The sequence below is a fragment of the Aquarana catesbeiana genome, linkage group LG05 (assembly GCF_042186555.1).
Source record: "Aquarana catesbeiana isolate 2022-GZ linkage group LG05, ASM4218655v1, whole genome shotgun sequence".
NCBI classification, from domain to species: Eukaryota; Metazoa; Chordata; class Amphibia; order Anura; family Ranidae; genus Aquarana; species Aquarana catesbeiana.
Window position 1 is genome coordinate 66,781,998 of NC_133328.1, and position 72,089 is coordinate 66,854,086.

Below are 72,089 nucleotides of genomic sequence, written 5' to 3' on the forward strand. Positions count from 1 at the left end.
CAGCCTCTCACATACACAAACCTGTATATATGGCAGCCCCTCACGTACACAAACCTGTATATATGGCAGCCCCTCGCGTACACAAACCTGTATATATGGCAGCCCCTCGCGTACACAAACCTGTATATATGGCAGCCCCTCGCGTACACAAACCTGTATATATGGCAGCCCCTCGCGTACACAAACCTGTATATATGGCAGCCCCTCACGTACACAAACCTGTATATATGGCAGCCCCTCGCGTACACAAACCTGTATATATGGCAGCCCCTCGCGTACACAAACCTGTATATATGGCAGCCCCTCGCGTACACAAACCTGTATATATGGCAGCCCCTCGCGTACACAAACCTGTATATATGGCAGCCCCTCGCGTACACAAACCTGTATATATGGCAGCCCCTCGCGTACACAAACCTGTATATATGGCAGCCCCTCGCGTACACAAACCTGTATATATGGCAGCCCCTCGCGTACACAAACCTGTATATATGGCAGCCCCTCGCGTACACAAACCTGTATATATGGCAGCCCCTCGCGTACACAAACCTGTATATATGGCAGCCCCTCACGTACACAAACCTGTATATATGGCAGCCCCTCGCGTACACAAACCTGTATATATGGCAGCCCCTCGCGTACACAAACCTGTATATATGGCAGCCCCTCGCGTACACAAACCTGTATATATGGCAGCCCCTCACGTACACAAACCTGTATATATGGTAGCCCCTCACGTACACAAACCTGTATATATGGCAGCCCCTCCACACACACCTGTATATATGGCAGCCCCTCACGTACACAAACCTGTAAACACACAAGGCTCTGGCCTCTCCCTTAACACAAACCGCCCCCCTCCCTTTCCCTCACAGCCCCTACTTGTAAAGAAGGTCTTCCTACCTGGTCCCAGCCCGTTTTCACAAAGCTGACATGTTGCTGAGAAGCATAGTACAAACCCCTTCACCCGTCCTGCCTTCTTCTAGCCCTGGCACGGGCCCCTTACAGTTGTGACGGCTGTACCCCCCTAATGGCGGCCCTGATCCCGACCATAAGGTCAAGATCTATTCAGAGCCTGGACTGGCTAAGTGACGTCAGCCGACATTGTATTTTAGCCCGCTGTCGGCTGAAGACACAGAAGTGCAGAGCGGACTGCACTCCTGTGTCCTACAGAAGAAGTATGACCAAAATTACTTTGGCTAAACATCTATAAACCAGGTTTTTAACCAGTTTGGACATTAGGCGCCCATACATATGCCCCAAAAAACTACACTGAAGTACACAGGGAATGTGTAGTGTGCCCTGTCCTTCTCCTTGGCTACTTCCACCTGCATTTACCAGAAATTCCCAGCTGTCATAAAGACATCCAGGAGATGCTTTGTAAATACAGCAGCTCCTGACAAAAAAACAGACCTTCTGATGCAGTGTTTATAAAAACTGTTCAGAACTCGTTCAGAGATATTATGTATTTTGTATTTGGCCCCTTCCTTACTGGGCAGACTCTGCCAGCTCGGCAGGGAATGTGTCCACTGAACCCTGCTGAATATGTGGATGGCTGGTCCATGCCAGACACAGACACAGCCCGCTCTCCTCTATGGGCGGTCTGATGTAAATGGACCACCTGTCTGTTTACACCCATCTGCCATCCGCATTGGATGTCAGCGACACATGTCCATTTACATCCACCGCTCCAAAGAGGATAAAGGGGTTTCCGATCGGGTCCACTGTAAAAACTGACAGGCAGACTCGATTGGTCTGCCCATTTGAAAGGGACCTTTACTGTGTCTTATTCGTCTGTGGATCAAAGGGATAAGCTGTAGATGTCAGTTATGCCACGTACACACGAGCGGACTTTACGGCAGACTTGGTCCGATGGCATAATTAGATCGTGTGTTGGCTCCAGCTGACTTTTTTTTTCCCAAAAGTTCGACGGACCTAGAAATTAAACATGTTTCAAATCTTTCCGACGGACTCGAGTCCGGTCGAAAAGTCTGCTCGTCTGTATGCTAGTCCGACGGACAAAAACCGACGCTAGGGCAGCTATTGGATACTGGCTATGAACTTCCTTGTTTTAATCCAGTCGTACGTCATTACGTACAAATCCGTCGGACTTTGGTTGATCGTGTGTAGGCAAGTCCGTTCATTCGGAAAGTCCGCCGCACCAAGTCTGCCATAAAGTCCGCGCGTGTGTACGCAGCATTAAGCAACCTGATGAGATAAATAAAAAAACTATTTAAATAATATGTGTTCCTATTTCTCCCCTTATTAACCCCTGGTTTACCCAAATCAGCCCATAGGCCCCAATGTACACTGCTGCTGGTAAATTATTATTATTATACAGGATTTATATAGCGCCAACAGTTTACGTATCGCTTTACAACATGATTGTAGACAGTACAAATACAATTCACTTTAATACAGTAGGAATCAGAGGGCCCTACTCCTTAGAGCTTACAATCTAAGAGATAAATGGACTTTTAGGAGCAGTTTCTTTCATTTTTTTCAGCTGCCCCTGAACTCTCCTTTGTTATCTTATCAGTACATGTACACAGGGTCATTTATAGTAATTTCTAGGCAGTTAAGTTTAGAAGCTTCTTTTGGATTGCAAAAAAAAAAAAAAATGTTCAGAGGCATTTGAAACGCCAAATGCCTGTAACAGCTTGTAAACGCTGCTAAACGCAGTAACTCATGTTTAGCAGCGTTTCGTTTACAAACCTTTTCATTTTACCAAAAAAAGAATAATTTTTTTTTTTTTTTTCAAATGCTTATAGGCGTAAACGTGGCATGTAAACGCGGCTAAACAGTCGTTTTTAGACGCCGGTTTCTAGTCAAGTTAAATCGTTAAGGAGAGGTTGAACAACATCCCGTGTACATGAAGCCTAACTGTCTCTTTCCCATTCCTGATGTTTCCCCTTCTGATTTTGTTTATTCTATAAATATTTAACTTTTTTTTCTTCTTTTTTTTTGTATTAAAAACAGGGCAAAATTTAAATTAAAAATCCCTTATTTTTTCTACAGTAATTTTTTATTTTTTTTTTTAACCACTTCCCGCCCGCCATATAGCAAAATGACTGCCGGAAAGTGGTTTCATTAGTCTGACTGGGCGTCAAATGACGTCCAGCGGGATAAGCCGCGATCGCGCACCTGCAGGGGCACATAGCGTGGCGATTGATGGTGTGGTGTGTCAGCCTGACACACCGCATCTTCGAGCTAGGTAAAGAGCCTCTGATGGAGACTCTTTACCATGTGATCAGCTGTGTCCAATCACAGCTGATCACAGTGTAAACAGGAAAAGCCGTGTATTGCGAGTAGAGGAGAGCCGATCAGCTGCTCTACTGACGGGGGTCTGCACTGATTATCAGTGCAGCCCCCCCGAGGATGCCCACCCATTACCACCATCTCACTAAAGCCCACCAGGGATGGCAATCATTACCCATTAGGGATGGCACTCTGTGCCTGCCCGCGCCTCTGATCAGTGCCATCCATCAGTGCCATCTATCAGTGCCACCTATAAGTGCCCATCAGTGCTGTATATCAGTGCTGCATATAAGTGCCACCTCATCAGTGCCTGTCAGTGCAGCCTCATCAGTGCCCATCAGTGAAGGAGAAAACGTACTTATTTACAAAGATTTGTAACAGAAAAGAAGAAAACTTTTTTTTTTTTTTTTTTTCAAAATTTTCAGTCTTTTTTTTATTTGTAGTGCAAAAAGTAAAAACCCCAGAGGTGATCAAGTACCACCAAAAGAAAGCTCTATTTGTGGGGAAAAAAAATTATAAAAATTTTATTTTGGTACAGCGTCGCATGACTGCGCAACTGTCATTCATAACGCGAGAGCGCTGAAAGCTGAAAATTGGTCTGGGCAGGAAGGTATATAAGTGCCCTGTATTGAAGTGCTTGATGAACACTGATCACAAAAACAAGTGCTTTTTTTAAATTTTGTTACTTTTTTGTATATGAATTACATAAAAAAAAATTTTTGCAAGACAGTGTTGACAAAAGAAAACCTTGCATGTCCTAAAAGAATAATATATGTATTAATTTGTTATCTAAAGTACTTAAAGTGGTAGTAAAGCTACTTTTTAAAAATGTGCTGATATGCAGGGTATTTATGACAGAAGAGACCCTATCCGTCTCTGCTGTTATAAAAGCTTCCTCCTGCCTGTCAGCCATCATATACACTGAGCCGTGCATGCGCAGCTAAGCGTACATTTACGGTTACAGATCTGTGCTGCAACAATGTGACTCCGGTCTGCATAAGCGGAAGTGACGTCATCGTGGCCTGGACATTGAAGTGGCTGAAGACATGGAACCTGGAAGGAAGACTAGGCGAGGATGGAAGTGCTCAAGGCGCATTGAATTGATTACACCTCAGCACTGGATGGCTTCTTTGGCAGCTGTCTTCCATAATATGCTAATATGTGGTGCATACTAGTACGTTATGGCATAACCCACCTGGGGGCCCCTGGAGAAAAAAAAATATAGCAGACTTTACTACCACTTTAATGTCAAAGCTAGCCAGCATTAGACTGTTTAGCGATATCCAGGAAAATCTAAATAAGTGAAACTCAACCTTTTCAAAAACTAAATATACCTGTAGGCCTGCCATTTCCCTTCATAAGTTCCTTGAATTGTCTTGTTACTATTTTGCGATCCAGACAATTCTACTTCCTTTATTTTATTTTTTTAATTGTTTTTGTTACAACTGCGGAAATGTTTTATTTCTTCCTGTGTCTGGCAAAATTATTTATAACGTTTGGTGCAACTAATCATTTTACTGTACCTGCTTTGATGATGAAATGTCATATGCAGATTGGTTAGTGCTCCTTCTATTGTCTATGTACAAGAAGATGGAATGTCTCCACTGAATAACTGCCAGATGTTGATCCCTATTACTGTATATCTGTAAGCCTGATTTACTTAAAGAAATTAAAAGGAACGGGAATTACATGATACAATACGTTTTTATTATCTGCTCACGCATGCAGATGTATCCACACATAGCTAATGCAATACTTTAACCCAGCCTTTTTCAAGCCTTAAACATGGAGGACTCTTGAAATACTTTTTAGGTCTAAGGGAACTCCTGATAATAATGACAGTATCTACAGCTAAAGGTATATTAGCATTAAGAGTAAATTGAGATACGAGAATGAAAGGAATAAGCGTACGTAGCATATTTGACACCCAGAGCTGTTCTGTACCATAAACTTATTTTCAGTAGTAATGATCTAATGAAACAAATAATCATGACCAGATAAGCACAGATGGTAAAAATTGCAGCACCTCCTTACACTGCTAGTCGGGTTAGAAGTTCTCCTTTATGTGGCTGGTTGGTGAAAAGTTCTCTTACATTGGTGGTCAGTGGAAAAAGGATCTTCTTACATTGATTGTCATTGGCAAAAGGTCCCTCTTGTATTAGTGGTCAGTGTATTGGTTCCCTTACATTGGTGGTCAGTGGGAGAAGGACCTTCTTACATTGACAGTCATTGGGAAAAGGACCCTCTTGCATTTGTGGGCATTGTATTGCTCCCTTACATTGGTGGTCAGTGAAATGTTTTCCTTTTGTTGCTGGTCAGTCGGAGAAAGATCGAAACACAAAACAGAGTGCACCGGATCATGCAGATAAAAACAGTAAAGTTGCACTTACAGAAAAGTGGCTTGATTGGGGCATATCAGAATACCCCTCCAATGGTAAACAAGGCCACACCAACAGATGCTGAAGACATGCTCACTAGGTAGTTGGCAAACAAGAGACACAAGCAAGGATGTTTACCTCTGCAGTGGACATTGCAGAAATCATGGACATGGATTATACAAAACTGCCCCCAGAGTGTGGAAACAGATGACCAAAATTGTATCCTGCATATGTGAAGTAGCTCCACTAACATGTTTTTGGGCCCATCTGATGAAAGGGGCATGGGCCTGGATGCATGTTAGTGGAGGTACTTCACATATCCAGGATAAAATTTCAGTCCTCTGTTTCCACTCTAGGGATATTTTTTATATTCCTTGTCCATGATTTCTGCAATGTCAACTTCAGAGGTAATCATTCCTGCTAATGTTTCTTCTCTTTTTTCTGGCTACCTAGTGAGAGTGTCTTCAGCGTCTTTTTGTGTGACTTGTTTTACCATTGCAGGGGTATTCCTGATTATATGCCCTGTACAAGCCAATTTATTGCAAGTGCAACTTTACCATTTTGTAGGAAAGGATAGCCCGGCCCCAACACGCTTTGCACCACCCTCTGGGCTTAATCATGAAGGCCTACTAACCACTTGTGCCGGGCGAGGTGTGCGGCGGCTGGGTTATCTCTTCCCATTTCCACAGCGTGCTTTGGGTCTGGACAAAACTTTCCCCAGCCTGAACTTTCACTAGTCAGCGACATCCGACTCATCAGACCTTGTTAGCCTGAGTGGGGGCCCCTGAAGATTTATCGTGGTTTGCCATTTTTTATTTATTGAAGCATATTTTTATCTGCACAAACCCATGTGCTGCGGTTTGTGTTTCTATTTTAGCATGCTTACATGGCCTTTGAATATGTGTGGAGCTTGCAAGAAAAGATAGATTTCCTGTGGTACTAGTAAAGCACAGTACATTCGAAGATTTTTACTGGAAGAAGAATCTTTTTACAATAGTGGTCAGTGTATTGGCCCCTTACATTGATGGAGAGAGAAGGCACCTCTTATATTGGTATTCATTGGAAGGAAGACCCACTTAAATTAGTATTCTGTTTTCCCCTACACATTGGGGGAGATTTACTACAACTGGTGCACACAGAATCTGGTGTGGTTGTGCATATTAACCAGTGAGCTTCCAGGTTTTAGTGTCAAAGCTTACTTGAACCAAGCTAAAGTTTAAAGCTGATTGGTTACTATGCACAGCTGCACCAGATTCTGAGTGCTCTCAGTTTTAGTGAATCTCTCCATTGTCTGGCAGTGGGAGAATGACTCCCTATATTGGTAGTCATATTGGTAGACTGGTGAGCATTAGGAAGAATGTTGCGCTAAACACCTGACTGGTGGTTGATAGCATTTGTGGATGGTAAGCTGCTTAGCTTTTGGTGATTAGTTGTGATTCTATGTGTGATTCCTGGTGAATGGAAAGTGGTTGAAACTGACTGAAAATGCCATATATATGGCCATCTCTAAAGCCTTGCCTAAGTGGATATTTTCATGAATGCAACCCAGATTCTTGATCGACTGTAATTTGGCCCTCTCCCAGCTGTTCCATCAAGATCAATAACACAACTATCAGTCCCTCTCCTCATGCTAGGGTGTTAGATGTAATCTTCTGACCTCTCCTTTCAGCCCCACATCCAGTCACTGTCCAAATCTTGCTACCTAAACTTCCGTAACATTTTTAAATACATCTCTTCCTAACCAATTATATCACTAAGCTACTAAACCACTCTTTATTTCTGACCTCAGTAACTTCCTCCTCATTGGCCTACCTCCATACAGGCTATACCCCCTTCAGTCTATCATGAATTCTGCTGCCAGACTTACCTACCCCACCAATAGCTCAGTGTCTGACATTTCTTTCTGTTAATCCCTCCACTGGCTTCAAATCTCCCATCTAATAAAATTCTGAATATTAACAGAAACTTACAAAGCCCTTTACAATTCCTCAAGCTACATCACCAAACGTATCTCAAAATATCAACCAAATTTTCCTCTTCACTCTTCCCAAGACCTCTTGCTCTCAAGCTCCCTCTTCACCTCCTCCCATGTTCTTCTCAAGGACTTCTTCGGAGCCTCTCCCATTCTCTAGTACTCCCTGTCCTGACTTCTATGGCTATCTCCTACGCTGTCCACTTTTGGGCAATCCCTGAAAACTCACCCTATCCTGGCTCTACTTTACAACTGCATTTTACTTTCGCAAACGACTCATCCCTCTACATGTAATACCTTTTGTATCACCTGCCCCTTCCTTTTAATTGTAAGCTCTTGTGAACAGCACTCTCCTAATCCTCTTGTCTTGAATTGCATTGTAACTGTACTGTCTCCCTTTATTTTAAAAAGTGCTGAGTAAACAGTTGGTGCTATATACAGTGAATCCTGTATAATAATAAGGGAAAAGAGGGTCTGAGTTTTGCATCAGGCATTTTCCACAGGGATCATTGTAACTGCCACTGTAGGCTGCATTTTGTCTTTTCTGGCTGTATTATTTTTGGTGGGTGGACCTCTTCAAATAGCAGTGCTATTATTTAGTTGACATATGCTTACTGCAATTTGCTAAATAGAGAATTTAATTTTAAATTATGACAGTACATAATTGTGTTATCCCTCTTGTTCTAAATTCTCATTATTTTCCTGTATACCAGCTGAAATTTCAAACCAGGTTAAGAAGGGCAAGTTTATTTTCTGGCAGCTGAATATATTTTTTTTTTTTTTGTAGCCAGAGTTACTTTGTAAGGAATAATGAAGAGTTTTCTTCATGCAGTTCTTCTGCAATATTTTCAGCTCCAACTACAGAGATTATATGCAGTTCAGCTATGTTATCCAGAAACCATTAATAAACAGACAATGCATTTTAATTGTAGCAAATATGGAACAATCACTTTGTCCCAGTTTCTCTTGTGGGCGGACTACAGTATATTCTGGTGTGCCAGAGAAGCAGAACATTGAGGAGTGTTTGTACTGTACTCAGTGAAAATGCATGATAAGCTACTTGCTAGAAACATTCTGAAATATCTACAGTAAAGGAAAAAGCCTTCTGAGATATAGTTTACATAAGCAGCAGAAATGAATGAAAGATATCAAAAACAAATGGAAAAGTGTATACTGGGCAACATTCTGAACTAAGCGTAGGCTTAAGCTGCAGATGCTTCTATAGTGTTTATTGTTGAAATTATCTAAAATTGCAATGTTCACTAACCAATTTACATAGGAACTGATCAATCAAATCTAAACCTAAACAAACAAGGCAGTAAGAAGGCAATGAACTAGGTGCTCACCACTATTGCCTGTGGCCTTCCATGGTCTCACCATGCCTTATTCTGAACTGTGTCTGTGTAGAGGTGGCCATCTTGGTAGAGGACGGGGCTTTGATTCCTCATGTCAGAGTTGGCTCCTTGACAAAGAGGTCAGGTTTCCCAAGAAATTCAGGAGACACCCGATATTTCAGAGTGGTTTCTATATCCCCCAGAACTTTGACTCCCACCTTTCAGGAACAGAGTGTCGCATCAGGTATACTGGTGATGTGTCCGGTGGAGTGATCCCCAGCATGACACTCAAAAAAATTCAGACCTGACAAAGAAGAGGCAGAGCTGTGTAAGTAATAAAAAAGGCTGATGATGAACACCATGTGAAATTGCCAATTACCAGCATCCTATCTAACACTAGTGTGGGATCTGGCTGACCTAATACCCCTAAAGGGAACTGCTGTTTTGACCTGACTGATTTACTCAAGGGTCCATCATGTGAGGTGAGCGGCTATTTCTCTTGATGGTGGAGGTTGTCACATAAGTCACCTTATACAATTGACACATCACTTATACCACTGGATATTTGCTGGTGTTTTTTCGATCAACGTAAGAATATGTTTTTATGAAGAAGAATATGGACTGTTTCTGTGAGATTTTTTTCTGATTTGCTTTCATTTACTTAGTTTCATTTTTATTTGTTTGCGCTGTACTGCCTTTTTTATTGTCATTTTGGGGATTTGATATTTTGACCCTCAGTATTTCAGCTGTTGTATAAGGTTTTATGTTGCGCTGGTTGATTTTTCTATATTCAGAGCTGTGTAAGTGAACACGATCAGGTAAGTTAAAACCCCAGCCCAGCATTCCAGTATTGTTTTTTGCTCCCACTCACTGGCACTAAAAATCCTGACTCATTAAAATCCAAAGATTGAGTCTTATTATCCCACTGATAGCAAAAATTAGGGCTCATTTAGTCCAACTGATACCAATGATTGGGATTTATTATTCCACTAAAATCAATAATTGGGGCCAATTTCTTCCCACTGACACCAATGATTGGGTCTTACTATCCTATTGATATCAATACATGGGGTTCATTTAGTCCAACTGACACAAATGATTAGGTCTTATTATTCCACCAATATCAATAATTGGGACCAATTTTTTCCCACTGACATCAGTGATTGCCTCTTATTATCCTACTGCTATCAATAATTGGAGTTCACTTAGTCCAACTGATGCCAATGATTGGGTCTTATTGTTCCACTGATATCAGTAATTGGGCTTACTTTATTCCACAGACACCAGTAAATAGAATAGAATATGAACATTTGGGTATACTGAGGTTAAGCCTGAGTTTGGTCATGTGGCAGATCTTAGTGTGCTTTCTGTTAATTTCTATGGAAGATCCACCTATTGGTGATATAGCATGTGGCACGGGGACCCATAATGAATTCTCCAGAGAAATTTACAGAGGATTTACCTGACCTGGTGTCAGTAGTAGACTTGCTGTAACAATTGAGGCTAGTCAAAACCTATTGGTGGGATCCACCTTTACCCCACACCATCCAAAACAGAACACCGGTGTAAGTTGAGTTGATCATTCTTGACCTGGCAATGTACAGTAGCAAATATGGTGGACAGAAATGTTTTCTCTCTCTTTACTATGGACAAGACCACTGAATGTCTAGCAATTGGCTGGACATAGACTTTAGGATGTCTTATTTTAAATGACAGGCTGTGAGACAATGTAGCCTATAGCATGTCGGAGGTAGAGAATCTGCAAAGGCAGTCTTGCTATGTAAAAAAACAAGCGCTGACAACACACAAGATCACCCAATACTGCTTACTAGGGGAAGCCCTAGACAGCCTTAGCCTTGACCAGTCATTTCAGTGAGCTATTAGTATGACATGAAATCTGCCCATTTGTGGTCACCTTTAGTCCACTGAGGCAAGAAAACTATCCTTGTTCCATTGTTGCTTACACAAGTTGAAAAGAAGGACTGTCCTGGGACACCAAATTCTTCGTGCGCAACCGATAAATGGTTTAAAACTTAGAAAGGTACAGGGAACAATGTTTCATGCTTGCTTTTGAGAAATATAATCGGGATTTAAAGAAAAATTAAATTCTTTTATTTACTGATTGGAGCCACTCTGAGTAGTGAAATGGAGGGTTCCCGATCTACAACAGCCACACATTTCTGTTTTTAGAAAACCTGGTTATTAAACAAAACCATGACTTCCCTCTGTGACTGCATGGACAGCTGTTTCCAAGTATTCTTGAGAATCCCCTTTGAGTTCGGATTGATGGAGGAAGAAAAATATTTAACCAGTTTTCAAATGTTTTTGCAATATAGATCGCTTTATCTCCGGGAACTGAGAGAGCAAGTGAGATTTACAAATGTTTCCTGGTAATTTATTACATCATCTGCTCTTGTTCTATCTTGTATCATGTCCTGTGGTTTTATTCTGTAACATCATACTCCACCTACAGCAGACCACTCAGCACCGAGAAACACCTACAGCTAACTAGAAGTAATGTGATACTGCATAGTGGGATTTGTGAATTCTTTCACACTTAATAATAAAGTGGTTTATAGAAGAAGGATTATAAAGCATGGAATAGTGTTCTGCATACATGACTGAATTATAGTTTGTGCCCTTTATAGGTAGTGGTACCTCCAGAGGGGCTGCTGGTGATTGTGGTCCATCTCTCACCCTGCACAGCCAGGAGCACAAATTTCCAGACATACAGCAGTTAAGAAATAGTCATTGTACTTATTTTTTTTTTTGTTTTTATTGAGGGGATTTAACTTGGATGGGGTACATATGGGATGCCCATGTGATCGATAGGAATTCTTCAGGGACATAACTATATAAGTCCGGTATATACATACTTCTCCTCTTCTACCTCCAGCACAAACAAATGCCCTTTAGAGGCAGGGACCGTGGGCCCCTATGGTGTAGCAAAATATGGTAGTCCTAGTGCTAGCTGTCCCATATGGCTACTGATCCCAGTACTACCTCTTCAGGCCCTGCCAGCCCTCCTGGCTGCAGCTGCCTCTTTCCACTGCCCGTGCCACCACAGTCCTCTCCACTGGCTCTGCACCCATCCCAATATGCTTGAACCCAGTCCTCTCAGGCATGCCTTCCAGTCCTCCTGACTGTGTGTCACTCACCAGCCCTCCTGGCTGATCCTTGTACCTCCTGGAGCCTTGCCTGACATTGTTCTGCCACTGTCCTCTCCTTGCTCCCATGCCTTCTGTCCAGGACACCTCTGTGTGTCTTGAGAGAGTCCTGTCCGCACACGAGCCCAGGCCCAAGGTCACCCCCCTCCTTTTGAGGGAGTTCCCTCAAAGGCCATGACAGCCTAACACTTCATCTGCAGCTTCCACCCGAACAAATCCTCCCCCAGCTGGGCTGACCCTGAGTATTTGAGGAGGCCTGCCCCCTGCCAATCTAAGTTGGGGATTGGTCATGGCTCCTCAGAATACTCCAGACAGCTCCGCCTTACTTCCCCTCTTCCTTTCCTGAAGGTTCTAGTGCATTCTAGAAAGAGGGGGGAGTTCTCAGTGATGCTACCTGTGAGTCATCCAGCTCTCCCTGAATTTCTGCCCAACCCAGGAAACAAAAACAGACAGGCTACCAGCCAAATTTACCTGTGCTAAAAACAAAAACCTATTTCTACTTCTAGCTCTAGAGGGTGCTACCCTTACGTAGAAACAATTTTAGTTCTCTACAGACGTGCATTCAAACCAAATGAAAGTCCATTGTACTGATTAATGGGTTAGCCCACCAAATACTTGTATAGCTATTGTGGGTGAACACGACTGAGCTAAATTATCCACTGGCTACTTATATCTCCCAGGGACCAGATTTGCTGATGCAGTTGTGTTATAGACCTCAAATGTTGACAAGGATATCTTCCCACTGCTGGGCCTGCCCACAACCAAGCAGTGTTTTCAGCTCATGGTGTTCTGTTCTTCGTCAGGTCTGTATTCCATTAAGTAGGCCTCAGGTCTGTCCATAGAGAAAAACAGCGAGCTAGTGTGTGGGTGCGTGCACCAATGCCAGTACAGTTTAGCCAATATTTTCACGCACCTGCTAGCTAATTGGATTATGGACTAAAAGAGGGACAGGATTCCAAATGTTGTTCAGTGAGAATAGACTTGTAGTATTGTTTTCAAATTTGATCAGGAGGATAGGAGAGGTGTTATTATTTTAAATCAGAAGAGCACTTTTAAAGATAATAAAAAATACAAAGTTCAACGCCTGTAAAAAAAACAAAAAAAACAAAAAGGAGATTTCACTGCTATTTTAACCTTCAATCCAGAGCTGTTCACAGCAGAAGATGCGCCCTTGAGCTTTGTCTTCATTGCAACCTGGGCTTACAATAGTACTGTGCTGAACAGTGCTTGCATGTCTTGAACACTGTTTAGTGCAGCAATGACCATCTACTATCATTGCTAAAAGAAAGCAGGAAGGACCTGTGATGTAATCAAACCAGCCAGAAGACCTTCATAACAAAGGTATTGTATACATTAAAGTGACTGTAGAGTCTCAAGGTTTTTCACCTTAACCCTTTCACTGCCAGGTCCATACACCGTACGGACCTACAGAAGTGCCTTCGGGTGGCCAGCAAGCGGATGACAGGTCCGTGTCCGCTCCGCTGATGCAGACACAGCCCGCTGTTCTCAATGAGGTGGTCGGATGGAAATGGACTGCCTGTCCAGTTCCATCAGATACCATCAGATCCGATCTGGAATCCCCATCTGTCTGTTTTTAGCGTACTGGACTGGATCGGATGCAGGCGGGTGTAAACAGACACATGTCTATTTACATCAGCCTCTCCATAGAGAACAATGGGTGGTCCGATTGGGCCCGCCTGAAAAACAGACAGGCAGACCTGATCAGTCTGCTTGTGTGAATGGGGCCTAAGGCCTTGTTCACACAGGGCATACACAGCGTACCTTTACAGGGATGCACGGGTGTTCAGTGCATCTCTGTGCAGGCCGTCCCGTTGATGTCATTTGGAATGCAACAACTGCACAAACAGAGCCTTTGCTCCCAATTTTACATCTATGTAGGTCCGCATGCATGTCCCTGAGCTCACACTGTCTGCGTTTGAGGTCATGTACCCACACCCACACGGATGTCAGTTTGGGAACAGCAGCTATGCCTGTGCAGCCATTGCATCCCAATTGACATAAATTGGACTGCCTGTAGGGGGATGCATGGAAAACATGTGCATTCCTGTGCAGGTAAACATGGCCCTCCATGGGCGTACACTTCAGTATGCCACATGTGAATGATGCTATAGTAGCAATTTAGCAGGAATTTTGTAAGTTATGTTGTGTTTATGTGCACTATTAATGATTTTAGTGTTTTTTTAACGAAAATATTGTTTTGATAAACATTTGCGCAAATAGCGAGCTGCCTTAAAAATCAGTAGCACCTTTTTTTATTCTACTGGTCCTATACTTTCAAAAAATATATGGTTTAGGGGGGTCTTTCACAAATGCTGAATACTGTAAGGAAAACATGAAAACCTTCAGATTTTTAGAGAAATTTGTATATTTACCTTTAGGGATGAGCCGAACACCCCCCGGTTCGCACCAGAACCGGATCGAAAATTTGCACAAACCTTAGAACCCCATTGAAGTCCATGGGACTCGAATGTTCAAAATCAAAAGTGCTAATTTTAAAGGCTAATTTGCATGGTATTGTCCTAAAAAGGGTTTGGGGACCCGGGTCCTGCCCGTGGGGACATGTATCAATGCAAAAAAAAGTTTTAAAAATGTCAGTTTTTTTGGGAGCAGTGATTTTAATGATGCTTAACCCTTTCATGACTAAGCCTATTTTTGAAATTTGGTGTTTAGAAGTTAAAATCCGTATTTTTTGCTAGAAAATTACTTAGAACCCCCAAACAGTATATTTTTTTAGCAGAGAATCTAGAGAATAAAATGGACATCGTTGCAATATTTTATATCACACAGTATTTGTGCAGCGGTGTTTTAAACGCAAATTTTTGGAAAAGGGACACTTTCATGAATTTTAAAAAATCCAAACAGTAAAATTACCCCAATTTTTTTATATAATGTGAAAGATGATGTTACACCGAGTAAATAGATACCAAACATGTCACGCTTTATAATTGCACGCACTCGTGGAATGGCGACAAACTACGGTACCTAAGAATTTCCATATGCGACGCATTAAATTGTTTTTACGGTTACCAGGTTAGAGTTACAGAGGAGGTCTAGTGCTAGAATTATTGCTCTCACTCTGACGATCGCGGCGATACCTCACATGTGTGATTTGAACACCGTTTACATATGCGTGCGCGACTTCCGTATGCGTTTTCTTTGCTGCGCGGGGACGGGGGCGCTTTAAAAAAAAAATTTTTTTTTTCTTATTTATTTTATTTATTTTTAAATTCATAAATTGTGTTTAAAAAAAAAATGTTTTGATGACTTTTATTGCTGTCACAAGGAATGTAAACATCCCTTGTGACAGTAATAGGTGGTGACAGGTACTCTTTATGGAGAGATCAGGGGTCTAAAAGACCCCCCATCCCTCCTTTACACTTCAAAGCATTCAGATCGCCGAAAACGGCGATTCTGAATGCTGTGTACTTTTTAAAAACCGGCGCCATTGGCAGCCGAGTAAACGGGAAGTGACGTCATGACGTCGCTTCCGCGTTTACAATTTGAAGGCTGGAACAAAGCCACCCACAGCTTCGTTCCAGCCCGCCCCCAGCCGCCGGAGGCATCGGATTGGTCACCGAGCCTCCGGATCGACCGGGAGGCCCGGTAAGAGCGGCGGGAGGTGGCGGGAGGGGGGGACGTCCCCTCCCGCTGCTCCGGTATAACAGCCGAGCGGCTTTTAGCCGCATCGGTTGTTATACACGGATAGCCAATCGCCGGCTCTAAACAACGGTACCGGGATGATGCCCGCAGCTGCCAAAAGCCGAATACGCATATCTGCATACGGTCGGCGGGAAGGGGTTTTAAAGTGAAAAAAAAAAAAAAAAAAGTGAAATATTCCTTTAAATATTGTACCTGGGGGTGTCTATAGTATGCCTGTAAAGTGGCGCGTGTTTCCCGTGCTTAGAACAGTCCCTGCACAAAATGACATTTTTAAAATAATAAAAGTCATTTAAAACTGCTTACAGCTTTAACGTAATGTCCGGTGAGACAAACGGCATGGGTACACACCTCCCCCCCCCCAGTCCGTTACCAGGCCCTTTGGGCCTTGTATGGATATTAAGGGGAACCCCGCACCCAAATTAAAAAAAGGAAAGGCGTGGGGCCCCAGGCCCTCTGAACAGCAGTATACAGGCGGTGCAAACAAGACAGGGACTGTAGGTTTGTTGTTAAGTAGAATCTGTTTGTAATTTTGAACTGGTACATTTTTAAAGTGTAGCTCCAGCCAAAAAAATCTATTTTTAAGCTTTTTGGAAAACATAGGGAAGGGTTATCACCCCTGTGACATTTGTTTTGCTGTCTGTCCTCCTCTTCAGAAGATTTCACCTCACTTTCTGTCCCAATGACAAATGTTTTTTGACAATTTGGGGTTTTTAGTGAAACAAGGATTGGTGATAAAGCATCAGTGGAAAGGAGACACGTTTTTCCCATATTAACTCTTACAGGAGAGAATTTCCCTTCCTAGGGGTAGATTTCATCTCACTTCCTGTTGTCTCCTTCCGTTTGCAAGTAGGAGTCGTTTGTAAGTTGGATGTTTGAAAGTAGGGGCCTGCCCTATATACTCTGCAGAAATTGGGGCCTTAGGTGTTGGTGTTGCCACAACACTGTAAGCCCTCACAGTTATTCTTGGTGGGTGCAGGAACGGGCTCTGCTGTGAAATATTAGATCAAGAATTGTAATTAAATGCCCCTGTTGAACAGGGTCAGAAAAATTGGGCCTTTGGTGGTGGTGGTGTTGCCACAACACTGTAAGTCCTCACAGTTACTCTTGGTGGGCGGAGAAACAGGCCCTGCTGTGAAATATTAGATCAAGAATTGTAATTACATGTCCCTGTTGAACAGGGGCAGAAAAATTGGGCCTTAGGCACAGGTGCCACAACACTGCAACCCCTCACAGATACTCTAGTTGGAGCGCAGGAATGAACCCTCCTTGCAAAATATTGCATCAAAAATTGTAATTACACGCCCCTGTTAAACAGGGGCTGAAAAATTGGGCCTTAGCCACTGGTGGCGGCGCCCAGAACCAAAGATTTCTTACAAGCTATCAGCATGATCATTGAGGAGGAAGAGGATAGTCACTCAGCATAACAGGATAGTCACTCAGCATCAGCATAGGCAGTCTTGAAGGGATCTGACATTTCAAAAAAAATTATTCGGTTACATCAGCATCAGGTGCTTGGTAGCTGGTGGTGATCCAAGACGGATTCATTCTTATGAAGGTCAGTCAGTCGACCGAGTCGGTGGACAGGCGCACCCTGTGATTGGTTACAAAACCTCCAGCAGCACTGAATGTGCGTTCCGAAAGAACGCTGGATGCAGGACAGGCCAGTAGCTCAATTGCATACTGTGCAAGCTCTGACCAATGATCCATCCTCAAGACCCAGTAACCCAGAGGATTTACGGTGGGAAAGGTGTCCAAGTCAGATCTTGCCCCTAGGTATTCCTGCACCATGTAAAACAGACGCTGGCGATGGGTGCTGGAACCGATCATACCTTGGGGCTGTGGACTAATAAATTGTCTGAACGCATCGGTCAGACGGCCACCTTCTCCACTGCTCCTCCTGACTGACCGAAGCCTCAGCAACACGTTGTCCAGAAACAGGAGTTTGTAACCTCCCAGTCTCTGGGAACGCGTTGCACAGACCTTTCCTCGAGGCCTCCCGAAGATGTTTCATCCTCTGCTCCCTCTGCGATGGCAAGATAAGGTCTGCAACCTTACCATTGTAACGTGGATCAAGGAGGGTTGCCAGCCAGTATTGATCCCTCTCCTTGATACCACAAATACGAGGATCCTTCCACAGGCTTTGCAGGATCAGGGAGGCCATGCAGTGTAGGTTTGCTGAGGCATTCGGTCCGGAGTCCTCTGGGTCACTAAGGACGACATGATCCGCAGTCACCTCCTCCCAGCCACGTACAAGTCCATGGGTTTCTTGGGACTGTAAATGATCCCTTAAAGACTGCTGCTGATGCTGAGTGCCAGGCTCCACCTCCATGCTGACACAATCCTCCTCTTCCTCCTCCTCCTCCTCCTCTTCCTGTGTGATTGGCTGGCATGCAGGAACACTGCCTGGATAAAGAGGGCCTTGAGAGCTAAGGAAGTCCTCCTCTTCCTGCCTCTGTTCTGCCTCAAGTGCCCTGTCCATTATTCCACGCAGCGTGTGCTCCAACAGGTGGACAAGGGGGACAGTGTCACTGATGCATGAACTGTTACTGCTCACCATCCTCGTGGCCTCCTCAAATGGTGACAGGACAGTGCATGCATCCCTGATCAGGGCCCACTGGCGTGGGGAAAAAGACAAGCTCCCCTGACCCTGTCCTGGCGTTGCGTCGACCACCTCTGAACCTGCCCCTGCAGAGCTGACAGAATCTCTGCCCCAGTGTGGCTCCTGTCCCCCAAGCACACCAGCTCAAGCACCGCATGGCATCTTTTGGCCTGCGTGTTTGCGTAGCCCCTTGAACGCCTACGGAGCACCGCTGGTTCCAAAGTCAAATCAGCACAGGAAGAGGCCACGGAGGAAGTAGAAGAGGAGGGGGTGGAGGAGAGAGGTGTGGCAGAATCACCACTAGTAGTATTTTGGAGGGGTGTTGGCAAAACAACCTCCAACACTACTGCACCTTGTCCTGCATCCTTCCCAGCTGCCAGAAGAGTCACCCAGTGCACGGTGAAAGATAGGTAACGTCCCTGTCCATGCCTGCTGGACCATGAGTCAGCGGTAATATGCACCTTACCACTGACCGCCCTGTCCAGCGAGGCCAAGACATTGCCTTCCACATGCCGATAGAGAGCCCGGAATCGCCTTTCCTGAGAAAACGTGGCGTTTGGGAACCTGCCACTAAGGGAACCGCACATTCCACAAATTCACGGAAGGGGGCAGAGTCTACCAACTGAAAAAGCAGCAGTTGAAGTGCTAGCAATTTAGCCAAGCTAGCATTCAACCGCTGGGCATGTGGATGGCTGGGAGCGAACTTCTTTTGGCGGTGCAGCAGCTGGTGCAGGGAAATTTGCCTGGTACAATCTGACGTCAGTGTACCGATAGCAGATTGCCCCCAAGTACTTGGCTGTGACACACCTAATTCTACACCTTCATTCCTCTCAGTGCAGGTCTCAGAGAGGACTGAAGGTATAGTGGGGTTGGAGATCCCAGCTGATGAGGAGCAGAGATGTCCTCTTTGTTCTTTGGTGTGGGTCATTTAGGTACGCTTGCCAATGAACTGCATGGTAGGTCAACATATGTCTGGTCAAGCATGTGGTGCCCAAGCGGGAGATGTTTTGGCCACGAGAGATACGCTTGAGACATATGTTGCAAATAGCAGCGGTGGGATCTGATGCACTCATCTCAAAAAAGGCCCACACCAAAGAACTTTTGGAATAACGATGTGATGCAGTTGGTGTGCTGCCCTTAAGCTGGCCCCTGGAGGGCATCCTGCCTCGTTGGTGATGTGCCTCCTCCTCCTCTCCTATCAGGCACCCACGTGGAGTCAGTGACCTCATCATGCCCTCCCTCCTCATCACTGGAGCAAAGCTGGCAGTATGCTACAGCTGGGGGAACATGACTGCCAGATTGCTGTCCTTCTTGGACACCCCCTCTCTCTGGGCTCACGTTACTGCCTTCCTCTAGCTGGGTAGCATCATCGGAGCCTTCAAAACGCTGGGCATATTTCTGGAGCATGTACCCAACCGGGACTCCGCAGGAGGACATGGTGGGGCTAGGGAAGGAGTGACTGATGCCATTGAGCCGAGGGAAGAGGCCGCGTTGGCAGCTGCTTTGCCAGACAAAGTACCCTGAGCCTGGGTGAGAGAGGATGAGGGGGATGAGGACGGCTTGGTCATCCACTCTATCAAGTCTTCCGCATGTTGTGGCTCAACACGGCCAGCTGCCGAAAAAAAGGACAAGCATGTCCCACGGCCACGTGCTGATGAGGATGCACCATCTCCACGACCAGCACTATTGCCTCTAGACACAGAGCCTGCTTGCCCTCTTTTATTGGCTTGTGACTGTCTGCCTCTCCTTGTTGGCCTTCCAGACATACTAATGACTTGCAGTGAGATGTAGCTGCACAAAGCTGGGATGTATATATATATATACTGATACTGCAGATAGCAGAATCAACTGCCTGCCTGTAGTATTATTAGTATGAGAACACCAGCAATTGTCTTCAGGTAGCTTTAGGTGCACACTGTGCAGAGGACGCACTACACTAACTGTAAATACTGTAGCTCCCTGTGGTACTGTACTAATAGGATCAGAAGAACACCACTAATTTTCTTCAGGTAGCTTTAGGTGCACACTGTGCAGAGGACACAGTACACTAACTGTAAATACCGTAGCTGCCTGCCTGTGGTATTAATAAGATCAGAAGAACACCACCAATTTTATTCAGGTAGCTTTAGGTGCACACTGTGCAGAGTTCACAGTACACCAACTGTAAATACTGTAGCTGCCTGCCTGTGGTATTAATAGGAGCAGAACAACAGCAACTTTCTTCAGGTAGCTTTAGGTGCACACTGTGCAGAGTACGCAGACAACTAACTGTAAATACTGTAGCTAACTGTCTGTGGTATTAATAGGATCAGAAGAACACCACCAATTTTATTCAGCTAGCTTTAGGTGCACACTGTGCAGAGGACATAGTACACTAACTGTAAATACTGTAGCTGCCTGCCTGTGGTATTAATAGGAGCAGAACAACAGCAATTTTCTTCAGGTAGCTTTAGGTGCACACTGTGCAGAGGATGCATTACACTAACTGTAAATACTGTAGCTGCCTGCCTGTGGTATTATTAGGAGCAGAACAACAGCAATTGTCTCCAGGTAGCTTTAGGTGCACACTGTGCAGATGACGCACTACACTAACTGTAAATACTGTAGCTGCCTGCCTGTGGTATTAATAGGATCAGAAGAACACCACTAATTTTCTTTAGGTAGCTTTAGGTGCACACTGTGCAAAGGACACAGTGCACTAACTGTAAATACTGTAGCTGCCTGCCTGTGGTATTAATAGCAGCAGAACAACGGCAATTGTCTCCAGGTAGCTTTAGGTGCACACTGTGCAGAGGATGCACTACACTAACTGTAAATGCTGTAGCTGCCTGCCTGTGGTATTAATAGGATCAGAAGAACACCACTAATTTTCTTCAGGTAGCTTTAGGTGCACACTGTGCAGAGGACACAGTGCACTAACTGTAAATACTGTAGCTGCCTGCCTGTGGTATTAATAGGAGCAGAACAACAGCAATTGTCCCCAGGTAGCTTTAGGTGCACACTGTGCAGAGGACGCACTACACTAACTGTAAATACTGTAGCTGCCTGCCTGTGGTATAAATAGGATCAGAAAAACACCACTAATTTTCTTCAGGTAGCTTTAGGTGCACACTGTGCAGAGAACGCACTACACTAACTTGTAAATACTGCAGCTGCCTGCAGTACTGTACTAATAGGATCAGAAGAACACTACTAATTTTCTTCAGGTAGCTTTAGGTACACACTGTGCAGAGGACGCACTACACTAACTGTAAATACTGTAGCTGCCTGCCTGTGGTATAAATAGGATCAAAAAAACACCACTATTTTTTTTTAGGTAGCTTTAGGTGCACACTGTGCAGAGAACGCACTACACTAACTTGTAAATACTGCAGCTGCCTGCGGTACTGTACTAATAGGATCAGAAGAACACCACTAATTTTCTTCAGGTAGCTTTAGGTGCACACTGTGCAGAGGACGCACTACACTAACTTGTAAATACTACAGCTGCCTGTGGTACTGTACTAATAGGCTCAGAAGAACACTACTAATTTTCTTCAGGTAGCTTTAGGTGCACACTGTGCAGAGGACGCACTACACTAACTTGTAAATACTACAGCTGCCTGTGGTACTGTACTAATAGGATCAGAAGAACACCACTAATTTTCTTCAGGTAGCTTTAGGTGCACACTGTGCAGAGGACGGACTACACTAACTTGTAAATAATGCAGCTGCCTGCGGTACTGTACTAATAGGATCAGAAGAACACCACTAATTTTCTTCAGGTAGCTTTAGGTGCACACTGTGCAGAGGATGCACTACACTAACTTGTAAATACTACAGCTGCCTGTGGTACTGTACTAATAGGATCAGAAGAACACTACTAATTTTCTTCAGGTAGCTTTAGGTGCACACTGTGCAGAGAACGCACTACACTAACGTGTAAATACTGCAGCTGCCTGCAGTACTGTACTAATAGGATCAGAAGAACACTACTAATTTTCTTCAGGTAGCTTTAGGTACACACTGTGCAGAGGACGCACTACACTAACTTGTAAATACTACAGCTGCCTGTGGTACTGTACTAATAGGATCAGAAGAACACCACTAATTTTCTTCAGGTAGCTTTAGGTGCACACTGTGCAGAGGATGCACTACACTAACTTGTAAATACTACAGCTGCCTGTGGTACTGTACTAATAGGATCAGAAGAACACTACTAATTTTCTTCAGGTAGCTTTAGGTACACACTGTGCAGAGGACGCACTACACTAACTGTAAATACTGTAGCTGCCTGCCTGTGGTATAAATGGGATCAGAAAACACCACTAATTTTCTTCAGGTAGCTTTAGGTGCACACTGTGCAGAGTACGCACTACACTAACTTGTAAATACTGCAGCTGCCTGCAGTACTGTACTAATAGGATCAGAAGAACACCACTAATTTTTTTCTAGGTAGCTTTAGGTGCACACTGTGCAGAGGAAGCACTACACTAACTTGTAAATACTACAGCTGCCTGTGGTACTGTACTAATAGGATCAGAAGAACACCACTCATTTTCTTCAGGTAGCTTTAGGTGCACACTGTGCAGAGGAAGCACTACACTAACTTGTAAATACTACAGCTGCCTGTGGTACTGTACTAATAGGATCAGAAGAACACTACTAATTTTCTTCAGGTAGCTTTAGGTGCACACTGTGCAGAGGACGCACTACACTAACTTGTAAATACTACAGCTGCCTGTGGTACTGTACTAATAGGATCAGAAGAACACTACTAATTTTCTTCAGGTAGCTTTAGGTACACACTGTGCAGAGGACGCACTACGCTAACTTGTAAATACTACAGCTGTCTGTGGTACTGTACTAATAGGATCAGAAGAACACCACTAATTTTCTTCAGGTAGCTTTAGGTGCACACCGTGCAGAGGACGCACTACACTAACTTGTAAATACTGCAGCTGCCTGTGGTCCTGTACTAATAGGATCAGAAGAACACCACTCATTTTCTTCAGGTAGCTTTAGGTGCACACTGTGCAGAGGACGCACTACACTAATGCCCCGTACACACGGTCTGACTTTGTTTGGACATTCCAACAACAAAATCCTAGGATTTTTTCTGACGGATGTTGGCCCAAACTTGTCTTGCATACACACGGTCACACAAAGTTGTTGGAAAATCCGATCGTTCTAAACGCGGTGACGTAAAACACGTACGTCAGGACTATAAACGGGGCAGTGGCCAATAGCTTTCATCTCTTTATTTATTCTGAGCATGCGTGGCACTTTGTCCGTCGGATTTGTGTACACACGATCGGAATTTCCGACAACGGATTTTGTTGTCGGAAAATTTTATATCCTGCTCTCAAACTTTGTGTGTCGGAAAATCCGATAGAAAATGTGTGATGGAGCCCACACACGGTCGGAATTTCCGACAACAAGGTCCTATCACACATTTTCCGTCGGAGAATCCGACCGTGTGTACGGGGCATAACTGTAAATACTGTAGCTAATAGGACTAATAGGATCAGAAGAACACCGGCAATTTTCTTCAGGTAGCTGTAAATACTGTAAAAACACCTGCCTGCCTGTCAGTAGTAGGAAGAGGAACGGATCTAGCTAAACTGAATACAGTGTGTATATATATATATATATATACAAACACCTAGGATGTATATGTATACACAATACACTGTAAGTGCAGCTAACTGACTCGCCTGCCTACTCTATCTAACTTAAATCAAATGACACTGTCTCTCTGTCTATCTCTCTCTCAACGCGGGAAAACACTACACAGGGCCGCCATGCGGCCTTATATAGTGTGGGGCGTGTACTAATCCCCCTGAGCCATAATTGGCCAAAGCCACCCTGGCTTTGGCCAATTACGGCTCTCTGTACAGATGCCGCAGTGAATTATGGGCCGTGACGCGCCACTCGAATTTGGCACGAACGGCCCATGTCGTTCGGAATTCGGCGAACGACTGAACAGGCAATGTTCGAGTTGAACATGCGTTCAATTCAAACACGAAGCCCATCCCTATTTACCTTTTTGCATACAATCAATTTTAACCATTTTGCAAAGAGGCGCAATGTAAAAATTACAAATACTTGTTATGTAACTCCATACAGGTTAGGCTTTTATATTTAGTTGGAATTTATCAGGAATTTTGTAAAATTAGCTGTGTTTTTATCTGCTAATAATGGTTTTAGTGTATTTTTAGCAAAAATATTGTTTTGATAAACATTTGCGCAAATACCGCGGGGCCTAAAAAATTAGTAGCACCTTCTTTTTATCCCAGAGGTAAAAAGCTTTCAGAATTTTTTTTTTTGGGGGGGGGGGGGCGGTTTACAAACTCTGAAGTGAAAAATTAAAACATCCAGATTTTTTGCGAAATTTTTGGGTACATTCGATTTTCACCATTTTGCAACAAGGCGCAATTTCAAATTTACAAATATTTGTTATTTATTAACTCCATACAGGTTAAGCTTTTATATTTAGCAGTAATTTTGTAAAATGAGCTGTGTTTTCAGCTGCCAATAATGGTTTTAGTGTATTTTTTGCGAATATATAGGTTTGATAAATATTTGCGCAAATACTGCAGGGTCTAAAAAATAAGTAGTGCCTTCTTTTTATTCTAGAGGTCATATACTTTCAGAAAATATATGGTTTTGGTAATCTTTCACAAATTCTGAAAGGGAAAAAATAAAAACCTTCAGATTTGTAGGGAAATTTGGATACTTACATTTTTGCATACGTTCGATTTTCACGTGAGTTTCTTCTCTTTAAGGAGATTGCAGTCTAATGTCCCCACCTGCTTATAAGCATGCACACACCGAGACTACTTTTGGAATGCAATGACATTAAAGGGTAACTCCACTTTGGTGGGGGAAAAAAAGCATAGAAAAATAATATAAAATATGTAATTGCTACACAAGTCATATTGTAATTGAATGTTATTAAAATTACTTTTTCTTTTCAATCTGCAGCACTGTCATTTTTTGTAAGATTTAATGCAATATGACAACCTGAAGTACACCACTGGTGTATAAAACACGTTCAGAAACATAATTTCCTGCTTGTGTGATTGGCTCACTGATTTTCCCAGAAGTCTGCACTAAGATACAAATCATACTTTTGGCATCCCCAGCACAAAAAATTTAATTTTTAAAGAGATACCCTTAAAGGTGTAATCATTTATAAAGGGATGTTGATCCTACAGCTTTGCTCATTACAACCCCTGGCAAAAAGTATGGAATCGTCACTCTTGGAAAATTTTCATTCAATTGTTTAATTGTGTGGGAAAAAAAAAACAAATGTTATTAATATATTTGTTTACCATTCCAACCTTCTGGCTTTGAGAAATACAAAAAAATAGAAAATAGAAAGAAAACGGTAGTCAATTGCAACTGTTTTTGCAGATCAAGCAGAGGAAAAAATATGGTATCACTAAATTCTGAGGAAAATATTATGGAATCATACAAAAAAACACTACAGTACAACCACTAGTACTTTGTTACGCCACCTCTGGCTTTTATAACAGCTTGAAATCTCAGAGGCATGGATTTAGCTATCAACAAACAGTATTCCTCATCAATCTGGCTCCAACTTTCTCTTATTGCAGTTGCCAGATCAGCTTGGAGCCTTGCCATGGACCATTTCCTTTAATTTCCACCATAGCTTTTCAATTGGATTGAGGTTCGGACTATTTGCTGGCCATGCCATTGACATCATATATTTTTCTTGAAGGAAAGTTTTCATGGCTTTTGCCCTATGGTAAGATGCATTATCATCCTGAAAAATGAGGTTATCATCACTAAACATCCTTTCAATTGATGGAATAAGAAAAGTGTCCAAAATCTCAATATAAACTTGTGCATTTATTCAAGATTTAATGACCGTCATCTCCTCCGAACCTTTATCTGACATGCAATCCTATATCATCATTGATTGTGGAAATGTGCATGTTTTCTATAGGCAGTCGTCTTCATACATTTCATTGGAATGACACCAAACAAAAGTTCCAGCATCATCACCCTGCCCAGTGCAGATTCGTGATTCATCACTGAATATCACTTTCATCCAATCATCCACAGTCCATGACTGCTTTTCTTTGGCCCACTGTAACCTTGTTTTTTTCTGTTTAGATGTTAATGATGGTTTTCATTTGGCTTTTCTGTATGTAAATGCCATTTCCTTTAGGCGATCGGTCACAGACATTGTCTCCAGTTTCTGACCATTTGTTCCTCATTTGTTTTGTCATGCATCTTCTGTTTTCAAAGCATATTGCTTTAAGTTTTCTATCTTGATGCTTTGATGTCTTCCTTGGTCTACAAGTACACTTCCCTTTAACAACCTTCCCATTTGATTTGTACTTGGTCCAGATTTTAGACACAGCTGACTGGGAACAACCATCATCTTTTGCAACTTTCCATGATGATTTATCTTCTTGAAGAAGTTTTATAATCCTCTCCATTGTCTCTCACGTTTTAGCCATGATTCATGTTAATCAGGTTGGTGCAACAGCTCACCAAGGTGTGCAAGCACTCTTTTTTTAACTGCAGACTAAGTAGCAGATGTAATCTGATGCAGATGTTTGTTTTAGAACTGCAAAGTACATGGTGATTCTATAATATTTTCCTCTGAATTGATTGATTCAATATTTTTCCCCTCGGCTTGATCTGCAATTGACTACAGTTTTCTTTCTTTTTCTTTTTTTTTTGTAAGTGTTTCTTAAAGCAGGAAGGTTGGAATGAACTAAATTAAATGAAAATAGTTTTGAGGCATGTCTGTGATTAGATTTTTTTCTACACAATTAAACAATTGAATGAACATTTTCCGAAGATTGGTGTTTTCATACTTTTTGCCAGGGGACATAGAACTATGTAAGCTGGTTCATAATGAAAAAGTCACTCCCATTCAGATTCACTCTGCATACAAGCAAATGTTTCCTTGGAGCAGAAACAGGTAGGATTGCAACAAGGTTTGTTACATTTCTGCATTGTACATTGATCACCCAAAGCATTTTTTTTTTTAAAACAAAAGTGGGGTTAATCTTTAAGCTACCAGGATACTTTTGATTGAGGGGGGAAACTTCAGTACCCTGAGAAGAAATACAAACATATGAAAATACAAACACTAATGCCCCGTACACACGGTCAGACTTTGTTCGGACATTCCAACAACAAAATCCTAGGATTTTTTCCGACGGATGTTGGCTCAAACTTGTTTTGCGTACACACGGTCGCACAAAGTTGTCGGAATTTCCAATCGCCAACAACGCGGTGACGTCAACCACGTACGATGAGACTAGAAAAGGCCAGTTCAGAACCAAGCGCGGCACCCTTTGGGCTCCTTTTGCTAATCTCGTGTTAGTAAAAGTTTGGTGAGAGACGATTCGCGCTTTTTCAGACTCATGGTTTTCAGATCGTTTTCTGCTGTTCAGTTTGTGTTTGTGGGTTTGTATCTGCTCTTCAGTGTGTGCAAGCAAGTTACTGTTTTTCAGGTCGCTCTTCACAGGCCTTGCTGTTCTTCAGTGCGTTCTGTTACTTCGTTCTGAGCAGCCGACCGTTTTCTAGCCATGTTGCGTATACGTACTCCTCGTAGAGTTCGTGCTGTGCGGGGGCTTGGTGCTGACCTTGACACAAGTCCAGTCCATGAACAGGGTGGGGAGGAGTTCATGGACCAAGAATTGGTTGCTTCAGCGTGACCAGTTCTCTCGTATGCTTTTGCTCCGTGAGATCCGTGAGAATAATCCTGATCCGTGAGAATAATCCTGATCATTTCAGTAACTTTCTCAGGATGACGGACCCCGTATTTCACCGTCTTCTGGCTTCGCTGACCCCCTATATCAGCAGGCAGGATACCTGCATGAGGCAAGCCATCACTCCGGAGCAGAGGCTCGTCGCTACCCTGCGGTACTTGGCGACGGGGAGAAGCCTGCAGAACTTAAAGTTCTCGACAGGCATCTCCCCCCAGGCTCTGGGGATCATTATCCCGGAGACCTGTTCTGCCATCATCCAGGTCCTGCAGAAGGAGTATATGAAGGTAAGATTTTTTTTTTTTTTGTCCTCATGCATGCTGGATTTTTATGTAATTTTTTTTTAGTCCTTCATACATATTTGTCTTCACTAACCTCCCCAGCATGCTCTCCTGCCCTATATTCACCTCATGTAGTCACTTAACAATGTATTTTATCAGCTCCATAGTAGTGCTTTACCCCAAACACCCCCTAAAATGTTTAGAAATGTGATTTGTGCTTCAAATTCTGGCAGAGTGGCAGAGGCTTTTTTTTTGTGGTGTCCCCAAATCATTTTTAGTAACCCTCCCTCCCCCCAACTGCTAAGTCAGCTGATCCCAATTCTCTATCTATCCTCAATCATCTATCTGCTGACTTTGCCAAACCCATACACACTATACCCATCTCTTTAGTGCTCTGATTTATGGATGAATTCCCCAAAGCATGTAGTGCAAGGGCCTGCCTGTATACTTTCAAATGGTACTGTTTAAAGTTTTTGTATCCTATTATTATCTTGATAGGTAATAGCAGAATGTCCAAATGTGCTCAAATGTGTACAGTGTGTATTTATATCTTTGTATTATGACACTTCTTACCTGTCCAGTGGGCTGCCAATAGTGTAACTAAGGAGGGGCTGTTCCAAGTCATACCCTGTATTTAGGCATTCATCTCTCAATGAAGTGGAGAGGGTTACCTGTCCAAGATTCACCCCCCCATAATGATAGAAATGGCCCATGAGAGGGGGGAGGGGGAAGATGATAGGTGTACCTTATACTTTGGCGTTGTTCAATTCCCCTTACTAAATGCTATCTGGAGGTTGGCTAAGAATGTTTGTGTCTAATCTGCTTGCCATGTTTATGTGCAAAAATACTAATTTATTTTTTTTTTCCTCAACAGTTTCCTTCCACGCCACAGGAATGGCAGACTGTGGCCTTCCACTTTGCCCAGCAGTGGGACTTTCCTAACTGCGGAGGGGCAATTGATGGGAAACACGTCCACATCGTCCCACCACCCAACTCGGGGTCATAATATTTCAACTATAAGGGGTTCAATAGTATTGTGATGTTGGCGGTGGTGTCGGCTAATTACGACTTCATGTATGTGGACGTGGGGAAGAATGGCCGGATGTCCGATGGTGGAGTCATCGCCCAGACGGAGTTCTACAGGCGTCTCCAGAATGGCAGCTTGGACTTGCCACCTCCAGAGGACAATGTGGAAGGACTCCCATTCGTCTTTGTTGCGGATGAAGCATTTGCGCTGGGGGACCATCTTATGTGGCCATTCCCATTGAGGACCCTCACCCCGGAACAGAGGGTTTTTAATTACCAGCTGGCCAGAGCCAGAAGAGTGCTGGAGAACACATTTGGAATCATGGCCAGCCGGTTCCGCCTATTTCTTACACCCATCCATATGGCGGAGTATAAACTGAATCATATAATCCTGGCATGCTGTGTTCTACATAACTTTTTACGCCAACATTCTGCCAACTATGCTGGCTCAGTTGGGCCCGAGGCCGGAATTCTACATGATACAACCCTGACGGCGCTTGAAAGTAGCCATCCTGGCTTGCCCTCCCTGAGTGCCCGTGATGTCCGGTTAAGATACCTTGAGTTCTTTGTGGGTAGGGGGGCCATCAATATGCCAGACAATTTGTGAAGCATTTATCAAATAAAAAAAAAAAAGCTAATCTTTGGTGACATTTACTGCTTGTGTTTGTTTTAGCTGACCCTGACAGCAATGTGGGGAGTCCTGAAAATGGCGTGATTGTGTAACCTTTTATACAAAGCACTGTTGGGTGTTATTTACTAAAGGTGTAGACACTTTGCACTACAAGTGCACTTGAAACTGCACTGAAACTGCACTGAAACTGCACTTGTAGTGCAAAGAGGATTTGCCCTTAGGAAATAACCCCCATTTTCACAGAAAACAGCAATTACATCACCACAAAAGTGTTGTAGCGTTGAGACAATAATCCACACATTCTTGATTAACAAACTTTTTAATACCTGCACAATCACATGTGCATTTAGAAAAGGTTTTTAAAACAAACCAACATGTTTGTTGTATAACAATTTTTGGGGTGGCGTTATCAAAAATAGAAATGTCCATTTACGATAAAACAGGCATGTGTAAAACCAACAAGAAAGACAAAAAAATTGAACTTACAAAGTTCACATATGGTAAAACATGAAGGCAATATCAGACATGAGTATTTAGGAACTGTGTTTGATATTGCGTTCAGATGGGGTGAAGTCACCCCTTGAAAAGCCAAATTTGGAAGATGCACACCAATTTACGAATGTCAACATGTGCTAGCTGCCATCACGGGGGATTAAGGGACATGTTTTGGGGGAGCAACCCCTTCCTCACTGCTACTTTATTATTGAGGAAGGGGTTGCACCCCCAAAACGCGTCCATTGATCTCCCGTGATGGCAGCTAGCACATGTTGGCACATTGTGTGCATCCTCCAAATGTGGCTTTTCGAAACATCGCTAAAAATTTTTCAGATTGTAGCACACAAAAAAAGGAAGTGATTTTGTGGGGTTTTAAATTCACCCCAAAACATCAATGATGTTATTATTTTTTTGAATAACATCATTGATGTTTTTCTTGAGGTTTTCCAATTGTAAATTACACCCCATGATCTCCCCGATCAGGATCTGGGCACTTTCTGATGTGAAAGGATCTCGACCAACAACATCACGATCACCTAAAAAGAGAGAAACCAAACAAAAACAGGTATCAAAAATCTGCCGGCATCCATCTCTTACCTGAGCCTGTGGTCGCAGACACTCACCTGTTGTGGTGACTAGTTCAACCACATCTTCTTCCTCCTCCTGCTCAGCTTGGGTTGGGGGTATTTCCCCTTCTTCCAGAGGTGGGGGGTCTCTGGTCTCCTCGGATGAGGGGTGTCCTCTGAGTCTTTTCTCCCCTATGTAAAACAAAAATGGTATAATTAGCACACAGATATTTGATGGCCAAAATCTAAAGATGAAACATTGCTTGGAAGTGGGGTACAATTGTCTATTTGGGCAGAGTTCCAAGATGTAGCATTTTTATTGTCCTTTGTCAAGCTGCAATACTTTACCTGTCTTGTACAAGCTTCACAGATGGAGACCCCCCTATAGTATCCACTGGAGCACCTGTGTGGGCCCCCTAATGAAAAGGGTGTTCTTGTGTCCCACACTAGTGCTCCAGCGTCCAGATGTGTAAACAGCTGCTGAGTGTCCTCTCCTTACACAGAATTTAGTTTGCATTTCATTCTAGTAACAAACCCATCTACACAACCAAATATTTTTCATACAAGTAGGCCCTAAAAAATGTAGGAAAGTGCATATGGCCTAAACAATGGTGTTTTATAGGCCGAAAGAAAAATGTTTGATACGAACGAATAATGTGCCCATGAACATTAAAGTTGCCATTTTAAACTGTACAACAATTCAGAAAAGCATATGGAGCAGCACGAACGTAATAAAGACAAAAAGAATAGGAACACAGCACAACTACTTACTTTTTTGCAGCACTCTCCGAATCTTTCGGTACTGCTCGGGCTCTCCTAATTTCAGTTCTGACCACCGCTTCCTGAGCTGATCTTTCGATCGTCGTACCCCGAAATTTCGGTGCAGACTTTTGACCACTTTCGCAATGATCTTGGCCTTTCTGATATTGGGGTTGGGGTAAGGTCCATACTTTCCATCATAGTCGGCCTTCTTCAGGATGTCCACCATCTCCAACATCTCCCCAAAGGACATATTTGTGGCCTTAAATCTTCTTCTGGATCAGGACGTGTCCGGATCCGGGCTTTCCTCCTCCTCCTCCTCCTCGTTCCTGTAATTAGCATGCACCTACTGTGTATCTGCCATGTGTTCTTCCCCCACTGCGCAGAACAAAAAGGGGCGGGGAATAGACTAGAAAGAACGTCAGGGGCAGGCAGAGTTACACGCATGCGCAGTGTGTATAAAGCGTACCACACGTGAGTATTACGTACGATCTGTGAGCGGAGGAAGGAGCATTGGAGGCGCCAATAGTAAGAACGAAGGTAAGAGACATACTTGTGCCTATACTGCTTCTACATTGAGGCCTATATTGTAACAAGATTAGGAGAGTTTGGCCTAACATTAGGGTTTGTCTTGTGTTGTGTCTTGCAGTGAAAATGGATATCTTTCAAGATAGTGACTTCATGGCAATATTCATTGACATGTTCAGGGAGCTGCCTTGTCTGTGGGAGATCAACCACCCACATTATAGGAACCAAACAAAGAGGAAGGCAGCGCTGGATCAATTGTTGGAAATTGTGAAGCAGGTGATCCCCACGGCAGACATCACATATTTGAAGATCCTAATTGGTGGCCTGAGGAGCACATGTAAGGGAGCGCCAGAAAGTCCAGGATTCGCAGGGATCCGGAGCAGCAGATGACATCTATGTCCCCAGGATGTGGTACTATGACAGGCTGCATTTTCTGGCAGGTCAGACTGAACCCGGGTCATCACTCTCCAGTCTTCCTTCCACGCTTCCTCCCCCTCCAGCTGAGGCTTCTGACGCCCAACCTGGGCCTTCCAGGCAGCAACATGTGGAGGAGCCCAGCTTGAGCCAGGTATAGCATTCCTCTAAATATTTCTGCTTGTCCAATCAAGGATGTTAACTAGATGTTAGTTTGGAGTACTAATTTAGGATTGTGATTGATGATGCAAAAACTAAAACCATGTCCCTTTTTCATACACAGGGAAGTCTCAGCCAGGAGGTGGCCGGGCCGAGCAGGCTGCCTGATCTGCAGGTCCCTCCCCTACACCTGGAAAGAGAAAGTGGCAGGAGGAGGAGTGCCCTAGAGGAGGCTGCCATAGGCCTCTTTTGGAAGGTTACAGAGGCCCTGGGAGCACCACACACCGTGGAGGATGACTTCGCTGCCATCATTGCCTATAAAATGCAGAGGATGGAGGAGGGACAACAACTCATGTGTGAGTCCTTAATGTTGGAGGCTCTTAATAAGGGGTTGAGGGCCCAAATAACATCTGATACACACCTTTGTGAACTCACACATGGTCCTCCTCCTCCTCCTGCAGGTCCTCCTCCTCCTCCTCCTTCTCCTGCAGGTCCTCCTAGTCCTCCTCCTCCTCCAGGTCCTACTCCTCCTCCTGCCACATCTCCAACAGCAGAGCCACAGCCAGGAAGGAAGCGTGGAAGGAAGACCAGAAAGTGATGACCCTGGATCCAGTCTGGTCTGGCAAAAGATGCAGCCTCTTGTGGTACCACAGCCTGGGGACACAGATGTCATCTGCTGCTTTCCGGATCTCTGGGACTTCTGGACCAGACTGCACTTCCTTACATATGGACTCCTCAGGCCACCAATTTTGATGTTCAAGAATTGATGTCTGGCCTGGGGGTACCAGGCTTCGCTAATTTCTGCTGTTTATCCAGCGTTGCCTCCCTCTTTGTTTGGTTCTGAGCCCTTAATAAAGGAATTTTGGCTTGAATTATACTTGCCTATGTGTGTTTTACTTCAAAAAGGACAGTTTGTTTGTGAGGATTCAGGTACATTTCAAATATACAATGTGAAATTAACAAGGGACACCAACACCAAACAATCTCCTTGAGATTAAATAATACAAGATATCAATGGTGTTGTGGTAACTTGAGACACAAAACACACACAAAAATATTCTGGAGTAAAACTAAAAATAACATTAAACAAGGATCAGCCTTGGAAAAAATACAAATATAAAATCCAAAAAAAAAATGGCTTTAAATAAAAAAAAAAAAAAAAAAAACTTAGTTATGTCAGATGTGACAAATAACAAGATATTCAGGTAATCCCAATAAAAAAAAAAGAAAGACGTTTGTGAGAAGTGTGTGTGAATATGAGCAGCAAAACTGCTTAATTCTTCTCACATTATAAAGAAGAAGAGAGTGCGCTGTATTAAACCATTTTTAACATTGCAGCATGACGAAAGTGCTGTATCCATTGCGAACGCTAATTTTACCAGACCGAGCTGTTCCATGTCAGAATTTCTTCTGAGCATGCGTGGCACTTTGTGCGTCGGAACAGGCCACACACGTTCAGAATTGACGCGATTGGATTTTGTTGTTGGAAAATTTTATAGCCTGCTCTCAAACTTTGTGTGTCGGAAAATCCGATGGAAAATGTCCGATGGAGCCCATACACGGTCGGAATTTCCGACAACACGCTCCGATCGGACATTTTCCATCGGAAAATCCGACCGTGTTTACGGGGCATAATAGTGCAAAAGTATTTGGTATCCCTGACCCCTGCTGTATTTCTTCTACCTCTCTTTTATTTTTGTTTCCTTTGTGAACTTAGCTACCATGTTCGCTTTTAAGGTTATAATCCACATGCTGTAAATGTTCTTGTTTTCTCTGAAAGTGACTTACATTTTAGTTTCTATGGATATGTGATTCACCATGCTCATTGAGTTCCACCTACTGTTTTGTTTTGTACTATGGTGTTTTATATAACATTTTTTGTAACTTTGCAAAACTTTAATAAAAATACAATCAATTAAAAAAAAAAGTATTTGGCGTTTGTACTTTCACAAGTACAGTTGGACAATTTCGTTTGCCCTACTTTGTTGAGGATTATGGATGGACAGAGTTATTTTGATGAAATTTGCTTTACCGTGAAATGTATTTGCTCACAAAATGTAAAAAAGCAAAAATTCTTAATATCAGTTATTAAAGTAGAAATTCCATCAAACCCTAACTATATAAGATAAAAGGTCCACTTTATTACCTAGGGATGAAATAATGAACAGGTGAACATTCCTTGCCAGGTGGAAGAAATCTCATTTAAAGATTGGTGATGTTTTCTGGTACCTCCTGAGCCCTAACCTGAATTCCATACATACCCTGTGTTTATTATGAAACACAAGGATGGTCTGCTTACTCCTGTGGAATGTTCTATAATTATTAGATATGACAGTTGAAGATATCTATGTACGTCTAAGATCTACAGCATTGAAGCCATTACGCATTTACACTAAACTGTAAAATGTACGTATAGTCTTATCTGAGATTATTCTGGGATTATTTATTCTCCTAGGTACAATGTTTGGATACTGGCTCTGATTTCATTTTAGGTTGAATATATTTTTATTAACAAAAATTTCCAAAGTTAAATAAAAAGAAATCCACATTGAAATTGTCAGTGCAACTTGACAATATCCACACAAATATGGTAGTCAGTCAATATCAACATCCCAATACAAATACATTGATCAATATCATCTACAAATATGGGACTGTCTTCGGATAGCCACCCAAAAAAAGGATCAAAGGTGTGGGCCACTTCCATACCATCAGGATATTCGCAAAGGTGGAAGATCAGTGCGGCGTCAAGTAACTTTGAATAAACATAAATAATAATGCTCATATAGGAAGTAAAGAAAAAAAGGGGAGAACAGAAGGAAAAAAAAGAGAAGAGAGGCAGAAGAGAGATAGAAGAATAGTAGACACGAGTCATCCTAATTAAGATTGTAACATGACTTAAAAGAGAATCTCCAGAGGATTTTGGAGAATTTTGCAGAGGTATTGGAACCAATGAGGGTGAGAGAGGGATAAAACCACATCTCCCATTCTCCATCCTCCCAACTCGCCCCCATATGGAGGCCTATTGATTCAGTCTATTCCACAGCTTCTCGGAAGTAGAGTAGTGCATCGAAATTTACCTCTGATTTAATTTTTTGTTTTAATGAAATGATTGTATCTTTCAGAAATCGACTGCATTCAAATAAAACTTCAAAAGTACAAAATGATATTTTTATTAAAAAAAGGATAATCCACTCTGGTTGGAAACCCCCATTATAAATAACAAAACTGATCTTTTCTTTGCTGTTATCAGATTGAAGATTGAAACCACGGCACCTGTGATCAATCAGTTATCATTTTGTGTATTGACAGGTTGACTCTCTAAAATATATTTGCCATAATTTTTCTAATTTTCCTCTCACAAATACTTAAAGAGTAACTTCACCTTAGAGGGGAAGACCCGCTTTTTGCCCTCCACCACTCCTCTTCTAATTTTGGCACTTATTTTTGGTGGGGGGGGGGGGGGGGTTAGTGGGTTCCTGATTTTGACAGGTACCCGCTCCCACTTACTGTCGGATAGCTACGGTGATCCACCAGAAGTTCTCCCCATACCCACATCCTTCTGAAACACGTTTCAAGTGCCTGAAGGCTGTGGGACCATTCACAAAGCGCAAGCAGCTCGCCTGTGTGCAGTGGGCAGTCAGCTGTGAAGCCGCAAGGAGTCACAGCCAGCTGCCCACAGTAAACATGCTAGCGCCGGGGACCTGAAGATCAGCGAAGAAGCAGTTGGGGTAAGCACAGCACCGGACCACTGGACAGGTGAGTGTCCTTTAATTGAAAGTCTATAAAGGCTGAAGAACCGCTTTAAGGACCTGTCTCAGCCTACTATTTTGCTTTTTGAACAATGTAATTTAAGGTGTTTTGAGTAGGGATGAGTGTCAAGTTGGCTCAAAGGGAGATGTATTTGTGTGTTTCAGAGCTTTATAGGAGAGTTGACCATTCTGATTGGGGAGAGATACTGTACTATACTTGGATTGAAGTGCTGGGCTACATTTCCCTTAGCACCCCGTTCTGTAACACTATGTACAGTATATGTCCCAAGCCTGTAATTGAAGAATTTGTACATTTTCAGTGTTGCAATTGAAGCCCCATGAAAAGCCCTTTCCATGCCTTTTGTTTAACAATAGTTTGCCTACAACCCCCACAAATGGCCAAAGTTGAATAACAAGATTCACCCTCTTAGTTTTCAGTAGCGTTTGCTTCAAAGTTCAGGTTTACCGAATTTGAAGCATTTTACAAAACAGCTCTTGGATTGAACCTAGGCCTGTTCTATTATCACTAGCAGTAACGTGTGAAGTCTATGACCCAGGCTAGGGCTGACCAAATCTCTGAAAAACAGTTTTGAAGCTCTTCATTCTAAAAAAATTCCGAACATTTCTGAGTGGGTCAAAGAATTAGACTCCACCTAGCCCAGGAAAATGATAAACAGGACTTCTATACTAAGACTTGGGCCGCTTGGACCATCCCCTGGAACTCACAGTAATTAATTGATCGATTATCATTCTCCCAGACTTGGAATGCCCCCCCCTCCAATGTGTTCAGATGGATTCTGTAACAACCCAGACAGGACCTCATGTCAATTTTTTCTTTGTTGACATATAGTATGTTACACTATAAATCAAGTACCCACTCTCCCCTTTTTTACATTCTGCACCCCCTATGTGTCTTAAACACTCAATAAACTTAGATTAAACAAAAAAACATCATCCTGGTTTTCTGTTAGACTGGAGCTCTTAGTTAAAGAGACCCTGTCAGGTCCCTTACCAACTAAAACCTTCAGTTCTCTGCAAGAGAAGAGTCCACCTCACCTTTCCAGAAGCCCATGTCTCTGTCCACTGCTGCAGCCTGTGCAGCTGTCTTTGGCTTTGAACAATTCTGATAATATAGCACCTTCCTAGTTGGTAGCTTCTTCCTCTGACCCTTACAGCAGTGGGTTGGGAGTCATGGGAAGGACCCATGATGCACAGAAGGTTGGTGGGATATATTAGGAAGCAAGTAAACATATTTTCCCTGAATTTGATATGTTGAAAGCAGAAAAATAAGCATTATACTCTGTTATTTATGGGGCTGCATAGCCACAGACCGGTCAGGGTGCCCTATGCTGACCCGTGTTCACAGCCAAAATTGCCTTCAAATCAACAGAGGGTGATGCTTTGGGCAATGCTCTGCTGGGAAAACTTTGGTCCTGCCACTCATGTGGATGTTACTTGAGACGTACCACATACCAAAATATTGTTGGTGACCAAGTGCGCCCCTTCATTTAAAACGGTGATCCCTAAAGGCAGTGGCCTCTTTCAGCAGGATAATGCACACTGCAAAAATGGTTCAACAATGGTTTGAGGAATACATCAACAAGTTTGAGGTGTTGACTTGGTCTCTAAATTCTCTCTATAGATCTCCATCCATCAAGCATCTGTGAGGTGTGCTGAAAAAACAAGTCTGATCCACAAAGGCCCCACCTTGCAATTTACAGGAATGAAAGGATTTGATGGCTTGGTACCAGATATAAATATCACACAGCATACCTTCAGAGGTTTAGTGGACTCTATGCCTCGATGGGCCAGGGCTGTATTGGTGGTAAAAGGGGGACCTACTCAATATTAGGTGGTTGGTCATAAAATTATGGCTGATCGGTGTTTAGAGTCTGACCAAAACAATGGCTGCCTTGTTTTGGTCAGGAAAATAGGAACACCAATCGGTCTCCTACCCCAGTCAGTCCTATTCCACCACAGTTAAAACACACAGTGAGGGAACACATTTAACCCCTTAATTGCCCCCTATTGTTAACCCCTTCCCTGCCAGTGACATTTATACAGTAATCAGTGGCTATTTATAGCACTGATCGCTGTATAAATGTCATTGGTTTCAAAAAAGTGTCAAAAGTGTCTGATCTGTCCACCGCAATGTCGCAGTACTGATAAAAATCCCAGATCACCGCCATTACTAGTAAAAAAAAAAAAAAAATAATAAAAATGCCATAAATCAATAACCTATTTTGTAGGCGTTATAACTTTTGCGCCAACCAATCAATATACACTTATTTGTTTTTTGTTTTTTACCACAAATATGCAGATTACATATTGGCCTAAACTGAGGAGATTTTTATTTATTTTTTTAAATTTGGGATATTTATTATAGCAAAAAGTAAAAGCCCAAAACATAAAAACCGTAGAGGTGATCAAATGCCACCAAAAGAAAGTTCTATTTGTGGGAAAAAATGGACATCAATTTTGTTTGAGTACAACCTCGCATGACCATGCAATTGTCAGCTAAAGCGACGCAGTGCCGTATCGTAAAAAATGGCCCAGGTAAATTCTTCCGGTGCTGAAGTGGTTAAAGGCGGCGGGACATCCCCCCCCTCCGGGCACCCTCCGGTGCTTCTACAGGCTTACCCGTGCGATCCACGAGCCAGAGAAGGAATTCACCGGCCCCGTAAGCTGACCATAGAGATTTCCAGGCCCGGGCACAACGTTATAACATCACGCCGGGCCTGGCAGTTGTAAATATTGACATATACTCAGCTGGAAAGCTGAGATCGTCCTGTTTTTTTGTTTTTTTTTATCTCAGGCTTTCCAGCCTGGAGGAGAGATCTGGGGTCTTATTGACCCCAGATCTCTCCATAAAGAGGAAAAAAAAGTTTTTTTTAAAGCGTCCCCATTTCCACGAGCTTGCACGGCATTCAAACCACACATGTGAGGTATCACCGCAAATGTTAGAGCGAGAGCAATAATTCTATACCAAGACCTCCTCTGTAACAGGTAAACTGTAAAAAATTTTAAAGCGTTGCCTATGGAGATTTTTGAGTACCGAAGCTTGGCGCCATTCCACGAGCGTGCACAATTTTCAAGCATGACATGTTAAGTATCTATTTACTCAACGTAACATCATCTTTCAGGGCTAACTTTAGTGTTTTTTTTTTTTATTCATGAAACTGTTTTTTTTTATTATTTATTTATTTTTTTTTACACGCGTTTAAAAAATTGCTGCGCAAATACCATGTGACATAAAAAGTTGCAATGACCGCCATTTTATTCTCTAGAGTCTCTGCTAAAAAAACATATATAATGTTTGGGGGTTCTAAATAATTTTCTACCAAAAAAATATGATTTTTACATGTAGGAGCGAAGTGCCAGAATTGGCCTGGATGGGAAGTGGTTAAAAAGTAATCTAATAAAACCAGCCAATAGATGTCCTCAGTCTGAGGGCCACCATCATTCAGCTGACTTTCTCTAAGCCCAAGACATCATGGACCACCCCAGACTGTGAATGGACAGTGAAAGAAGAAGCAGCACAGTTATAAGCTCATCTATCTGTCACTCTGCTTTCCCCTCCTATTAGCATGCTTCTTTTCAGCAAAATAACTGATTGGTTCCTTGTGCTGCTTCTTCTTCTCAAATTCCAGCCTTGCTGTACATGGACTTTAAAATGCTGATACAAGATCAAACTCACTTACTTACACTGCTTGCATTTAAAATATACATTTAACAGGACCCTTACTTTTTAGGTTGGGACCCCCTACTTTTAAATATATTTCTAAATGATATAGGGTCTGGGATTAAAAGTACAATTTCAGTTTTTGCAGATGACACCAAGCTATACAGTGGAATAACGTCCTTGGAGGATGTCTCCAATTTACAAGCCAACCTCAATGCACTGTTTAATTGGGCAACTATGTGGCAAATTAGGTTTAATGTTGACAAATGTAAAGTTATGCACTTGGGGGCTAAGAATATGCATGCATCATACATACTAGGGGGGTACAACTGGGGGAATCCATGGTGGAGAAGGATCTGGGTGTTCTGGTAGATCATAAATGTATTAATAGCATGCAATGCCAAGCTGCGGTTTCCAAAGTGAGCAAAGTCCTTTCTTGTATTAAGAGAGGTATGGACTCCCGAGAGAGATATAATTTTGCCCCTGTACAAATCATTAGTAAGACCTCATCTGGAATAAGCAGTTCAGTTTTGGGCACCAGTTCTCAAAAAGAATATTGGAGAACTGGAAAATGTGCAGAGAAGGGCAACCAAACTGATAAGAGGCATGGAGGAGCTCAGCTATGAGCAAGGATTAGAGAAACTAATTTTACTCTGTCTTGAGAAGATGAGATCAAGAGGGGATATGATAAACATGTATAAATACATAAGTGGTCCATATATTTAACTTGGTGTTGAGTTATTCACTTTAAGGTCATCACAGAGGACAAGGGGCACTCTTTACTTTTGCAGGAAAAGAGATTTAAAGGAGAAGTCCAGGTAAAACCTAACTAATGCTAAACCTGCCTTTGCCACATTCTATACCTAATCTATCTAACCCTGTAAAGCAAAACTCGCTGTACTTATCTATCCTGCAGCCAATCCTTTCCGTTCCCTGCATCAGCTGTCAGCTACGGCTTCGCTGTGTAGACATGTGCAGGAGAGGCATCCAACAATGGAAGCCCCATGGTAATTCTATGGGTGACGTCACTTCCTATTTATTTCACAGCTGTTGTCGGTCCTCTCCTGCACACAGCATCTGCCACTGGAGACCGGCTTAGATCGGGTGTAGAGTAGGGAAGTACAGCGAGTTTTCCTTTACAGGGTTAGATATATTAGGCTTAGAATGTGGTACAGAGCAGGTTTAGCGTTAGTTAGCTTTTGCCTGGACTTACACTTTAATCTCTAAACATGGAAAGGTTTCTATACAGTAAGAGCTGTGGAAATGTGGAATAGATTCCCTCAAGAGCTGGTTCTGTCCAGCTCAGTAGATTGCTTTAAAAAAGGCCTGGATTCTTTCCTGAAGTACAGTGCCTTGAAAAATTATTCATACCCCTTGAAATTTTCCACATTTTGTCATGTTACAATTAAAAACATAAATGTATTTTATGTGATAGACCAACACAAAGTGGCACATAATTGTGAAGTGGAAGGAAAATGATAAACGGTTTTCTAAATTTTTTACAAATAAATATCTGAAAAGTGTGGCGTGCTCAGCTAAATGAGGCAATACTTTGTGGAACCACCTTTCCCTGCAATTACAGCTGCAAGTCTTTTTGGGGATGTCTCTACCAGCTTTGCGCATCCGAAGAATGACATTTTTGCCCATTCTTCTTTGCAAAATAGCTCAAGCTCTGTCAAATCGGATGGAGAGTGTCTGTGAGCAGCAATTTTCAAGTCACTTTCAATTGGATTTAGGTCTGGACTTTGACTGGGTCATTCTAACACATGAATATGCTTTGATCTGAACCATTCCATTGGAGCTCCGGCGGTATGTTTAGAGTTGTTGTCCTGCTGGAAGGTGAACCTCTGCCCCAGTCTCAAGTCTTTTGCAGACTCTAAAATGTTTTCTTCTAACATTGCCCTGTATTTGGCTCCATCCATCTTCCCATCAACTCTGATCACCTTCCCTGTCCCTGCTGAATAAAAGAATCCCCACAACATGATGCTACCACCACCATGTTTCACGGTGGGGATGGTGTGTTCAGTGTGATGTGCGGTGTTAGTTTTTATGAAAAAAATGAAAACCATTTATTATTTTCCTTCCACTTCACAATTATGTGCCACTTTGCGTTGGTCTATCACATAAAATCCCAATAAAATACATTTACGTTTTTGATTGTAACATGAGAAAATTTGGAAAATTTTAAGGGATATGAATACTTTTCCAAGGCACTGTACATAATATAACTGGATTCCAACATTTATAGGTAAAGTTGATCCAGGGAATATCCTATTGTCTCTTGGGGGATAAGGAAGGACATTTTTTCCCCTGCTGGAGCAAACTGGATCACGCTTTCCTGTTTTTTTTTTTTTGTTATCCCCTGGTTCAACTGTGGGTATGGAATTGTGGATATAGGATAGTAATTTTTTTCCCATTTTATTGGTTTAATTAGATGGACTTGTGTCTTTTTTCAACCAGACTATGTAACTATGTAATTGCGATTTTGGAGCTCCCTATTTAAAATGCAGCACCCAAGGCTGGACCCCCATATTCTGTCCTTATGAGTAATTTGTACAGAGGAAACACGGTATAAATGATCCTCATTGCATTCATATCCCTGAGAATGAACAAAAGCAGATTGCCACATGGAAAAACTTTTTCTTTCTCTGTAAGCAATAAACATAAGGCATTGCATAATTATTGCAATCTAACTGTGCAACTTGAAGTCTGCTTTCAAATGCTGTATAGTTTTTTCTCAAAAAACTATAACTGTCTGGAAAATTACTGGGAGGTCTTAAGCAGATTGTTCGTATAATTACTAGATTCGTTCTGATTGCTATAATAGGCCTATAATTATGAGTTTTCGACACAGCTTACCAAACATTTATGTTGTTTCAATGGCACCAAAGTGATCAGTGTTGTGGTTGCGTTAGGAAAGGTGTTTATGGGTTCTCTCTTTCTACTGCTGAACGTAATACCCCACTGAAACAAAACACAAAAAAACAATTATCTTAAAAAGTCTCTTTCACTCATGGTAAGAGATTGACTTCTATCTTAAAGGCTTATTCTTCCTTGGAACTAAAGTGAACCTGACTTGACATTGTAACTGTCCAGTCCAAGCACACAACATAGGAGTGCAAGATACTTCAGAGGTCCTTTCTCATTAACCAGTAGGGTCTGGGATGGGAAAGCTCACAGTTAGTAATTGTCATCACAGCACAAGCCCCTCCCCCTTATTATTCACTGGGAATCAGCTCCTTCCAGATCGTATTTAGTTCTCAGCATTAGAAACAAAGCCAAGGGGTTCTCAGGGCATACCTTTTAGAACTACAAGTAAAAAAAAGAGCCACCAAGCATCCCTGGACTCTAGTCTGTCTTTATTGGTTAAAGTGATACTCAAGGTTGTTTAGATATTATACTTACTTGCTCTGTGCAAAAATATTGCACAGAAATGACAGCTAGATTACAGGATAGGTTGGAAATGCATGATAAGGTCTGGGAGGAGTGGCATCGCCGAGAGGACCCGCCCTGAGCCGATGGTTGAGATACTACTTTACTTTCTTATCTTACTTTTCTAACTCTCTTTATCCCTTCTCTCCATTCTGTCTCTTCTTTTATGTTCTCTCTCACATTCCATAGGCTTTCACCTAGCCTATGGAAAATTTCAATTATTATCTTACAGTTCATAGTATGATTTAGCAATGATCCTGCACCAATTACTGCCACAATGGCTGTACTTGCTATATCCCTGTTCTAGCACTGCCTAGAACTTACTATGTTCTGTCTATGTTCTTTTACCTGCTGAGATAACTAATAAAACTGTTATTTGAAAAAAAAAAAATATTGCACAGAAAAGTCCTTTACTTCCTCTTCTGGAAGTCCCCCGCCAGCGCCGTCCACTCCTCCCTCTTGCAGGCCTCTACTTAGCAAGCCAGGTACTAAGAAGGCACCCATGCGCACTTACTCGCGAGCCAGGCTGTGTGCGTCCAATAACAAACACAGCACAGTAAGTCACGCCCCCACTCCCTCCTCACAAGCGTTTGACTTACAGCAGCAGCTCTCAGTGTCTCCTGAAAAGCAGGAAGTGTGGGGGGGGGGGGGAGCAGTGCTGCACCCGAGACAGCACTGGAGGGATAGGAGCCAGGTAAGTGTTTAGGGATGGGGGTGGGTAGGACAAGTGGTCTGGTGTTTTTACCCTAATGCAGAGAATGTATTAAAGTAAAAAAAAAAATTTTTGACTTTAGAACCACTGAAAGTGGGTTTAAAAAGTAAAACATAATGCGTCTCTATAATCACGAATACATCACTAAAGACCAACCCTGGGAAACTTGAAAATGATCTCTTGTATCCCAGCACAAGAACATTTCCAATACCTGCAACTGAAACATTGGGTTTCCCCTCTTCAGCGCACTTCTTCTTATCCTTTCCGCATGACTCACTTTGAGCAAATTTGCCAACATTCCTCGGGGTCTCCTTGACTCATCTCAGCCCTTTATGCATCTCTCAATGGTCGAGCATCCTCAGCACCCCTCTCATATATGCTTTAATGGGAGCGAGACCTCCAGACCTCCATTGATATTGCAGATTGGAGCAAGGCCTGTTGGTAGGGTTACCACCTCATCCCTTTAAACCCGAACACGTATGAATTACACCCGTGGGAGCACAGGAGGGAGGGAGTCACGGGAGGAGTCAGACATGTGTGGACTGTGGAGAAGAGACTATAGGATAAAACTAGAGTCGCTAAGCTGGAGCCGTCTGACTGAGCCCTGCATGGTGCACCTGAGAGGAGGTCAGTGACAGTGCTGCCAGGCCGGTCTGAGGGGGGGGGGGGGTTGCTTATGTAAGGGGGGAGTGAATACAATAATGTAAGGGGGCACCAATATAAAGGTTCCCCCCATATTAGTACCCCCCCTTACCTTAGTGTATTCACTCTGAAAAAGGTGGTTTCTGGTCATCAGAGTGCCCCCCACATCAGAGTTCCTGGCATTCCCCTTTACATGAGAGTCTGTAGGACTAGCACTTACAATGCAAGGGCAATGCTGCAGACCCTGATGTAAGTGGGAACGTAGTGGACTCTGATATAAGGTGGTCTCTAGACACAAGAGCCCCCCCCCCTTACATCAGAGTTCCCCCTTAGATCATGATCTGCAGTGTTCCCCTTTACATAAGCGTTCCCTTTCACTGTAAGGGGGAATCCTGCAGACTCTGATGTAAGGGGGAACTCTGTAGTGGCTGGGTTATAGTAACCTGACCTGCATGTAAATAGGGAAATATGGTTTTTGACTTTTGTTTAACTTAACACCCCCTTCCTGCCCAAGCCATTTTTCAGCTTTCAGCGCTGTCACACTTTGAATGACAATTGCGTGGTCATGCTACACTGTAACCATGTGAAATTGTTATCATTTTCTTCACACAAATAGAGCTTTGTTTTGGTGGTATTTAATCACTTCTGGGTTTTTATTTTTTCCTAAAAAAAAAAAAAGACCAAATATATTGAAAAAAAAAGTTTTTCTTAGGTTATGTCAGTAAATTTTGTAAATAAGTAATTTTTCTCCTTCACTGATGGGCACTGATGAGGCAGCACTTATGGACACTGATGGGCTGCACTGATGAGGTGGCACTTATGGGCACTGATTAGTTGGCACTGATGAAGAGACACGAAGATGCCACACTTATGGGCACTGATAGGTGGCACTGATGAGCACTGATAGGCAGGACTGACGGGTGGCCCTGGTGGGCACTGGGGAAAGATAGGCGGCACGGTGGGCACATATGGGCGGCACAGATAGAGGGCACTGATGGGCGGCACTGATGGGCATTGATGGGCGGCATTGAAGGGCAGCAGTGATGAGCATTGATGGGCAGCAGTGATGGGCATTGATAAGCAGCACTGATAGCCAGCACTGACTGGCATCACTATTGATTGCTGGCACTTGTGGGCACAGATTGGTGGCAATTGTGGGCACTGGTTGGCACTGATTGCTGGCAGTGGTGGGTATACATTGCTGGCATACATTGCTGGTTAATTGTAATCAGGGCACTGATGAACAGTGCCCTGATTACATGCCTAGATGTCCTCTGTGAGGAGATGCCGCTGATCGGCTCTGCTCTCCTCACACTCTGTCAGTGTGAGGCGAGGAGCGCCAATTACCGGCATCTCTGTGTTTACATGTGACTGGCTGTGATTGGACAGAGCTGATCACATGGTTAAAGAGCTGCGGCCATAGCTCTTTACACAGATCGGGGTTGCGCCGTGTCCTAGCAACACGGCGCGGCCGCGAACGTGTGCGAGAGCGGTCATTCTGGGAGGCCGTCATATGACGTACACCCAGAATGAGAGCCGCACCGCCCAGTCATCAATTGATGGTGGGCGGGTGGCAAGTGGTTAAATATTGATATTTGCGCTGTTTAACACTGAAAACAGTCTTTTTAGGTACTTTTTTGCAGCTTCTATTGGGGAATTGTATGCTAAAGGCACATTTTGTTACTGATTTCTTTATCACATTAAACAGTGCTAAGAAATCATTTTAGACAGCCAAACTGTATGTTTTAAATGTACTGTAGGTCCCCTTTAATGGAGCCAAAAGCTTGCCTAATTCATTTGTGCATTGGCCTTCCTCCCTGTAAAGTTTATGGTCAGCTTAAGGGCCCAAAACTGACAAATCGCCATGAACTTTATAAGACACTCAATATGTCAGCTCTATAGAAATGAATAAAACAAACTATTACACTTTAAATCATATATTCTACTTTGATGGAACATTTCAAACTTGTTACAATTACCAAAGCCAGTGTTTTCCAATAAAATCTGCCTGGCTGCATTTAGTATTTTAATGTACTTTTTTTTTTTCTACAGATTATAAAACCATTATGACCCATGTATGTAGCAGATTTATTTTCACAGTCACTGTCCACCTGGACTATTGTTTAAGCTGTGCCTGTTATAGTTACATTGTTTAAAGACATCAGACGGTGTATTAAAGAACTGGCTGCGGAGGCCTTAATGACATTGCCAGATTGTCAATGAAGTGATTTCGGAGACTTTATGTCCATAATGAAAATAAACAAATCCAGAGTATTAAATTATCCTTTAACACTGAATTTTCTGCATGCAGTTGAATTTATATGTCTTATAAGACACTCCTGAAGAAGACTGAGTAGTTTGCAATAGTTTAGTTGATTATATAATGTATATCTATATACACACTATATTACCAAAAGCATTGGGACACCTGCCCTTACACACACATGAACTTTAATGGAATTCCAGTCTTAGTCCGTAGGGTTCAATATTGAGTTGGTCCACCCTTTGCAGCTATAACAGCTTCAACTTTTCTGGGATATTTGTCCCCAAAGTTTAGGAGTGTTTCTATGGGAATGTTTGACCATTCTTCCATTCTTCCAGAAGCGTATTTGTGAGGTCAGGCACTGATGTTGGCTCGCAGTCTCTGCTCTAATTTATCCTAAAGATGTTCTATCAGGTTGAGGTCAGGACTCTGTGCAGGCCAGTCAAGTTCCTCCACCCCAAACTCACTCATCCATGTCTTTATGGACCTTGTTTGTTCATCTCTAGACTGTTCCCACAAATTTGGGAGCATGAAATTGTCCAAAATGTCTTGGTATGCTGACGCCTTAAGTTCCCTTCACTGGAACTAAGGGGACAAGCCCGACCTGTGAAAAAAAAAACCCACACCATAATCCCCCCTCCGCCAAATGATTTGAACCAGTGCATAAAGCAAGGTCCATAAAGACATGGATGAGCGCGTTTGGGATGAACTAGAGCGGAGACTGCGAGCCAGGCCTTCTCATCCACATCAGTGTCTGACCTCACAAATTCTGGAAGAATGGTCAGACATTCCCATAGACACACTCCTAAACCTTGTGTACAGCCTTCCCAGAAGAGTTGAAGCAGTTATAGCTACAAAGGGTGGGCCAACTCAATATTGAACCCTATAGACTAAGACTGGGATACCATTAAAGTTCATGTGTGTGTAAAGGCAGGCGTCCCAATACTTTTGGTAATATAGTGTATTCCAGTGATCCAGATCTCTGGCTTTGTGCATTGTAAACAAAGCGATTTAGACCGCTATTAGGGGGTCACACTTCCCATGGTAAGCGTGGTGTGAAATCATTGGCTGGTGACACTTCTACAATTTTTTTCACCACTTTCACGGCATGTGGGACTTCTCATTTTGATTGCTCTAAAGTACCTATATGGAATTGTGTATATATGGACGTTATTAGGTTCTAATATTAATTTTCATTTAGTGTTGCACTATTGGTTTTATAATGCTAAACTATAATCTATTCCAGTAGGCTGCAGGGTAGGGTGTTTTGTATTGACACCTTGCACTTTTACTCCTGCACAAAGTATAGCTTGCAATCAAAACAATTACCAAGCACACATGATATACACAATATACTGTATGCCACTCTGGAAAAATCTGATCTTGCCAGAACCTTCTAACTTGGAGGGATTTGAGTATTGGAGGAAGGCTGGCATAACTTTACTTCATCAAATTTACCAGAATAACATCCTTGAATCTTTTCAGTCACTATCAGAAGAATATGGCCTTTCTAAACATTCCTTCTTTCAATACCTGCAATTATGTCATGTGAAGTCCCATACCCCAGGCACAATCCCATAAATCTCCACTAATATTTACCCCCTCTCCAACACTTACCTTAGTGGCACATACAACAGCTAGCAAACAAAAAGGATTGATAGCTGATGAATATTCCACCCTCCTTTAATCCATTAACTACTTCAGCCCCTAAAGTATTTGCCCCCTTAATGACCAGGCCATTTTTTGCACTACGGCACTGCGTTGCTTTAACTGACAATTGTACAGTCGTGTGATGTTGTACCCAAACAAAATTGACGTCCTTTTTTTCCCACAAATAGAGCCTTCTTTTGGTGGTATTTGATCACCTTTGCGGTTTTAATTTTTTTGCGCTATAAACAAAAAAACACCGACAATTTTGACATTTTTAACTTTCTGCTACAATACATATTAAAAGAAAAATATAAAAAACAAATTTATTCATCAGTTTAGGCTGATATATATTCTTCTACATATGTTTGGTAAACAAAAATCACAATAGGCGTATATTAATTGGTTTGCGCAAAAGTTATCACGTCTACAAACATAAACATTACAAACATACAAACATTTAAATTGTTTTTATTGGTAATGGCGGCACTCTGTGATTTTTAGCGGGACTGCGACATTGCAGCGGACAAATCTGACCCAAAATTACACTTTTTGGGGACCAGTGAAATGATTACATTGATCAGTGCTAAAAAAATGCACTGATCAATGTAAAAATGACACTGGCAGGGAAGGGGCTAAGTGTGTTCCCCGGGTGTGTTCTAACTGTAGGGGGGATGGGCTACCAGGGACATGACAGAGATCACTGCTCCTGATCACTGGGAACAGAAGATCTCTGACATGTCATCTGGCAGAACGGGGAATCTCCTTGTCTACATAGGCAGTTCCTCGTCCTGCCTCTTACACTGCGATCATGGGTCGCCAGCGGACATCAAGTCTGCCGGACCCACGGGCACGCTCCCGCAGTAGGCGAGCGCACGCCCGCTATCTTCTATGCAAAGACCGAGGTATACCTACAGGCGGTTTATGCAGGAGAGCCGACCTGCCGCAGTATAATGATGGCGGCTGGTCAGCAAGCAGTTAAATCAAAGACTAATTCACACTGTTAGGCATATTGGAGGCAAGACCTTGGTCCCATTGACAATGATCAATGGGACAGGCCTTAGTAATTACCTTCAAAGTTTCACTGTTGTCCCTGCTCAAGTGTACACAATTACTTATACTCCACAAGGTATACCACACACCGCAAAACCTTTTCTTACGGCAGTCCTGAATTACCCAATTGTACAAGATGCTCTGAGAAGAGGGAATTTTAATCCACATGTTGTGGAGATGTCTGAAATTATTCCGATACAGTTCATCTATCTATTTCAAACCTTAAAAGCACTGTACTCTTTACAACTGCCCCTGGAACCTAAAATAGGTTAATTGGGCATTCTCCCCATGGATCTAGTTCATAAATCTCTACAACTAAAATCGGCCACAGATGGTTCAAATATCTTCCAGTTCAGCAGGAATCAGACAAGATTCAAACCATCTATGGACAGGCTGTTGTACCCAAGACGATCCATTGACCGTTGCCAGCGGCTATAGCCACTAGCAATAATCACTATGTTTTCCTGGCAGGGATGGCTGCCTGTCCCCCTCCCCCAGGAGTATACAATAACTTCCGCAGGAGGGATTTCCCCATCAACACATTCAGTGTCAAGCGATTTTCTTTCTGCACTCATAAGGTAACTATATATTATATATATTATCCAGAAACTGAATGGACCTTTTCCACAACTCCATTATTCACACAGTGCAAGAATATGGTCAATAAGGTCAATATCTTACTAAAAAATGAAAAGCTTATCAACACATGGGTTGCCCTTGAAAGTTCTTTGATGTGTGGATATCTTGGTTGACCTCCCCTAATCTAGCCCTATCCCCAACTGGCCTGTCTAGATTAATGCATAAATATCCAGCTAGTCCTGTTTACTCCCAATGAGATGGTTGGAATGCTTTATGCCGCGTACACACAAGCGGACTTTACGGCAGACTTTGCCCGGCGGACGGGATTTTGTCGGACAATTCGATCGTGTGTGGGCTCCAGCGGACTTTGTTTTCTCAAAAGTTGGACGGACTTAGATTTGAAACATGTTTTAAATCTATCCGTCGAACTCGAGTCCGGTCGAAAAGTCCGCTCGTCTGTATGCTAGTTCGACGGACAAAAAGCCACGCTAGGGCAGCTATTGGCTACTGGCTATGAACTTCCTTGTTTTAGTCCGGTCGTACGTCATCACGTACGAATTCGATGGACTTTGGTGGATTGTGTGTAGGCAAGTCCGTTCATTCGGAATGTCCGTCGAAAAGTCCGCCGGGCAAAGTCTGCCGTAAAGTCCGCTCGTGTATACGCGGCATAAGTTGTATTATCTTGGCTTTAGACAAACTTTATTAATATCTTTTATGGTATATGATTTATCTGTCAATCATTAATTTTGTATACTGGTTTTGCACTCAGGTGCTTAACTCCATTACCTTTATTCTTTGGTGATTGGAAAAGACTGTACTTACTATTTGTTTTCTATATTCTTTTTACAGTAATATGTAAAATGCAAAAATCTGAACTTTTTGTTTCAAACAAAAATTACCTGATTAAAAAAAAAAATTTTTTTTATAGAGATCGATAAATCAGACCAAAAAGAACGACAACCAAGTAGGAAGGAGGGATGAGGTATGGGACCGTGTGACACCAGTTAAGAAAAGTCAAGCAAGCAGAAAGATTTTGGCTAACAGCCAATGAGATTCTGGAAACTGTAATAAGGGCAGATATGTCTACATTTATTTCTTTACTTTTGATATGGACAGTAAAGGGCCATCTATATAGACCTTATCTTTTGTGTCTATGGAGATATATGGTATTGCCGAACTGCTCTCATTTCCATTAACCACAAAATATTAATATGAATATTTTATTGATCGTTCCTTAATTACTTTTCCAGCTGCTTTGTATTGCCACTAAAAACTCACAAGAGAGAAGAAAGTTTTAGGAAGGCAGGAAAAGTTACCATAAGATATTGTGTGTCTTCTTATTACCCAATAATTTATACAATAAGTTTAAACACATGCGGAGAGGTTTAACGTGGTTATTAAGAGAATATTTCTTGTAATAAACTGGGGCAGGTTGCTCTCTATGAGTTGGTGGATTTTCTTCAGAGTGTTCAGCAAGCTACTTCTGCTACTAGAGGGAAAGCCATTCTGTAGAGAAGAACTGATGTAAAGGCAGGGAGGAACTGGTTGCTTTCCAGTCCTTTTGTAAAATTTAAATTTCACAGCAATTCTTAGCATATTACCAGCATTGGGCTCTCAACAAACAGTCTACCTAAACCCCCCCAAATCGATCTTTTTTTTTTTTTTTTTTTGTGATTTTTATTTTTTTGGCAAATGGATGTAAACCCGAAATAAAGTGGATGTAAACCCGAAATTTTTTTTCTTTTTTTTTTTTATCATACTGTAGAGTATAACAGTGGCGGAACTATAGGGGTCGCTGTAGTCACACTTGCGACTGGGCCCTGCCATTCTGCCGCTGTGGGGGGGCCCAAGACCCGGCATCTCTCCCTGCACCCTTGGCTTGCCGTTTGGAATGCAGTGGGGGGAGGTGGGAGGCAGCGATAGGCAGCTCTATTGTTCCTGTGGGCAGTGGGATCTCCCTGCAGCTTGTAGTTCTTCCCTAGTGTCAGTGTAAACAGTGGAGAGAAGAGGGGAGGGGCCCGGCAGGTATCAGTTTCACTTTCAGTGAGTCGCTCTGCTTGTGCTGCTGATAGATGCCGGGGTCAGAGGCCCCTCCCCTCTCCACTGTATACACTCAGGAGAAGAACTACAAGCCTCATGGAGATTCCCCTGCCTGTGGACACCATAGAGCTGCTGATTGCCGCCTTCCACCTCCACCAGCCAGGTACATGGGGAAACTCTTGAAGGGGGGGTCAGCAGTCTGGGGACCCTGATGTAAGGGGGGGGGCTTTCTGGGGACATTAATGTAAGGAGGGGCTCTCTGGGGACCCTGATGTATGGGGGGGGCTCTCTGGGGACCCTGATGTATGGGGGGGCTTTCTGGGGACCCTGATGTCTTGGGGGGGCTCTCTGGGTACCCTGATGTAAGGGGGAGGCTCTCTAGGGACCCTAATGTAGGGGGGCTCTCTGGGGACCCTGATGTAAGGAGGGCTCCCTGGGGACCCTGATGTAGGGGGGCTTTCTGGGGACATTATTGTAAGGAAGGGGCCCTCTGAGGACACTAATGTAAGGGGGGGCTCTCTGGGGACACGGATGTAAGAGGAGGCTCTCTGGGGACCCTGATGTAAGGAGGGGCTCTCTGGGGACCCTGATGTAAGGAGGGGCTCTCTGGGGACCCTGATGTTAGGGGGGCTCTCTGGGAACCCTGATGTAAGGAGGGCTCCCTGGGGACCCTGATGTTAGGGGGGTTCTCTGGGGACCCTGATGTAAGGAGAGCTCCCTGGGGACCCTGATGTAAGGGGGCTCTCTGGGGACCCTGATGTAAGGAGGGTCTCTCTGGGGACCCTGATGTTAGGGGGGCTCTCTGGGGACCCTGATGTAAGAAAAGGGGTCTCTGGGGACCCTGACGTAAGGAGGGGACTCTCTGGGGACTCTGACGTAAGGAGGGGACTCTCTGGGGACCCTGATGTAAGGGAGGCTCTCTGGGGGCCCTAATGTAGGGGGGCTCTCTAGGAACCCTGATGTAAGGGGGGATCCCTGGGGACCCTTATGTAAGGAGGGAGGCTCTCTGGGGACCCTAATATAGGGGGAGGCTCTCTAAGGACCCTGATGTAAGGGGGGGCTCTCTGGGGACCCTGATGTAATGAGGGGGCTCTGAGGACCCTTAATATAAGTAGGGAGGCTCTCTTGGGACCCTGATGTAAGGGAGGCTCTCTAGGGACCCTAATGTAGTGGGGGGCTCTCTGGGGACCCTGATGTAAGGGGAGAATCTCTGGGGACCATAATATAGGGGGAGGCTCTCTAAGGACCCTGATGTAAGGGGAGGCTCTCTGGGGACCCTGGTGTAAGGGGGGGGGCTCTCTGGGGACCCTGATGTAAGGAGGGGCTCCCTGGGAACTCTGATGTAAGTGGGGCTCTCTGGGTACCCTGATGTAAGGGGGGAGGCTCTCTGGGACCCTAATATAGGGGGAGGCTCTCTAAGGACCCTGATGTAAGGGGGGGCTCTCTGGGGACCCTGATGTAGGTGGTGGATCCCTGGGGACCCTGATGTAAGTGGGGGATCTGCATTCAGATATGTAACAATATATATATATATATACATACATTCATACACATATATATTATATATATGTGTATGCCCGCCAAAGTGTATGACTTTCCTTACTTAGCTGCTATGGGCTCTAGCCCGAGATCTTTTGTAGACCTAGCAACGCCACTGGTGGGGGCTCTTCATGGTTTCTTGCACCGGGGCTCTGAAGATTCTAGTTACGCCTCTGGAGTATAAGATTTCCTATCATTTGAGCCCAGTCTTGCCACACAGAGTTAATCCATCTCTGAGCAATCCTCTTTTATTGTTCATTGAGAAAAATCTTGACAAACCGAGAAAAACTTTGTCAAATCCTCCCCCTTGCTGTGAGTGACAGGTGATTTACATATTTCGTGCACTAGCCTAAGACATGCATTATTTTTTAATTCCCTCCCCCACTCCTTTCTTCAGCAGCTCTGCAAGGATTGGCTGTTCCACACCTCAGCATGATTTGGCAAGCTGAAGTCATGTGGTTACTTTCATTTCTTTTCACTGGATGTTAGAGATCATAGCAGAAGTTCAGTGTTAGAAATACACAGGAGAAAATGCATATTGACAAGGGGAGTGTAGAGGTGGGCGGGGAGTCTACTGACATCACGACTCCACCCACCGAGCTCCAGACAACAGACCCGCCCACAGAATCTGCAGTTTTTCGGGGCTCATAACAGACAGAGGGGAGACATTTGACAGGTAAAGATACATGCAGGAGGCATGTTTATCCTTATAGATAACCCCTATGGCAGTAGTTTAGAAAGGATGACATTGGGTTTACATCCACTTTAAAGCGGGGTTCCACCCAAATTTTGAACATTATCTCTATGCATTCTCTTCCTTGCCTAGATGCTGACATGCTGTGTAAAAAAATTTAAATCGCCGTAATTACCTTTTTTTTTCTAATCTTCTTTGCACTTCCTGGTTTTCCTCCCATGGGAGTAGGCGTGTTTCTAGCCTCTCCCAGACCTCCCACAGTCCCTGGGAGCTAGTCTCAGGCTTCCCAGCATGCATTGTGCAACAGCGTCATCACAACATCTCTGCTCCCAGCATTCACCGCATCCAGGAAATACATGCTTGTGGGCTTCAAATGCCCACAATGAAGATGGAAACCGCCTTCAGTGAATTTTATAAGTTATTCTTTACAACGAAATCGGACACAGACGGACTTATTACACAGAACATGTGAGTAGATAATCATGAGAAGAAGAAAAGTTTGTGAATGAACTCCAAAAAAAAAAAAAACGATAGATAGGTGGACCCCCGCTTTAAGGTAAGGGGCCTGGAGCTGCAGCTCTAATAGCCTTTATGTTAATCCGGCCCTGTCAACTCCCAAAAGATGATGAAGAACTGGGAGTTAATAATGCTAAACTATACGCTTTGGTCTCCCTATTCCAGCAGGCTGCAGGGTTGGGTGTTTTGTATTGACACTTTGCACTTTTACTCCTGCACAAAGTATAGCTTGCAATCAAAACAATTACCAAGCACACATGATATACACAATATACTGTATGCCACTCTGGAAAAATCTGATCTTGCCAGAACCTTCTAACTTGGAGGGATTCAAGTATTGGAGGAGTAAAAGTGGGACCGCTGCCTGGTTGACACCGCCGTCAAATTTGGTGATGTGAGTTTATCCCAGTAGGGTAATCACGCATGGAGGGCTGCATCCATCCATCTATTTCTATGGTGCCACTTACACAGGGTTGGATATTCTTCTGCTACTAGAGGGAAAGCCATTCTGAAGAGAAAAACTGATGTAAAGGCAGGGAGGAACTGGTTGCTCTCCAGTCCTTTTGGAAAATGTTAATTTCACAGCCATTCTTAGCATATTACCAGCACTGGGCTCTCAACAAACCGTTTTTATGTAGGGCTGTTGCACACTATTGACATGAATGGTTGTATACCGCTGTAATTGTGTATATGGGGTTGCTATTGTAAACACCAATACAAGGTATGGGAGTATGCAAAAAATAGAGCTGTATACATCTGTACAGGCATTCATGTCAATGGCGGACTGTGTACTGCACTTAGGCCTCCTGGACTGAGAAAATACACCAGCAATTATGCTGAACAGGCTCAGCCACCTATGTGAATGAGCTCTTAAAGTGCATGTCCACCTAAAACATTTTTTGTTTAAGATCGAGTTGGGGAAGGATTAGAAGCCCTGTCAGGTTTTTACTACTATCCAGGGCTGAGGAAAAGTGAAAGAAAATCTCCAACAGTAATACATACAGCAATAAAAAGCTTAGATGGGTTCAGACCTTCCTTTACTCTACTAAAAAGGTGTGTCTATCCCTGTTGATGATTTTTCCCTCACTTCCTTTCTGGTGAAACCGCTGTCACTGTTGTAGAAAGAGTAGAAAAATCATCTGGGTGCCCAAGATAGCAGTAAAACCTTGATAGGGGTTCTATGTTTTCCCCACTCTATCCAAAGCTGAATCAAAAAGTTTGGGCTGGACTTAAAGTGAACCTTTCCCCAGATTGTGCAAAGTATTTACACAACATATTCTGAGTAAGCAGTAAAAGCATTCAAGTGCTCATTCAACTTTTCATGCAGTATATATGCATTGCAAGGAAATTAGCACAACATTAGACATGTGCACAGCCAAAAAATATTGTTAATTTTCCTTTTTGTTTCATTAGTTCATTATTTTTTTCGTTTTTTGGGTCATTCGTTATGATCGCGATTCGTAAATTCGTACATTCGTATATTTTTACATTTGTACATTCGTAAATTCTTAAATTTGTAAATTCGAAGTTTGAAAATCCAAAAACCCGAAAATTCAAAAATCTGAAACAGTAACTAACTATTAAATTATAGGTATTGTAATTTCCTTTCAAATTTGACTCAGTGAACGTAACAAATACGAATTTATCCGAAGTTACGAATTATCCAAAATGAATGCTGCATCTAAACAAATGGAACGGAACAAATTAATAATAAATAATAATAATAAAACGTTGTTATTATTATTATTGTTATTTATTATTATTAATTCATTACGTTCCATTCCGTTTTTTCGGATCATTCATAACTTCGGATAAATTTGTATATGTTACGTTCACTAACAGCCAAATTTGAAAGGAAATTACAATACCTATAATTTAAAAGTTACTAGTAATTACTAATAGTTAAGTTATTATTAGTTAACTATTATTTCAGATTTCCGAATTTTCGAATTTACAAATATACGAATTCACTAATTTACTAATGTACGAATGTACAAATGTATGAATGTACATTTGTAAATTGCGAATGTACGAATGCCCAAATTTACGAATGTCCAATTTTATCGAATTTACGAATATTCGGAAAAAATTCGTTAAACGGGTTTTCGTTAATTCGGATATTCCAGAATTAACGAATTTGTCGAAATTCGTTAAAAAACAAATTCAGAACGAAACGAATTGCACATGCCTACACAACATAAGCAGTGTTTTTGTGTATGAGAACAGAATCTTGACAGTAGGTGTTTCTATGGTGTTTGACATCATCTAAAATCTTGCTCTAGAGCAGCCTTTCACAACCTTTTTTCCCCAGAAGAACCCTTCAAATAATTTTCTGGTCTCAGGGAACTACCTGCTAAAATTAATTTATTAGGGGTCAGTGAGAAGAATACCCCCTTGTAGTGTTGGTCGGAATGCCATATTTAAAGGTTATTGGTATTATACCCCTGGCTCTACCAAGTGGCCTTGGACCCAAAATTATACATGTACCTCAACCAACCTCCGCAGGAGCTTCTCTAGAGTCTTTGATCATTTGATCATGAGAATCTCAGAGAATGAATAACTTCAAAGCAGCTAAAGAGGTCAGGGATGGTATGTTTTAAAACTTCTTATATTGCTTTTATGAATATGTAAATAGTTTATTGTCTGTAGTCCACAGAAAAAATGCAATTTAGTTGTTTTACAAAAGGTTTTATTGGATTAAAAAAAATAAAGATATTTTAAGGAGCAGTATACAAAAAAGTGAAGCACAATAACAGAGTGCAAGAAGAGGATCCAGTGCATTATGACTGATTTGAATACATCTGGAAAAGGTATGTCTGAAATAAATGAAACAGAGAGTGCATTTGCATAGTGTAAGATTCTCAAAAAAAATCTTTAATTGGTTAAAATAAATGTATTGTTCCAACAAAATTAATAAAAAAGACATGCTTCTCCAATTTATATAAGTGAAAAAAAGGGGGGATCAAACTGCGCTTGCAAAAGCCCACACTATACACAAATAAACAAGTGAATAAGTGAACAAAAAATTAATAAACAGCAGCAATTCTCCTGAACAACATAAATCCAGTGCAAAGTAAGGAAAAACAATAGAATCGCGCTAATTTATATAAGTACCATCTCATTGAATAAATGCACTAATCCCTCCATTAGTGCTTCATTTGAAAACTGGCCTCTAGTATACTGGCTAAAGCATTTCGATTGGCGGCACCTTTTCATCAGAGCCAACTAAAAAATATTAGGGGACTCTATACATACTCCTAGTATAGAATGAGCGCATGCGTTAGTTGATGATATGTTCCTAATAGAAATGAGGGAAGCGTGTTTTTTAATCAGTTTTGTCAATACAATATATTTATTTTAACAAATTAAAGATTTCTCAGGATCTTACACCAATGCGCTCTCTGTTTCATTTACAGTTTTTCTGAGGATTCCCTGGCCTGGAGAGAGCTGCACGGAAGTGGATGTTTTTTTCTACTATATTAAGTTGAAGAAAGTGCCAATAATTTGAACTTTGGCAGACATAGACGTGTAGATTCCATCGCTCTTGAGCGCTTGCATTAGTTTATCATTTTTGGATGTATGAAATAAAACACAACAAATGCCTGGAGGCAAGGTACTACCTGCAAGGAGTTTGCATGTTCTCTCTATGCCTGCGTGGGCTTTCTCCAGGTACTCCGGTTTCCTCCCACGCTCCAAAGACATGCTGACAGGTTAATTGGCTCCGGTCTAAAATTGGCCCTAGTATGTATGAATGTGAGTTTAGCCTCGTACACACCACTAGTTTTATTTAGTTCAACCCAGTGAATGAAAGTAAGTTGAATGAAAAAAAACTGGAAGATCAGGTCAGAGCTGCTGTACTAACAAACCGATGTTAGTAAAACGATCTCCCCTGCTGTGCTATTGTGTTCTGACAGGGGGACATCCCCCCCTCCGCCAGAACACTGCCGGTCAGCGATGACCGGGAGTCGGTCGGCAGACCTTTTTTCAGTCACGAATCTTCGCCAGAAGCCGGGCAAACGGCTGGCTTCTGTCGGACTGGCTACCGTACACACGGGCCGAATGTTGGCCAGTTTCTATTGATTCGTCCGATGCCACCTGACATTTGGCATGTGTGTAGTAGGCTTTAGGAACCATAGATTGTAAGCTCCTAGCGGGCAGAGGCTGATGTGAATGTATAATACACACTATATTACCAAAAGTATTGGGATGCCTGCCCTTACACGCACATGAACTTTAATGGCATCCCAGTCTTAGTCCGTAGGGTTCAATATTGAGTTGGCCCACCCTTTGCAGCTATAACAGCTTCAACTCTTCTGGGAAGACTGTCCACAAGGTTTAGGAGTGTGTCTATTGGAATGTTTGACCATTCTTCTAGAACGCATTTGTGAGGTCAGGCACTGATGTGGACGAGTAGGCCTGGCTCGCAGTCTCCGCTCTAATTCATCCCAAAGGTGTTCTATCGGGTTTGAAGTCAGGACTCTGCTCATCCATGTCTTTATGGACCTTGCTTTGTCCACTTGTCCAAATCATTTGGTGGAGGGGGGATTATGGTGTGGGGTTGTTTTTCAGGGGTTGGGCTTGGCCCCTTAGTTCCAGTGAAGGGAACTCTTAAGGCATCAGCATACCAAGGCATTTTGGACAATTTCATGCTCCCAACTTTGTGGGAACAGTTTGGGGCCCCTCCATGTTCCAACATGATTGCGCACCAGTGCATAAACAAGGTCTATAAAGACATAGATGAGTGAGTTTGGTCTGGAAGAACTTGACTGGCCAGCACAGAATCCTGACCTCAACCCTATAGAACACCTTTGGGATGAATTAGAGCGGAGACTGTGAGCCAGGCCTTCTCGTTCTCATCAGTGCCTGACCTCACAAATGCGCTTCTGGAAGATCGGTCAAACATTCCCATAGAAACACTCCTAAATCCTATGGATAGCCTTCTCAGAAGAGTTGAAGCTGTTAAAGCTGCAAAGGGAATTCATTTGTTAAAAAAAAAAAAAAAAAAAGCTGCAAAGGGTGGGCCAACTCAATATTTAACCCTACGGACTAAGACTGGGATGCCATTAAAGTTCATGTGTGTGTAATGGCAGGCATCCCAATACTTTTAGTAATATAGTGTATATGTAAAGAGCTGTGTAAATTGATGGTGCTATATAAGTATCTGAAATAAATAAATATATAAAATAAATAAATCAAGTAGGCAATTGGGAGTAAGGGGCTGAGCCTGGAGTTGGGCTTTAAGTTAAGTTGAGTTTTAAAGACTTCCATTTAAAATGCCCAGACTTGAGCTGAAGAACCAGGCTAAAGCTCACTTTAAAAAATAAAGCTGTCCTGAAGGCTGCTATTGATGACCTCCTTCTAAAAAAAAAAAAAAAAAAAAAAAAAGCTAGCAGCCTAGTTGTAATACTGTGCCACTAGCTTTAAAGAGAAACTGAACTCTGGAAGATGTGGTTAAAAGCCTGGTCACAAGCATTGTGTGTGGTCTCCCTGCTGATCTTTCCCTATTACTTATTTACCATGTCTGGTTCTGCATTGTGTCTCTGTGTAGAAGCGATTTTGAGGCTATGCTTCCTCATGTCAGAACCACCAGCAAAGAGAACAGTGAACAGAACAGCAGCCACATCACTAAATCACACTCCAAATCTCCTAAGACTAGCATTCAGGGCAGCAGTGCCTTAGATCTCACATTGCAGATATACAGCTTTGAAGCTGTAGGTACAGGAGCACCTCGGTACAATCACATAAGACGAAGTGCACTGCTTAGGCAGAATTAACATTTCTACATGTATCTCATACCATAAAAAATCTTAATTTTTTTAGTTCAAGTCAATGGTTCTAAATTACTGACATTCTTAGCTTCTTCTGGGGAAAAAACTGCTTTAAACATTTCTGATGCATCGAATGCATTTAACCAAAATTGTTCAAATTCAATGAACTGTCAAGATTTTCACTGAAATGTAAAATAAATTAACACTCAGTTTTGTTCATCCCTGTTAAAGAATACAGCTCTCCTTGCTGGGGAATGCAAAACCATATACATTTACATCCCCTGGCAACCACAGCCATTTTTATTCAAAAAGTCAAGCTAAAGGTATATTCCTCAAAAAAACAACCAAAAATAAACCAAAAAAACCCAAAAAACGTGTGTACAATTGCACATCTTAGAGAGAACTAAAAACATAGCACTTGCAAGTTTTTGGAATTTCCAAGAAAGTTACATTAATTTTTTATTTTTTTTGTAATTCTTTATTTTACAGTCTTTCAATATGTCAGGGCAGAAAAACCAGATTCACCAACATAGTACAGGCACCCAGAACAGGCCAAATATTATATACACATTTCTGTGTAGGCAATATAACCGAAGTAAACAAGATGGAAGATACATTTATTTTAATCTACAGCAGATCAGGTGCTTCCTCTCCCCACTGACCTGCAGAGAATGGAATTTAAACATTGAGTGAAACACATCTGTTCTCTCCTCTCTGTATATATATGATGTATTTAACATTCACCATAAAGAACACACCTCTGATGGGAACAATAGTACATGTGGGAATAGTTAACAATAGATAAAGTTAAATTGGCTATGCAATGATGCAATTCTGAATGTTATTACACGGACTCACAAATGTGGCTGTAAATAATTTGCATGACTTATTCTGGTGATAAATGAAAAAGTATAAGTGACTTAGGGGAAACTGGAGCAATTTGTGCTTTTAAAACATGATTTAAGCCAGAGGCAGACAAATTGATGTCAAATTTAGTAACTCGTTCTGCCAAGTAGCTAGTGTGCTTTTCTATGTATCTAGAAGCCCCATGTTACCTCTGACTGCCATAGAAATGGTTTGGCACCACCCAAACGATAGGCTCTTGGGATTTGTCACAAATGATGAAGGAACGTCAAAGTTTTGAATTCCTTGAAATTTTGGGAAAATTAGGTAATTTGAGTAATGTTCCATAATTTTGGTAAAAGGCTTAGGCTCAGCTCACACTACTGTGATTCATTTTTGCCGCGATTTTTAGTGCAACTATGTTGTCCAAATTCGCACCGTGCTGAGTCACATTAATGAGAATGGGCACCATTTATTATAATGTGATTTTCACTATCACGTCAGATCAGAAAACACACTAGTGCGAAATAGCACTTAGAATCAATAAAGAATGCAAAATCTAGCTTGTTCTTGGTGGCTTTTAAAGGTCCAATGGGTTTAAATGGTTACTGAGGGTTGCAAGAGCTCTTTTCAACTCTACTGGACCTGCTCTTGTTCTAAAAATGGCTCCTCATTATCCTCATTATGTTACTTTTTTCACAGAGAGAAAACACACAGTGAAAAAAATAAAAATCAAAAATTCAAAGTGACAATATGCAAATAAAAGTAAAGTATACCGTATATACTCATACATACTGAAGTATAAGCTGACTTTTTCAGCACATTTTTTTATGCTGAAAAAGCCCCCCTCGGCTTATACTAGAGTGAGGGTCTCCCGCTGTGTCATGTAGTCTTAACCAGGCTCGGGTTGGGACAAAAAATAGGCCCGGGCATTTTAGACTGAGCAGCCCCGGGGGGGGGGGGATTCTGGTATCGGTCCTCCGCACTGTAATGTGCAGGGACACTGTGATATAAAGGGAACTGCACTGTAAAGGGGCACTGTAATTGCAGTCCCCTTTATATTACAGTGTCCCGGTCCTATTGTGGCCATACAATGCTATTACTGTCTGTCTCCTATTGTGCCCACACTGCCCAGTGATCCTGAGCTGCTCTCTCTGGTGGTTCTGGACAGCATGGCGCCCTCTGGTGTGGTACAGCGTGGCTCTCTCTGGTGGTGCGGGTACAGCGTGGCTCTCTCTGGTGGTATGGTACAGCATGGCTCTCGTGGCTCTCTGGTGGTGTGGGTACAGCGTGGCTCTCTTTGGTGGTGGGGATACAGCATGGCTCTCTGGTGGTGCGGGTACAGCGGGGCACTCTGGTGGTGCAGGTACAGTGTGGCTCTCAAGGCTCTCTCTGGTGGTGTGGGGACAGTGTGGCGCTCTGGTGGTGCGGGTACAGTGTGGCTCTCATGGCTCTCTCTGGTGGTGAAGGTACAGCGTGGCTCTCTCTGGTGGTGCGGGTACAGCGGGACGCTCTGGTGGTGCGGGTACAGCGGGGCACTCTGGTGGTGCGGGTACAGCGTGGCTCTCATGGCTCTCTCTGGTGGTGCGGGTACAGCGTAGCGCTCTGGTGGTGCGGGTACAGCGTGGCTCTCTCTGGTGGTGCGGGTACAGAGTGGCTCTCTCTGGTGGTGCGGGTACAGAGTGGCTCTCTCTGGTGGTGCGGGTACAGCTTGGCGCTCTGGTGGTGTGGGTACAGCGTAGATCTCTCTCTGGTGGTGTGGGTACAGTGTGGCTCTATCTGGTGGTGCTGGGGCTATTAGTTCCCCCAGCACAGTCCTCTTTCTTTTTCCATGTCTCCTGTAGTACCTGCTACAGTGTAACACTACTCAGCTTGTTTTCTCTTTTGCCCAGCACAATGCATGCTGGGGACTGTAGGCTGTAGCCGTCTCCCTGCTGAGATCAATTGGGCCTCCTATCTCTGGGACTACATTTCCCATGATGCCCCACTAGTTTTTTCTGATTGGCCCTCCGCTGTGGCCAATTGGGAGGGAAGAAGAACAAGCAGGAAGCTTTCTTCTCTCCCGTGCTGCCGACATAAGAGGGGGGGGCATCCTGACAGCGGCCCGCAGCTCCCCCCTTACCCCTTTGTGCAGACACCTATGGCTGGAGGAGGAGGAGCAGTCTGTAGGGGCCTAGAGCAGAACTGTCAGCGCAGCTCTGAGGCTGAGCTGTGTGTGAGAGACACTCAGCTCAGCCCATGTAGCTGCTAGTTCCTCCGAAGACACAGGTATGGCCGCATAGAGGTAGGTGAGTGGCGGCTGTGGCCTGTGTTAACCCTGTCCAGGCCGCGGTCGCCACTTACCTCCCGCTGTGCGGCCTGATCATCAACAGGCCACGGAACGGGTGGCCCAGCCCACCGGGCAGATGCCCGGTCTGCCCTATGGCTAGTCCTGGCCATCCACTGTAACAAAGCCCCGCCTCCTCCTCGTCCGTGATAGATGGAACACTAAACACTGATACAATGCTGGGAAACTGAATCAGTGTTCCGTCTATCACGGATGAGGAGGAGGCGGGGCTTTGTTACAGTGGACGGCCGCTGAACATACTGCAGTTGCATGACACAGCGGGAGACACCCGTTGTGTGTAATCAAAGGTGAAGCTGCAGATGGGCATTGTTTACCAGTAGCTGCTGCATTTTCCACCCTAGGCTTATACTCGAGTCAATACATTTTCCCAGTTTTTTGTGGTAAAATTAGGTGCCTCGGCTTATATTCGGGTCGGCTTATACTCGAGTATATACGGTATATAAAGAAAAACCCACAATTACAAAGAACACTAAATACCATAAACTAATTTAAGTATAAGCAATGGCTGGAAAAAGAGCCTGGCTGGAAGACTTCTGTTGATGTGGGCCGCACAGCAGAAATCTTGCAGGACATGTAAGTATAGATCTTTAGATCTTGGGGGGGGGGGGGGTTGTTGCGGGTCATTTAATTGTACTAAACAGGTTATAACTGTACTAAAACTTTTCTAACCCTTTAAGTAAGGTCACACAGTATACATCACTCCTGGTGTTTACTGTAGTTAGAAGCAGAAGGGGTTACTAGCAGCATTGGTTAGGTATACTGTCTCTATATGTTCTAGATACTTTGGTTTCAATCCTAAAACACCTAGTCTTAGATGTGTAAGATTCAGTATTTATCACTCTAGCAGCTTTAGGTCCCTTCAATTCCTGCTTTTACAGGAGAAACTGAGAGCAGTGGAGTCACAGACTCCTGTGAGGAGGGAGCGGGGGCATGGATTACCGGCAATGTGTGTGCGTCTATGGACACACATAGCCTGACTTGGGATCCAGCGGGATTGTGCATGTTAGGGTGCCTTCTTAGCTTCCAGTTTGCTACAGGAGGCACTTGAAGGAAGGAGGGAGCAACAGCGCTACCAGGGACTGCCAGAAGAGGAGGTAAGCAATCTTTCTGTGAAATTATCGTTGCACAGAGCAAGTAAGTATAACCTCTAAAAATATAGACTTTAGTATCACATTAAGATGATTAGTGGACAACAGTTATATCTCATGGTAGCAATGAACACTCAAACTAATCATTCTCATGGGTAGAGGAAACTTGCCTGGTAGTAACTGGCCAACTCTGGCAATATCTGACCACTTCTTCTCTATAAGCATTACCACCATACATACTGGTAAAATTTTTACTGTTGTTTTATTCAGCAGCTGACATTCATATGTGCATATGATGCATAGCTCATGGTGCAGAGAACAGTGATGACCTACAAAACATTGTAACCTATAGCAGCAACACATCAGAAAATCATTAATCACTGAGATAACTAGAGGAAACTGACATCTAAATGGTTACGGTAGGTTGCTACATATTACATATCAGGAAGATATGTCTGGTTCTTTTCGCTGCAGCATTCTATGCCAGCTATGGCAACACCTCTGAAGATGCCATAAATTTAACACTATAGTACATCCAACACTCAGCTGCAGAGCAACGTTTCTGTATCTCCACTTTGATTTCCCAGAGTGTGGCAGTAGGAAGAAAGATAAAAGCACAAAAGATATGATTAAAGTCTATTTTTTTTTTACACCCCTAAAATTTGGCATCCATTGTTGTATCTTAAAGGGATCCATTCAAACAGTTTTTTCAATTTTGAGTTGAGTTCCCTTTCAGGTTTTAGGCTTATAGTGTGATTTTTTTGTATGTGTGTTTGTGTCAAAACAATATACAAGGTTGTTCATGACTGTATCACTGGGATCAATCTGTCCAACTTTTTTTACCTCTGTCTTTTATTGTAATTGCTAAACAGTTGCTGTGAATATACATCAATTGTCTGTAATAAATTGTATATAATGGACCAGTGCTGCAAGTATGATCAGATAAATGTGCACAATAAAAGAAACACATCTAAAGATTACAAAACAAATCAGTTGGGAGAAGGCTGGGGAGATTGTATCTAGACTATTGGAACCAGAGACCAGAGGAAAACAAGCAAAGGGTGCTGCCTCAGATGACATGCGAGGAGGCTTGTTGGATGCCACCCATCAGTGAGGGCAAAATGATCTACCCTTAATAATGGAACACACCCCTGGTATGTAGAAAGCAGAGGGTATCCTTAAAAAGTTGGCCACAACCCCAGTGGCGTAGTGTGTATGTGTGGGGGGGGGGCTACCACCCGGGGTGCGAAATTTAAAGGGACGCTGTCCCGAGTGTGGGGCGTCTAGCGCAGGGCAAAAAGCCCCTTGTTATCTTGGAGGGTCCAGCAGGTTCAGTGGCAGTAGCAAACAGCGGCGTCCTTGGGGTACAGGAGTCCGGACTGCAAACCTATAGATTTTTTTCGATAAACCTTCAGGCCTGAAAAAAAAAAAATCAATTCCTAGATCAAAGCTAACAGTAAATATAGACAAATCTCCCACTGCGGCTGCTGGATTAGGTGAATTTAGTTCTGGCTCACTGTATCCAGTGGAGCTGTATGTTGTTATTAAGTAAATTTAGCTGTGCTCACTGTAATCAGTGAGGCAATATTGATTATTCCGGTCTGTTCAGTGTTTCACCTGTGGATCTCTGTGGATCTCTCTAGAACATAGGTGCTTTATACAGCCCTGGACAATCCCAGGGAGGGTGGCCCTGAAGGCTGCTGGGAGTCTGTATAAATACTCTGAGACACAGAGCTTCCAGGTCTTTTCCTGTAGGAGAGGAACATACCATGTGCTTGCGAGGAGCGGAGGCCTCAGTTGGGTGACCCGGGGCCCTGCTTTGCTGACCTTACAGACTTTTCCAAGGACATTTTGTGAGTACAGACTGTTGTGAGAGATCTTTTGGGCTGCTGCCATCCCTGAGGTGCTAGAGAATCAGCTGTATGTTGTGTAAAGAGGACATCGGCTGGTGTCCTAAAGAGGTCAGTCTATCTAATTCTCAGTTAGATGGATTCCACTCTAAATCTAAAGGAAGCTTTTGTACTTTTAACTGCTTCTACCATAAAGTTGCAAGGACTTTTTCTTCAGTTCTACAAAAGGAAGTTTACTGTTCTCATCTTGTACATTCAGTTCTTTTTGTAGTATCTCACTCAATTCCCCAACCCTATCCAAAAACACCAAAAAAGAACACCTCTGGACGTGTCATTGAGCCAAAGAGTGACCGTGATTGTGTGCCTGGCTGCGGGGCAATTCCTGGGAAAAAGAACCCGGGCATAATTCCAGTGGCTGCTACGAAGGTTAGCGCTACATATTTAAAACATCTGAATCTCTCTCTTGAAATATTAATATAATAAATTCTTACCTTTCAAGGATAGCTGTGTGTCCTCCTAATAATTTATATTCTATTGCTTTTGGAGCAATAGCATCAGCTCAATGTCAAGGCCTTCACAGAGGCTTAAACCAGTGTTAATTTCGTAGACTAAAATGACTAAAACATTTTAGTCCACTAAATGAATACTATTTTAGTCGACTTAAATACGACTAAAACAATTGAGATGACTAAAATACGACTAAAACTAAAATGGTATTTTAGTCAAAAGACTAAGACTAAAACTAAATTGAAATTTAAAACTTCAAAATTAACACTGGCCTTTAGTGCATGTTCATACCTCAATACCCTAAATAATAACATATGAGATTTTTCACTCCAGCAGTATATAATGAGTTTGGAAATTGTAGAGAAATGTTAACTAATGCATTACAATTTAATTACACCCTTCAATTTCAGGTGACTAAAATAAGTTTTAGTCGACTAAAATGTACTGGAGATTTTAGTCGACTAAAAGGTAGGACATTTTAGTTGACCAAAATGTACTAGAGATTTAGTTGACTAAATATGACTAAAACTAAAACAATTGCAGAAGACCAAAATGGGACTAAAACTAAAATGCCATTTTAGTCCTAAGACTAAAACTAAATCAAAATTTGCTGCCAAAATTAACACTGGCTTAAACAAGAGAAGAATAACAGGTCCTATGGAAGCATATCCACAAGAAGGTATTAATTAACTATACCCTTATACCACTCACCAATGTGTGGTGCTGTTACCATAGCCAAATCAAGCAGAGAATACAGAGTGAGACCCAGGTAAGGCTACCCAGGTCAAAAAGCAGCTACTTAGGTAACAGTGGGTCTTAATCAGGGTTAGTTCTAAAAAATACAAAATGTATTGATTTCATAAATTGCACAGAATAAGATAATTCATAGTGCGACTATAGATATTTTGGCAACTTCACACACAATGCTACAAAAGTTAAAAAACACTAGAGAGTAGAGTTATGAAAACAGACAAGAAGCAGGAAAAACACATGACAATACAAACACAAAATCAAAAAACAAAAGTCCGGACTCCAGCTACCATTCACAAAAAAGCTGGCATGCGATGATTGTCGCAATAAGTAAAAATTTGAAAAAAAATATATAGTAGTACAATTTTTCTGACAGTTTTAATGTGAATGGCCCCTAGGGGATCAAAGTCACTTTCTAATCTCACTAATACTGGAACAAGCTGCTAAACAGTTACTATTTAACTTAGTTGAAAGTACCGTATTTATCAGCATATAACACGCACCTTTTCCCCCTTAAAATCAGGGGGAAAAGTGGGTGCGTGTTATACGCCGATCCCTGGTGTCTCTGAGGGAAGAGGAGCGAGCGCCGCTGAATTACTGTACATATAGCCGCGATCTTCTGTGTACCCGGAGCTCCATCACTCACAGCTACGGCTCCTGGCCTCGCATTGGCCCACTGTTCTGTCTATAATATGAGCGGGGCCAGGAGGTGTGGCTGTGAGTGACGGAGCGGCAGGTACACAGGAGATCGCGACTCTGTGTAATTCAGCGGCGCTCGCTCCTCCTCTTCCATCGGAGACAGCAGGGATAATCCAACACTGGCAAGGCTGCAATGATGGGAAAGGTGAGGCTGCAGATGGGCACTGAGCAGGGTGCATTGTTGGTCAATTTATAGGCTGCAGATGGGCACTGAGCAGGGTGCCTTGATGGGCAATTTAGAGGCTGCAGATGGGCACTGAGCAGGCTGCATTGTTGGTCAATTTAATGGCTGCAGATGGGCACCTAGCAGGCTGTATTGTTGATCAATTTAGAGGCTGCAGATGGGCACTGAGCAGGGTGCATCGATGGCCAATTTAGAGGCTGCAGATGGGCACTGAGCAGGTTTCATTGATGAGCTGTGACCCTAATTTTGCTTCAAAGTTCCTTATTTAAAATGTAAGTTTTTTTCCTTAAACTTCCCTCCTAAAATTGGGGTGCGTGTTATACACCGATAAATACAGTATTGATATGCAACGATCTGAACGATGACCTGGTCCTGTTATGTGAGTTAATTGGAGCATTAGATTTGAAGTTAGTCCACTGGTGCTTTAAAGTGGTGTTCCGGCCGAAATTATACTTTTTAAATAAAAATACCCCTATAATACACAAGCTTAATGTATTGTAGTAAAGTTAATCTGTAAACTAAGGTCTGTTTTGTTAGTTTATAGCAGTAGTTTGTTATTTTATAAACTTACAGCAGGCCGTGGCCATCTTAAGTGTGGGCATCTGAAGCCAGACTGTATTTCTTCCTGGATCTCATCCTTGCAGATCTCGCACATGCTCAGTGCAGCACAAGCAGTGTAATAGGTTTCAGGTCAGGTTTCCATAGCAATGGCAGTTTCATAGGAAGTTGCCGCCCCTTCCTAGAAGGCATTGCTAACAGGAAATGATGCGATGGGCCGCGGCCAGGGAGGAAGAAGTGAAAAATGAATACAGCAGATATACAGTAGGTGCTGAGAAAAACAAATAAAAAATATCCAATTTGTTTACAGTGCACAGTTTAGTGAGGGATGCTGAAGAGTTGTAAAAGTGGGTGGAACTCCACTTTAAGTATTGGATACAGTTGGCAACCAAGGTTTTTAAACAGGGCTCCTTAAACAGACTCAGTCCCACTTGCATTCCCTGCGGATGGTACAAATCAAAGAATAGGAACATATCATCCTATGATGAACATGGTGAAAATAACGGAGTGGTTGAATAGTGATGATGATCAGGTACCAAAGACGTTTAACATGTGTTCCTATACAGTTCCTATACAGTGTCCAATCCACTAATAGAGTGTTCCACAATATGTGTACTATATTGCTTGAGCTCAGACAAATGGCAGCAGGGAATTAAAAAATCTGAGCATTCATTTCTTTCAAGAAATCGCTAACAGGATGGACACAGCCTGCTCTACCATTAGCAGGGTAATCAAGTTGGCTGCAATGTGGATGGACATAGGAAAGAGCTACTGTGCAGTTCTTACTAAAGATCAGGGCATTTCACATGACATGCTTCCGTTCACCATTTAGGAAATTAGCAGTCAAGTCAGCTGTTTCAGGAGAGCTTGCATCCATACATTATCATCCCATGGGTTCAACTGTTTATCTTAGCCCGCTATATCAGTGCTGAGCCGGGGTTCGGTTTTAACTGTACTCATAGTCCAAGGGCTCTTTGGTAGAGGAGGGTAATCAGATGGTCAGCTTCGTGGTCCGCTGCAATCGTTGCTTGGGATATACTGTAGGAATGGACGCCTTCGGAACTACGATCTAAGTTGGAACGGGGCATAGCCCCCTTCACAGAGGCTGCCTATCTACTAGCTCATCTTTAAAAACAAGCTTTTTTTTTGCAGAAGAGGAGTAAAACTGTCAATTAAAGCCTTTAGATCTTTATTTGCTCTAAAAGCGCCATGGGATTAAAAAGGGCCAAAGCTACTCCATACATAGCACAGCATTATACTTAATAGTCCAATGACCTGTTTGCTGAAAGTTAGCTCTGTAGCAAAGCACCTGGCACCGGTCCTATGCAACATTTCCCGGTGTGTGAAAGGAAGTGTTTCCCACTTTCTGATGTGGCTTCCAACGCCCCCTAGTACATAGGGTCAGCAGTGATTAGGGGTCAGCAGGGGTAAAAACACTGACCAGTAGGAGGACCCACTATTCAACCACCCCCAAGGAATAGAATATAATTGGCGCTGGATGCTGTGCTACATAGTGAAGTTTTTGGTGCTGTTTATAGACAAGTAAAGATAAAGCCACCCCCACCCCACCCCCCCCAAAAAAAAAAAAACACCAGCCACCACTGCTTAACAGAAAAGAAGAAAGAAAACTTGGGAACAATCTTCCTCTTTCTGTAAAAAAGTCCTGAACTGTTTCTTCTGTACAAACTCACAGTCCTTTGTAGGTTAATAGCAAAAGACCCTAGACCCTTCTGGAAAGTACCATAAACTTGAGGTAACTGCTTGCAGGAGTGTATCCCTATGGTCCCAGCTCCACCACTCAGCAGATTCTACCAGCCCTCCTGGCTGCTCCAGAGATCTCTAAGGGTAAGGATGAAGGGAAGAAGCACACCACTGTCCCTCCAGAAAGCTGACTACATATAGCAGACTTTCCCCTTGTAGTATCCCTGAGTGTGCTGATGTACTCACTGTCCTCTCCTT